This window comes from Phaseolus vulgaris, chromosome 11, assembly GCF_000499845.2.
Source record: "Phaseolus vulgaris cultivar G19833 chromosome 11, P. vulgaris v2.0, whole genome shotgun sequence".
In the NCBI taxonomy this organism is placed as follows: domain Eukaryota; kingdom Viridiplantae; phylum Streptophyta; class Magnoliopsida; order Fabales; family Fabaceae; genus Phaseolus; species Phaseolus vulgaris.
In genome coordinates, this window is record NC_023749.2 from 47,937,745 (window position 1) to 48,009,833 (window position 72,089).

The following is a 72,089-nucleotide window of genomic DNA, read 5'->3' on the forward strand; positions in this document are numbered from 1 at the left end:
TAAAAGGTAACATCAAAGCTTTTATAAAAAAAAAAGATAGGTTTAAAAGGTAATGAAAAGGTTAACAGGGGCATGAATGTCTCTAAAGTTATTACGAAACCTAGGGTTGAAATTATTGAAAAATGCAAAGACCCAAACACATTCATTATTCTTTGCATCATAGATAATAACACATTTGACAATGTTATGCGTGATTTAGGAGTGTCTATTAATCTTATGCCTTTGTTTCCTTCCTTGTCTCTTGCCCCATTGAAAACTATAGGTGTGGAAATCTAGTTGGCCAATAGAAGCACAATCCATTCTTCGGGACTTATAGAAGATATTCTGGTGCAAGTTTATGACCTAATTTTATTTTATGGATTTTTACATCCGGACATTGAAAGAGGTCATTCACACAATGTATCAGCCACCTCATCTTCATCAGACCTTTATTGAAGACAACTTGAAAACCAAGATTGATTTTCATGCTAGTACATTAACCATGGAATTTAGTAACCATCTAGTGCACTTTAAAACAGCATGTTGAAGACCCGTTTGTTTTCCTACGTTCTGGATTTGTTGATCACAATCTGTTTAATACAATGGAAAGGAAGGAGGGAGAGAAAAAGAAGAATAAAATAGTTTGGTAGAGATGAAAATGAGATAGAAAAATATAAAAAAAAATAAGTTCCACTTTTTTCCCCTCAGTTTTTTAAGAAAAAAACAAAGGCAGAAATTACGTTTCTAATATAATAATTAATTATGCAATTTAATTGATTATGCTTCAAAATTTCTCTCTCAATTGTGCTATTTTGTTAGGTTTGTGTTACATGCTCCTATCTATAATAATAATAATAAATAAAAATTAAAACAATATTATTTTAACAAAAAATGTACAATAAAAAATAATAATACACTAATAATATAATTAAATAATACAATTTTTATTAAAAGATAATAATTTATTTTTTAAAATTAAATAATTTAAAAATTAACTTTTATTTTATTTATCTTAATAAAATCATTTTTATTTTTAATTTTTTAACTAAATAATTTTTATTTTCACTTATTTCTCTTCATCCAATTAACTTGTTTGTTCTCTATTTGTCACCTAATTCTCTCATTCCTTTCTCCTCTTATTTTTTTCTATTTTTTGTTCTCTCTACCCATTAATCTCTCTTTCACTTCCAATGCCACTTCCTATAACAAAAAAATGGAGACAACAATTATAATTATCGGTTCCGACATAATACTATTCACACTGATGGTCTGGTGGAATATAAATTGATTACTGGAAACAAAATTTGTCTGCTGAACAAGGATATATAGATCGGCAACAATTTCACATTTTCATGTGGCATACAAGTTTCTATCACCATGTGAACACATAGCTTTTTTAAAAGTTCAAAATGTCCATGCTAATAATTCTCAATTTCAATAGTTTATTAAACCATGAAATCGGAGGCAAAAAATGAAAGGTAAAAAAGAAGACTCCCGCTTTCATTCTTTGCTCGGATTCATACTTAGTTTTAAGGGTATTCACTTTTTAGTGTCCTCCAGTCACTATATTATACGCATCTGGCAAAATATGCATCTACAGATTGAAGCTAGGGAACTTACATGATATATAAATTGTCCATGTTAGCAGCTCTTCATCTATAAGAGTTTGAATTGAAGGTCAGAACTATAAAGAGAAGTTTAAAATATCATAGCACATTGTGCAGACTACAAATTGATTTGTGCAAACATTAGAATCGTTTTTCCTGTCAAAGGAAAACAACAAAAGGGGTTAAAAAAGAAGTAAAGAAAAACGGAAAGTAAAGCCAGAACCGAAGGAAAAAGCTTAACTGGTATTACAGAAGGTTAGCCTCCTTTGTGCCTACAATCTGAAACACCAAAATATAACAAGATTAAGAATGTGCAGCAGAACTAAACTAGGAGAGTTGAGTTTAATCCTCACGTGAATAATTGAGGGCGGTTACGTGAGAGTTGAGGCCTCTTTATTGGAGACAGTATCATGTTCCTCAAAGTCATGGATGGGTTATTAGTAGCACCAGGTCCAAAAACAGAATGAGCACCAGCCCTTCTGTTACCAGCGTCCCCGGCGATGGCCGTTTGTTTTGCCGGTGAGACAACAGAGAGATCAAAGGGACCGGAGTTATTGCTATTCTGTCTTGCTGGCCAGACATCATCTCTTGGTCCTGGAGTGGCAGGAGTGAATACCGGCCCACCTGCAGCAAATAAGTTATTCTACTTTTGGAAACATCTAAGCAAAAACAAATTTCCTTCTGTACTATGTATATTCCCATCAAATAGAATAATATACGTCATAAACTCTTTAGCCTTGTTTCTTAACCATATATTTAAGATTTAAGATAAATTCTACAAGTATCATGTCATCACTTATGTTGTTGTCATCATCACCCTCAATTTCAGTGTCACACCAACCATTATTACTTGTGTGAACAAAGAATATAACTTTAATTTCACTGTTACTTTTCAATTGATAATATAATCTCTCTAAATAGTCTAACAATAGACTTCTTAAATTCTACCTTCTCTCTCTTAAAATCTATACTATAAATTACATTTAAAACCATAATATAAATGACATTTAAAACTAGAATTAAAAACTATTCAAATTTTCAAATAAAATTGATGACGACTTTGAGTTTAATGCTAACAAATTCCTCCCTTAAACTCGAATCTTTCTTATTCTTCATTCAGATTGTCATCACCCACATTTCCAATTTTATGTTTTGTCTTACCCCCAACTACCTCCAATATTTTTCCAATAGCCACCGTAATGTTCCGGATTATAAGCAACTTCTGTTTTCTTCATTGCAACAACCCATGCAGAATTCTAGTTTGAATTACTCTTAGTCTCCTAAACAAAATCTTGTGCACTTTTACCCTTTGAATTAAAAGGATTTAAGAAAGACTTTGGCTTCAATGAGCTTGAAACATAATGATTAGACCATATATCCTTGTCAGATGATGCTTTGATAGCATTCCATTTACTATCTTTTCCCAAATCAAAACCATTATTTTCAAGTAAAACACATGAACCAAATTTCTTATTGTCACAAAGAACTGTACCCAGACTATCTAAATTATTATTTCATACACTCTCATCAACAATAACAAAATATGAAACATACTTGTCATTGGTTATTGGTTCATTGGCCTTTGGTTCTATCCTAATCTTCTGGATAACTTCAAGGACATTTGTAAAATTATAGTCACGCTTCTAATTTGGATTGTAATTCATTCACCTTTTCTTTTTGTGCCAAAAATAAACAAATAAAGTTCGTCTAGTTTCTTCTTGGCATAACACTCCTTTGCATAATGTCCATATTTTCCACAGTTGTAACAATCAACATTTGAACGACCACCACGATCACAACCTCATCCATGCCAGTTTTGTTAGTTCATTTGTCCCCTCTCTTCATTGTTGTTTCCATGACCACGACCTCCGTGTCAATGTCCTCTTCCTCGATTATGTTGCACATACATCACCTTATCTTCGTTGATGGTCATCTTTGCTTGTAAGGCTTCTTCTTTCTTCTTTTTCTTCTTTCATTGTTCTCGTGCTTCAAGAGAACCCGATAGATCATCAATGGTCATCTCTTCCAAGTTTCTTGACTCCTCGATTGCACATACAACATTTTCAAAGTCACCAGTCAATGACCGAAGAATTTTCTCCACGACCCTTGCATCCCTGAGAGTTTCTCCATTGCTTTTAAGTTGATTGGCTACTGTTTGCACGCGAGTGATGTAACTAGATACATCTTCTGAATCCTTCATCTTCATGGCCTCCAACTCACTTGTAGAGTTTGAAGACGCATTTATTACCTCATCTATACAACATGTACAAAACTGCCATTTCTTTCCATCGTGTCTCTTTCAACAATTTGTTTTGGGCCGCCGAGTAACTAGTGGTATTTTCTGGTTCTTCAAAACCTTCTTGAACCACCTCCCAAAAAATCTTGGGATCTCATAAGGCTTTCATTTGTATTCTCCAATTGTCATAATTTGTCATCTTTGTTAATCGAGGCAACGACAAATTATTGGTTATACTGGCCATATTTGTGAACAGAGAATATAACTAATATAACTTTTATTTCACTGTTACTTTTCAAATGATAATACAATCTCTTTAAATAGTCTAGCAATAGACTTCTCAAATTCTACCTTTTCTCTCATAAAACCTATACTATAAATTACATTTAAAACCATAGTATAAATGACATTCAAAACTAGAATTAAAACTAATAATTATTGACTATTCAAATTTCCAAATAAAACTGATGACGACTTTGAGTTTAATGCTAACAAATTTCACCATTGTTGTCACCACTCTCACCATCATCACTATTATCTCTGGTACTCTCGTTACAATCATGACCATCATTTACAATGCCAAAAGCTTGTCTACTAAGAATGTATTTGTTTTGGGAGTGTGAAAACAATTGTATTCTTCGCTTTGTTAAGTAACCACCTCAGAAAGGAAGTGTTTTGTTTTATCCTCTTTAAGAGAGTTATTCCTTAAGAACATATTCTTGTAATTGTAGCCAAAAGTGACAATTGGAAACACTTGAGATCTTAATTAGAGAGAGATTTTGAAGAAATAATCAAAAGTGGTTTGTGTACTTGTAAAAACCAAGAATAATTTCTACACTTGCTTATAATCATTGTTGATTAGTGAAACTCTTAAATAGTTACTTAATGGGGAATTGAATATATAGGGTAAACTATATTACAAACTTGTAGGGGTTATTCTTTCTTACTCGAGGATCTTTGTTAGAAGGTCTAGTGTTTATGTAAAAAAAATTGTATGCACTATCTATCCTTAAACCAGGGGCATACAGTGGGTGAAGTTGGCGTGTGGATAATTCGGATTGGAGATGGAGGCTGACATGCAGGCATGCCGGATTTGAGTGAATCATCACTGGAAGCATACCTCTTTACACTGTTATCAGGGGCACTAATGAGAAGGAATGACGTGGATGTGCAGGTGTGGGGGAAGGAAGAACCAGGCCTTTTTTCTGTGAATTCTGCTTATAAGTGCCTTGCCAAGCAGTCTCGTGGAACCCAATCCGATGTGTTGAATCTCCTTTGGAAGACTAAGGCATTTCCAAATGTGATCGTGACAACTTGAAGAGTGTTGCTGGATAGAATCCTAACAAGGGTGAGTTTGAGTAGGAGAGGGGTGATGATGGAATCTACGCTATGTGCAATGTGTTAGCTTAAGAAGGAGTCTTGTCAACATATCTTCTTGGAGTGTAAATACGCACAAAGGGTATGGTCCTTGTGCTTCAAATGGATAAGTATCTCTTCTGTTCAACAAAATGATTTAAATCTGCACTTTATGAGTTTTTATCTAAGCTATGCTAGCAAGAAGTAAAACCTGGTATGGAAAGGTGTTTGGGCATCTGTTATTAGGTGTATCTGGGACCAAAGGAACCTGATTGTATTAAAAAAAGGGCTAGTAGATGCGGAGGAGGTGTTTCAGAAGGCTCAACTCAAATCCTGGCTTTGGATGAAGCACAAGGTGCATTCCTTTACTTATTCTTTCGTAGATTGGATTCTTAATCCAATGCTTTGCATTAGAAGTTATAATTAGGACTCCCAGATGCCAAGAGTTTTAAGACTACGGCCTATACTGGATTTATAGTTGGTTGGAGGTGTTGGTGGGTTTGTCATGACCTGCAGCTGGTGCAAGATGGAAAGGACATATGTGCTTGTATGCAAGGGAGTCAAAAGGAATGTTAAGGACATGATGGAGGATTCTGTTTTGATGTGTCTTTTAATAGACCAATAGAGGCAGGGTGTATGCTGGTTCAGGGTTCTGTGTAAGTCGAAGTTGTAAACTCCAATCAATCTAAGTGCGAGATGAACCCTGGCAAGTACGAAGTTGGTTTATGATAAAAGTGAGCTTAAAAGGAGCAAACAGGGGGAAGCCAAAGTCCAAAAAGGAGCGAATGGAAGATGCTGCATTGAAGTGATTAATTCTGTGACAAGTGCTACAATCGTGCCACTGCAAGCTGGGTAGAAGGAATGTCAATGAGGTGATGTTGATAACCAATATTTTGGTGTATTTTGATGGTTTTGTAGCTGCAGTTTGCAGTGCTTATAACATTCCAATACGAGCACGGTGCTAGGTGGAATAGGATGTCTAGCTTATGCACTTCTGGGGTGTTTGTTCATCTCTTTATTCTTGGAGATTCTTAATGTGGTTTGGTTTATGTAAAAGGGTTGGGATACCCCTTTTGTATCCCTCTTAATTTAATTTCATTCTTTGCTGATAAAAAAAAAAACTATTCAACCACTCTCTTCTAGAGTTTGCTTATACATTTCGTTAGTACACCAATAAATCAAAAAGAGAAGTTTAACAAGATTGTTGTGCTCAAGTTTATGAAGGATGGTATAAGAGTATTTTATTCCAACAAAGTTGAATATATTCTACTTAGTGTAAGTCTTTTAATTATGTTGATTTTTCCATCATACTAGCAACAACAATAAGAATATTTAGATATATTAAAGGAACTATGGTGTCAAGAAATTAAGTGATTTTGGATTCTTTGATAGTGATTAAGTTGAATTTGTTGATAACATAAAAGTGTTAAAGGTATTATTTAAGTGTAGGTTTTAGAGTTTTCTCATGACACACAAAAATAAGAGGTTGTAGCTCAATTCAATCTACTGCTAACAATTATCTCAGATCTGTGTGGGTACTTGGACAGTGGTTGCTCACTTCACATGACGCAAGAGAGGTGTATATTACGAGGCCTGAAAATGAAGAAAGGAGGAAAAGTAATATTTGATCAAAATCAACACGACCAAGTAATTGGTGGTGGCCATGTAAGTTTGAAACCTTCCATGTATATTAACAATGTTTAATTAGTAGACGGTTTTAAATACAACCTACTAAGCACAAATCAATTGTGCGACAATGAGAATAATGTTGTTTTTTACAATGACCATTGTACAATCTATCACAATAATGGAACCAAAATGTTTGCAACCAATAAATGTTGAAATCTTTATAAAATAGATATAGATGGGTTATTAGATCAAAGAGTCTCCTGTCCCATGTCTAAAAAAGAAGATAATTGGTTGTGGCACGAGAAGTGTGGTTACGCTAGCTTAAGATTAATCTCTCTTTAGAGGTTTGTCAACAATATCATTCAAAGACAATTTTCTTTATCAGGCGTGGGTCGAGGGAAACAGGTTAAAAATTCTTTTAAAAGTAAATTAATAATTGGTTTTGCAGAGAACTTGTAATTGATGTCAAACTAATACAAGGATTAACTGGGATATTTGTTATAATCTAGGCCCACAAACTTGGGGGTCAACACATCTATATAAATAGATTAACCAATGTTAAGTCAGGATACACATTTAATAACATTTATTACTTTTAACTACCAAATATTGTGTACTAACTTGAGCATCAAATGATCTTTTTATAGGTAGACTCACTTTGAATGGAGATCAACAATAAAAAATATAAATAGATTAACCAATGTTAAGTCAAGATACACATTTGATAACATTTATTACTTTTAACTACCAAATATTGTGTACTAACTGTTGATTTTGGCTTAATCCCAAGTCCCACATTGGTGGGTTCATTGTTTGGGAAAGAGGTTTGTGGGTTATAAATTAAACGCTCCTCCTTCACTGTTATATATCCCAATTTGTAATATCTTCTTCCATAATAATAAAAGTGAGTTGTTTTTGCTGTGCTCGGAGATTAGGCTAAATTGGCCGAACTCCGTTAACAATTTTCTGGTGTGTTTTTCCTCTTTATCTCTTTTATTATTTCGCTCTGTTTATTCAATATTATTTGTCGGGTAGCTCTGTTAGGGTTCTGTTTTAGTGGGGAAATTACCCGTTTTTCCCAACAAGTGGTATCAAGAGCTGAAGGTTCGCCCTTGGGTTGTTTGAAATTGTTTGTAATATTGAATACAATATTTTGAGTTTGTGATGGCAAGAGGTCGTCAGCAAAGTCAGACAAAGGGGAGAAGAGGGAGGTCTAAGTCTAAAGGTCGAGTCGTTGCCAAAGATGAGTGTGCTTTTTGTCATGAGAAATGTCCAAAACTGCAGAAGAAAGGGAAGGCTCCGCAAGATGCAAATGTTTTGCAGAATGCAAAAATGATGTGGAATCAGATATCTCTTTAATTGTCTCGCTTTCAGCATCATCGTATCCAGATGAGTGGATATTGGATTCAGGTTGTACCTATCATATGTGTCCCATTCGGGATTGGTTCTTTTGAATTTCAAGAACTTGATGGTGGGGTTGTTTACATGGGTAATGATAATCCATGTAAGACAACTGGGATAGGTTCAATCAAGTTGCGGAATCATGATGGATCCACCAGAATTTTGCGGGATGTACGGTACGTGCCAAAGTTGAAGAAGAATCTCCTCTCATTGGGGGCTTTAGAATCTAAAGGCCTAGTTGTGACGATGCGAGATGAAATTCTTAAAGAAACTTCAGGAGCACTGGTGATGTTGAAAGGCGTGAGGAAGAACAATCTGTATTACTATCAAGGTAGTACAGTGGTGGGGACAGTAGCGACAACAACTTCTAGCACTAAGAAGGATGACGAGGCAACGAAGTTGTGGCATATGAGGTTGGGACATGCTGGAGAGAAATCCTTGAAAATTCTTACCAAGCAGGGATTGTTGAAAGGTACGAAGGCTTGCAAACTTGAATTTTGTGAGCATTGTGTTCTGGGAAAACAACAAAGAGTGAAGTTTGGCACTGCAATTCACAATACCAAGGGTATTCTGGATTATGTGCATTTAGATGTGTGGGGACCTGCCAAGACTCCGTCAATCGGAGGTAGGCATTATTTTGTCACTTTTGTGGATGATTTTTCCAGGAGAGTTTGGGTGTTTACAATGAAGAACAAAAATGATGTGCTTGAAATTTTCCTTAAGTGGAAAGCTCAAGTTGAAAACCAGGCAGAAAGGAAGATTAAGGTTCTCCGAACAGACAAAGGAGGAGAATACAAGAGTGATCTATTCCTGAAGGTATGTCAAGATTGTGGCATAGTTCGACACTTCACTATTAGAAAAACACCACAGCAGAATGGGGTGTCAGAGCGTATGAACAAGACACTTGTGGAAAAAGTTCGTTGTATGTTGTCTAATGCTGAGTTAGGCAAAGAGTTTTGGGCTGAGGCTGTGACATACGCTCAACATCTCGTCAATCGTTTGCCATCATCTGCTATAGATGGCAAAACCCCGTTAGAGGTATGGTCTGGAAAACCTGCAACTGATTATGATTCTTTGCATATTTTTGGTTCTATTGCATATTATCATATGATTGAATCAAAGTTGGATCCACGGGCAAAGAAGGCTCTTTTCATGGGCTTTAGTCCTAGAGTGAAGGGATACCGTTTGTGGTGTCTAGAGGCAAAGAAGACGATTATCAGCAGGGGTGTTACCTTTGATGAATCTGCCATGTTAAAGAAGGTAAATCCAGAAGGAGCTGATAGTACTCCACAACAGGTGGAGTGTGCCCGGAAGCAGGTGGAGTTTGAGCCAACAGTGGTGATCCCAACACGAAATACCACAAGTGACTCTCCTATAGCAGAAGAAGAGTCAGATGAGGAAGAGGTTCCTACCCAAGAATCTCAACAGCAATCAGCCCCAATTGCAGTTAGAAGACAGAGACGAGATATTCAGAAGCCTGCTCGTTTCATGGATATGGTTGCCTATGCACTTCCAGTTGTTGATGACATTCCATCCACTTACCCAGAAGCCATTATGAGTTCAGAGAGTGGTAATTGGACAGGTGCGATAGAAGAGGAGATGCAGTCTTTGAAGAAGAACAAGACGTGGAAGCTGGCACAATTACCAAAGGTAAGAAACAATTGGGTGTAAATGGGTATTTGAAAAGAAAGAAGAATATCCTAATAAAGAAGATGTTCGCTACAAGGCAAGGTGGATACAAGGGCCAAGTTTGAACATTGTTTAGACTTGGTTAATATTTTGCACATTTGAAGTTGGCGCTCGGAGGCGCAAATTTGAAGCACTGCAAAGTTTGTTTTTGTTATGTTTTGAGAAGATTTGTTTTAGGTGGGACTTGAAATTAAGCCAAGGTGGAGATTTGTTGATTTTGGCTTAATCCCAAGTCCCACATTGGTGGGTTCATTGTTTGGGAAGGAGGTTTGAGGGTTATAAATTAAACGTTCCTCCTTCACTGTTATATATCCCAATTTGTAATATCTTCTCCCATAATAATAAAAGTGAGTTGTTTTTGCTGTGCTCGGAGATTAGGCTAAATTGGCTGAACTCTGTTAACAATTTTCTGGTGTGTTTTTCCTCTTTATCTCTTTTATTATTCTGCTCTGTTTATTTAATATTATTTGTCGGGTAGCTCTGTTAGGGTTCTGTTTTAGTGGAGAAATTACCCGTTTTTTCCAACACTAACTTGAGTATCGAATGACCTTTTTATAGGTACACTCACTTTGACTGGAGATCAACAATTAAAACCTATTAGATACCAAAACCGAAGAGACAAAAGAATATTAAGAACGAGGAGCACATGACTTTCTTTCTTGTCTATACAAGAATAATTTTTAATTTTTAATTCAACTTTAATTTTCAACTGCCTATATAAATACAACAACAGCCTATATAAATACAACAATAGATTAAAAAAATTATAGACAAAACAATGACCAAACCATTTGTGCAACATAATAGACATTATCAAATTGTTTCTATACCTGCATGATTTGAACACTAACTATCTGCAACATTCTTATCGAGGATCGGTTTAGAAGCACTTATTGGTGACTGGTGAACTCCATCAAGTATGGTGGCACTTGATGGTGAATTCTCATAACTTGTTATGTTAGTGATGAAGCTGCTCACATCCTCAAAATTCCAATCAGTCAGGTATCCAGGCTTTGTAGTGACACTACTCACTTCCATGTCTCCTGAAAGCATTGCCACAACACGTGACATTGATGGTCGTAATATTGGTGATGCTTGACTGCATAAAAGCACTATTCCTACTATGCATTTTACTTCTTCCTCATCGAATTCTATCAGTCTAGGATCCACCAGATCGCTTATGCAGTTGCTCTCATGAAGTTCCCATGCCTAAAAACAAAACATTAACTAAAAAGCTCAAATGACAACAATGTTTTGTTGTATCAAACAATTTAAAAAACCAAGAAGATACAACTACTTAAAAATAGTTTTTTATATAGAAATTTTACCAAATAATTAGTATAAGAAGAGAACATGCATACCCACTCAAGAAGATACACCTTCTCTTCTTCCATATTTGAATAAGAATTTGGTCTGCCACTGACTAACTCTAGAGCCATAACACCAAAGGAAAACACATCTGCTTTCTCTGTAAGGTGTCCACGCATGGCATACTCCGGTGCAAGATATCCACTTCATCAAAGAATTTGAGTATATATATCAATATTTAATATAAATGGGATACAGAAAAAAAAAATACATGAAAGATGATGAAGACTCACATTGTCCCAGCCACACGAGTGCTCATATGGGTCATTTTATCATCATACAATTTGGCCAACCCAAAATCTGATATTTTTGGGATAAGCTCATCGTCAAGTAAAATGTTACTAGCCTTCACATCACGATGTATGATTCGGAGACGTGATTCTTCATGTAAATAAGTTAAACCTCTAGCAACACCCATGCAAATATCATAGCGTGTGGACCAATTAAGTGTTTAACGATTTCCTGCCCAAACAAAACCTTTGTTATTTGTGAAAATGAAAATGAGAACATAAAACTTGTGAATTTCTTATACCGAATAATGCTTGATGAAGACTCTTATTTGCTAGATACTCATAAACAAGAAGTTTTTCTCTCCCCTTAATGCAACACCCATATAGTTTGACTAGATTACGATGTTGCACAGCTGATATGGTAGCAATCTCAGTCACAAATTGACTCTTCCCTTGATTGGATCTTACTGATAATCGTTTCACAGCAATAGATCTTCCATCATTTAGTGTCCCCTACAAGAACAAATATGAAGAATGACATGGTTTCAACAAAATCATTAAACAAGCTAAAATGCCAAATATCAATATATAGAAATTTCTTGACAATTGTATAAGTGTTTCAAAGCAGAATATTTCACATACAATAATTAATTATCTTAGCAGACTTCTTTCAGCCTCTTCAGGTACCTCTTAGGTAATTGGGAAGCACAAAAAGTTTATGGTTTGCAAAAACATTCTAGCTAGCTTTTATTACTCACTTTTTGCTCACCTCAAATGATCATGGTTCCACCATTGACTAGTTTCCATTAGTAAGATTTAAGCTGGTATGTATTATAACCTTTTGTGGAGTAACATATGAACACCATTATCTTTAAGTAAGGGAGCTCATATTACCTTATGAACAGATCCAAAACCTCCCTCGCCAAGTTTGTTTCGAGACTGAGGTCATTTGTAGCGTTCTTTAACTCAGAATAGCTAAAAGTGTATGGCTTTGTATCAATTCCTAGAAGCTCTGGAAAATCATATTATGAACAAGGTTAAGGTTGAATAAGAAAACAAAAACAGTAAATGCTCGATTTTCTTGTTATTCAAGTTTAAAAAAAGTTTTTCTAGAATGTTATTCAAGACATATATCATGAGACAAAGTGTGGTATGAGAAGATATTATATACAAGGACACGCAACACCTGAAAATGTACAATAACAAAGATGTATTGTATTTATGCATGAGTTGCAAACATATATGAACAACATAGTTTACTCATGTAGCTGGGACAATGTTAGTCTTCATCGGGTACAAATGCATGAACAACTTAGTTTTCTCATGTTTCCAATGATATGATTATATTTTTTGTAGATACTGCAGAGAAGAAATGGGGGCAAATGTGAAACCAGCTTTTGTCACTCTAATCATAAGGACCATACTACTGCTATCTACATTAGTTCCCAGACCTTGTTAGCTTTCATATCCAGGTATCCACTTCATCTTGTTTTGGTATGCTTTGGTTAATTTCTAGCATTGAATGATTTAATAGTAGTTTTTCCCATTGGAACCACACCTTTCTCCATTCCCATTGCATCATATACCACTAGATCTTAAAATATATTGTTTGACATTCAATAGATTTAAACATATAGTCTAGAAGAGCATTTATGATAAGCAAAAACTATTCTAGTAGTTAGAGAGAAATATTATACAAATACCTTCATCATCATTTTGGTGTTTTCTTCTATAAATGATATATAAAAACACAAAAACTGATAGAAAGCTTATAACTCCAGCAACAACAATTCCAACAATAAGACCAGTACTGTCCTTTTTACTGCTCGTAGGTCCAGTGTTGACAATATCTGGGAAATCTACAATAAAGGCACACAATATCAAAATAAAAAATACAAAACTTGAATATTTAGGTTAGAAGAGAGTATATATGATGAGAAGTTAGTAATTTAAACCAGTTTTATTCTCTTTGCTGTTCGGAGGTTCGTTACTGACTGTAGGTGTGAAATCTGTACAACATACACATTCTATCAAATTCAAAGAAACAATTCCCTTCTAATATTTAACAAACAAGAGATTATACATTACGAAAGGTTTCTAAAGAAACATCTGAACTGCCACATTTTTTTCAGTCTTACCTGCGATAACACGAATGGCTTGAATCAAGGGCCCATAAGTGCCTTGAAATGGTATGCAGCAGTTCCCTTTTCCAGCCCAAAAGAGATGGATCTCAAGATAATTTTGGAGAACTTCAGACCTAAATTCCTTTGTTACAGCATTGTACGAGGAACCTCCAGCTTCCTCTAGTATGTCAAAATCCTTAAGAACAAGTGTCCCCTGGAATATTCATATGGAAAGAAAACTGAAGGTAGAATAAAAGACAGCAAACAAGAGTGTCAACATTTTTTGTGTGCTAAAACAATGACCACCACATCGATTCATCACTTATGTTGTTGTCATCATTACCTTCAATCTCCCTGTCACACCAACCATTACTGTGAACAAATAATATAACTTTTATTTCATTGTTACTTTTCAAATAATAATACAATCTCAGTCTTAACAATATACTTCTTTCATAAAACCTACTATAATAAGTCTCTAAGTAGATTGTTGCACCTTTGTTGTGTTTTCCAAGTACCTGGATATAGACATCAAAGACTCGCCTCCCTAGACTCTTCCATGTGAGAGTATCACTCAAAATACCTATTTCTGAAAATAAAAGGGTGATGTTGTAAAAGCCATTTTCCAACCCCAAACCATAATATCTTAATGATGAAGCAGAGCGTCGTGCTGTTTGGAGGATCTCTGAGATGCCAAGGCTTTTGTAGTCAGAATGATAGTTCCCAGTATAAAGTCCAACATTACTAATAGCCCATCTTTCTGCTTCTGTAACAAAGCATGTAGCAGGACCAAGTGTAGCATTGTACATCTCATACACAGTTCCATCTGTCGATAAGTCCAAGATAGGCTTAATCACTAATCAGTTGGATCAAATCTAGTTGGAGATCACATATCGACTAGAGATAATATCAATTTACAATATATAAGTGGGGGTAATCCTTCCTTACCTTATAAGTCAATTTTGTAAGATTGAATTAGGCTTAAATTTCTCTACTTAATATGATATTAGAGTCTATTCTAGAAAGGTTTTATAGACCTATTGTGCCTGCCACCCTCTATAAAGCCCTTGTCGAACCACTAACAATATCTAGACCCATGCACAAGATGTACATGACTCATCATGAGGAGTGTCTGTGTTGGAGATCCCACATCGACTAAAGATATGACCAATTTACAATCTAAGTGGGGGCAATCCTCACCTTACAAATTAATTTTGTAAGGATGAATCAGCATAAACTTACTTCCTCATCGAAAGCAAAATGTGGCAACCAGGTCCAATATTACTGAAGCAGAATTCCGAGCAATGGCTCAAGGGATATGTGAGCAATTATGACTAAAAATTATACTGGAATACTTGAAGAAAAAATGGAATGGACATATGAAACTAAACATATTGAAATGGACAAACATTTTATTAAAGAGATGCTTGACAACGACATGATTTTCACACCATATGTTTCTTCTCAAGGAAAAACTGTAGGTATACTCACCAAGGACCTAAACAACAATAATTTTGAAAGAATTATATCTAAGTTAGGAATGAAAAACACTTATTCACCAGCTTAAAGAGAGTGTTTTAGTTTTTTTTTTTTGGAAACTTCCAATGTTTATTTTACTGGTTTTAATTCTGTCATATAAGTTTTAATTCCAATATTTATTGAGGCCTTAGTTATGTATTTTTTTTTATCTTTATTTCCAATTATAAATCCCATAATTTGAAGAATATTGTTTTATTAAGAGTAAGAGAGGATTCCAAAATTATCTTGCCCAATTTATGTATATTAAATGTATGTAATGAGAAATAATAAGAAAAATTCTCTTTTATTCTTTTTTTCTTGATATGGTATCAAAGATCCTGATCCTTGGGAGCTTTTCGCTGTGTAAAATTGAGCATCCTTAATTGTTGTATAAACCTAATTGTGCCTTCATTTCTGGTCAGTTAACCTTAGTCTCTCTCTGTGTGTTTCAGCGTCCATCATTGTACACAATTACAACCCGCATTGCTGCATTGTTTTGTCTTGATTCATGGGTGTATAAAAGAGTAAGGGTTTTCCATAATAAAAAGGAAAAAACAATAGGTGTGTGTCTGTTTACATTTTATGGTAGTTACCATTTTCTGGTGAATTTAATGCTCAAATACACCTTTTACCAATCATTGGATTTTAGTTAGATTCTTAGAGTGGCAATCATATGACACCATTCCTTGAATTCTTTTTGTCAAGGAGATATCCAAGTAAACCCAACCATACTAGGTACAAACCTATCTTCTTCATGTAACACTTTATGTAACACTTCTGTTTCAATATGTAGACAAAACTTGACATTCCAACCCAATTATCTTATAGGACTTTAATTCAAGTTTTGTAAATTCTTGGAACAATAGACATTTAGGTTTCATAAGTACCAAATTTCGAATCTAAATAATTAGTAGCAAAAACTTTGGTAGCTAATTAGATACCAATTTAAAAATTATTTAACAATAATAGATTTTATAAGGTATCAAATTTCAAATCTAAATAATTGGTAGCAAAAACCTTGGTAACTAATTATATATCAATTTAGAAACTATTTAAAAATAATAAAAACTAATTTAGAAACCAAAATTCTTTTTAGTCTCTAAAATGGTCTCTAATTTAGTCAATATAACAACCTAATTATTTTTTGTCCCTAAAATTGATTTCTATTTAATGTTTTGTAGAGTAATATAATTATGATTTCAATTAAAATATCTCAAAGTAAACTTTTGTATAATAAGTAAGTTCTAACAAATTACAATTTAAGTCGATTATATATAAGTATATGAGATATATTTTCTTATCATTTTACATAGAAAATAGTTTAAAGTGATACTTACATCTTCCAACTCCACTATTGCATGGAAAAAAAAAAGTTATTTTTTAGATAAGAGAAATTCACATTACTTTTTTTTTATATATATAAAATCTTGTGTTAGATTTATAAAAATGTCTTAATCATGGCTTAACTTATAGTGTTAAGAGACGTATTCCTTTTCTATTCATCTCGATCACATACTATACTGCAATCTCTAGGTTCAATGATTTATTTATGAATAAATTAAAAATGAAATCTCCAATTCTTCGAAAATAGGTTTTCTTCACTTCTATATTAAGATTTTATATTCCTAACTTATTCACAATATTAAAACCTAGACAATCCTAATTTATTAAAAACAATGAAACTATTTTTTTTTTAAAATTTGTTAACCGTTTTCATTAGTAAGTCAAATTTCACAGTATTGTAAAAACTAAAGATAACCAATGTTTTAAAAGAAAATTGTTAAACCAATCATGATTGAAGTTCTGTATAATACTAACCTAATATTTGAACCTTCTATTCTGAAGTTGTTGGCAACTAAATTCCTGCATGACACCCCAAAAATGTTATGACAACACACACATATATATATATATACTAATAGCTTGACACACATACAAATTAATACGTAAAAGAGGAGAAGAAAATAAACACAATACTTACAACTGTAAATTTGGTTCATTTACTTAAGAGGGAAGGTCGTTTGATAGATTATTGTATGACAAATCTCTGCAAAAAAGAAAATAAATCCAAATGAAGGATACACGTTAGTTTAAAACCGAACAAACCCTTAATTTTGATTGGTGAAACATATATATATATATTAACACTACAAGAAAAACGCAAATTATGTAATTACATATTAGCACCATAAAATAAAATTAGCAGTGAATGGGATTTGAAGCCAGGTTCCTTCAGCAATCAAGTAAAATTTAGCCACTACACTAAGCAAATTCTTCAATTTTATTATGATTTTTATTATACTTATTATTATTAATAATATTAATAATATTAATAATACTAATAATATTAATAATACTAATAATATTAATAATACTAATAATATTAATAATACTAATAATATTAATAATACTAATAATATTAATAATACTAATAATATTAATAATACTAATAATACTAATAATACTAATAATACTAATAATACTAATAATACTAATAATACTAACAATACTAACAATACTAACAATACTAACAATACTAACAATACTAACAATATTAATAATACTAACAATAATAATAATACTAACAATATTAATGATACTAACAATATTAACATATGAATCACATTTAATTTATCTATAATCTACTTGAATCTAAACATAATTTATTATATTATCTATTAGTATGAATCAAATTTAATATATGTCATACTCATAATCATCATATTACCTATTACATTAAAATCAACTATCATATTAATTATTATTTTACGATCATATTGACTTAATTAAGTTCATTATAGGTAGTTGGTTTTACTTGTGTGTTATAGTAAAGAATATTGTCAACAAACAATATTATCTTTTAACATAAAATGATGACTTTTACATTAACTATTAATTAAATCTCTAATACAGATTACTAGTTAGCATATCATTATAGTTTAAACTATATTAATTATTCCATAAATCTATGTAAAAAGTTGTTACTAAATAACCCTTTCTACTAATATATAAATCATAATGACAAAGTGATTAAATAATTTACAATTTAAAATATTTTAAAAATTATACATTATATCAATTTTAATCTATGTAAGTAAATATTTGAAAATAAGATTTTTTTTATCGACAAAGAATAAAAAAAATTAAACAAAACATTTTAAGGATATTTCAATCCTTATACAAGAATCTCAAATCAGAAAAGAAGTGTAAGATACAAGCACCTATATAGCCATCTAACAAAAACTTCACAACTACCTATAATAACCTATATTTGAAAATAAGATATCAAATAATTTTATATTAATATATATATATAATATGAAAGTAAATTTAAATTTAACCATGAGTTTTAAAAAATTAATGATTAAATAAAGAAATATATTAATCAATATATATGTATTTATAGTATTAAAGTTATATTAATATTATATAATTTCTTCATTTTTCTCTCTATCTATCTATATCCGGATAAAAGTAATATTACTCAAGTCAAATAAAACTACTATACACACACAATAAATATCTAAATGTATATTTATATCAAAATTAATATTAATAATATGAATATAATATTGATAATATGAATATAATATTAATAATATGAATATTAATACTAATAATAATATTAATAATAATATTAATAAATATTAATAATAATATGAATATTAATACTAATAATATTAATAATATTAATAATAATGTTAATAATAATATTAATAATAATGTTAATAATAATATTAATAATAATGTTAATAATAATATTAATAATAATATTAATAAATATTAATAATATGAATATAATGTTAATAATAATATAAGGTCAATGCTTCCTTATAAGGTCAATGCTTCCTCTGATCACCCCAAAGACTTGGGTTCGAATCTTGGCTGCTGCAGTTTGTTTATAACATTTATTTGGGTCTTGTTTTCGAGTCCTATTTTATATACGGATTTTGACGGTATCTAATTCCAATTTTTCTTGTAGTCTAAATAGAATAGACATTACTATAAAATTATTAAATAAAAATAATTTTTAATGATGAAATAGTTCTAATTTTTTCAATATAGTAACTAATTTTTTTTTTCTTCTAATTAATGGTTTTCTTGTAACGAGAATATCACTCTTAGAGTCTGTATTCATTGCATCCATATAGATGAATATAAGTTTCATCGTTCTTGTATACAAATCTTACATTTGATTGTCCGAGGAAGAACACATATATGATAAGTCCCAACACTTATAAGAAGAAGAATCTAATCTACCTATCTTGAAAGTTATTTTGTCTTGGTAAGTACAATATTTTGTATCTTTTTTCTATTAAAACATTGAATCTAAGTTTAGAGTCAAAAACATGTTGCAATCCTTGTTATCTCAATATTCATGAGTTGTGAGAAAAGTCAAAAGAATACTCATGGTGTAAAACTTGAAAAAACTTTTCATAGAATACTCATGTGTGTAGTTTGAAAAACTATTAAAACAAGCATTCATGTTGTAAAGCTTAGAAATACATGTCAAATAATAGTCGTGTTGTAAGATGGGAGACCTTGACAAATACTCATTTTCATATAACGATAACTCTTATTTTGTTCAAATTTTATAGACTAATTGTAATTCCTTAGGTTTTTTTTTTCTATTCTTAGTTTAGATTTGTATTTTTCAAATAAAATTAGATTTTTAATAAAATATCATAAAAATTACATATTTTTTTAGCTTATATATTGGTTGAACAATCTCATGAGTGCTTTGATATTTGTAGTAGCATTTTCTAAATTGGAATTTGACCTTAAAAGCTTGAATGAAGATATGCCATAAAGATTGGAAAAGTTGAGTTAAAAAGCAAACTTTTTTAAGAAAATCAACATTAGACTGTCAATAAGTCTTTGTTAACTACATGGTCAACACTACATTGAATGAAGAATATGAAGTAGTTATTTTAGTTTTAGAACTGATTTATGGTTTCCAATTTGTTTTACCACCAAGGCCCATTCATTTGTAAAGCTTGACAACTTCTATAAAGAATTATTAAAGCGAAGCGTAGGTAGAGAGACACAACATAGTTAACTAATGAAGTAGTTTAGTTTAGTTTTCTATTTTTTGTTTTTTGTTTTTGACATTTCCAATTTTATAACATTTTCTTCTGAATTTTTCTCCATTGATTCTCTTTTCTTTATTTTCTATTTTTTGTAATTGTTGTTCAAAGTTGAATTTGGTTTTGGAAATGGGTAACAACGAAATGAAAACCATCTTAGAAGATGCTTTGTGTTAGTATTTTCTTCTTCAAAATCATTTCAAAACTCTATTTTCGATCGAAAGTAATTTTTCTAAGAACATACAAATAAATTAGTTGTGTTTTCTTTAGGTCCTTGTAAATTGACATGGAATATTACTAACCATGGTTATTTGCAGTCATTTACTTTTCTTGCAATTTAAGATTCTATCATTACGTTTTTATGCAATTTACACTTAACGCTCTAGCTTTCTTTTTCTTTCTTTTTATCTATTCATAAAACTATTAGGCGGTCTAGTAAGTGATTTCTTACTAGATGGTTTAATAGTTATATGCAAAATCATTCTGCATAATTCATTTTACTTTCTACATAACAATCATTAAACGGTCTAGCAAGCGATTCCAGAGTAAACTTTCTAATATTTGTAATTCATTATTTTCGTTTCATTTCTTTTGATTTCATTTACATTACATTTTTTTTTCATATTTTTACTATTTTGTCGTTTATATTTCCATCTTTACATTTTGAGTGTTACTAGATGGCTCATTAGACGATCGTCTATATACGGTCTAGTACTTACTCTACCATATTCTTAAGTTTGCTTTGTAGTTCCATTTTTTAACTCCAATTCCCCCCCCCCCTCCCTTTAATTTGTAAGAGAAAGATATAATGAATTGCTCACTGTTGAACAAGGTGCTTTAATGCTTCCAAATCTGCTTTGAAGACTTGAAAAATCTATTGTTGTATTTGTGTTATTTAGTAGATTTTAAGTTGTTGGTTCACATCTAGTATTGATCCAAGTTCACTTGATTCTTAATCTCTTTTGAAAGAAGTGTTTTCTAAAAGTTGTGTTAATTTTAGTCAGTTATTTCGAGCTTTTAATCACTTGAAAAAGTTATTGTTCAAAGTCTAGTGATAACATCAAATTTTTCATCTAGTTGTTTTGTCTGATTGAATTACACTTAGTGTTTTTCAAAGGTTTTGATAAAGCTTTGGTTTCTTTTGTCTTTTCTGTGAGACAAAAACAGTCGGTTATTTTGATAAAAGAATTGATTGCTTTATGTGAAATCTTAAACAACAAAAGAATTCAATCAGCTCATTTTAAAAACAATCAACTATTTTTCACACAGAATTCTGTTATGAATTTCAAACTGTTTTTAAATGTTTTTAACTGCTTTCAATTAATGATCTAACAATGTAAACCGCTTTTTAAAGCCTATATAAAGGTTGTTTTGTGATCTTTTCAAAAGCTAAGAAAGAGAGTTTTATCAAAAACGTTTTCAAGAAAAAATTAAGAGCTTTTGAGTTATTGCTTGTGTGTGAAGTTGGAACTTGATTTTCTATACAATTGTTCTACTGCTTTGCAAAGCCCAGGTGTACTCTTATTCCTTCTTTGAATACTGTAATTATGTGTTAGTCAGTTTCAAAAAAGGGTTTCTAGAAACTGTGGCGTTGCCAAGAAGTGAAATGCTGAGGGTTCAAGATCAACATTCTTGGTGTGTGTTTTGAAATCTAGTTTTGATTGTACAGTGAATTATCAGTGGTTAGCAGAGGACTGGATGTAGCTCTTGGTTAAGAGTGGATCAGTATAAATCTCTTTGTGTGAATCTCTCTTTTTCTACTCTTATACACTGCTTTAATTTTTTTTCTTTACATTCTACTGCATTAAACAATCAATTGTTTCGATAAAAGCAACTAGTTGATTTTTCATAAAGAACTGTTAATCTAAAAATTCATCCAGTTGAACAAAAAATCAATTGATTGATTTTACAGATCTTTTCACTCTACTTTTAATCTTTGCGAAAACCTTGTGAAAACAATTCACCCCCCTCTTATTTTCGCCATACATTCTAACACTCACATGATATATTGTCTTTGGATTTGACCTAGGTTGAACCTATACCACATTAGGGGGAAACTTAGTTTTATTTTGAAATTAGACACAAGTAATTGTTCTATCATATAACTTAATCAATTGGTTAAGAACTTGATGTAATCTTATTTTAGACAAACCAATGTAAAAATATTTGTGTTGTGCTTTTGTTTCTCTTGTTTTAATTCAATTATGTCACCTAAAAATGTCTTTTGAGAGTTTGCAAAAATTTGTTTTCTAAACTATCATCCGTTGTTCTCATTATTCGAATCAAACCTTGACTGTTTTATAAAATATAAATTTACATACAATTTATTCTCGTGGGTTTTTGAGAAAGTTTAATTATATTCTATAAAACAAAATTTAACCTCTCTTCTTCTATTTTTTTTTTCTATTTTTACACATGCCATATGACTTGACCTTGATACCAATATAGTGAAGATAGAAACTTGTGAGTGATATAATAAGAATAAATCTAGTTGGTCTTTAGAGTTGACAATAACAATGGTCATTTCCTAAAGATTATTTTCTCTCTAGCAAATGGGTAATCTATCTTTATATGTTTATTTTGTTCATGGAAGATTTAACTTGTGCACTTTGGAGAAAAACTTGATTGTACAAATAATCTTAATATCCTGAATGTTTCTGAGCTTTATCTATTAGATAAATTGTTTAAGCCATGTGAACTTGTAGAAAGCTAGTTCCATTTATTTGACTTTTTATTTATTCATGAGATCACATTTTAACCAATATACTAATACCTAGAAGTTGATCTCTTATATCGTGGCTTGCTCAATCAACATTGACATAACAAATTATTTTCATATTTTCTTTTCCTTTATATAATCTCCATACACCTTAATTACCTTATTATTACTAGGTTTGACTTCACGTTTATGTCAATGTTGATTGAGCAAACCAAATTATATTCATATTTTCATTTATTCATGAGATCACATTTTCACCAATATATTAATACATAGAAGTGGATCTCTTATTTTGTGGCTTGCTCAATCAACATTGACATAACAAATTATTTTTATATTTTCTTTTCATATGATTTATTGCACATATGAAAAGAAAAATATGAATTGATTTAGTGCACTAACCACAAATGTGAAGGCAAACCTAGTAATAATAAGGTAATTAATTATGCCCAAAAGACATTGATTTCTTCTCTAGCTTTTTAATACCTACACATTAAAATAAACTTGACACTATAATCCATAAGATATTGGAGAAGTTGTTATCTCCATCTTCTAAACATAAACATAATCTTTTAAAGCTCAAGAAAGAAGTAGTAGCATCAAATGTTTTAAATGCTTGGTTATGAGCACATTAAATCTAATTATCCCACCAAAAGAACTATGATAATACAAAATAATGGTGGTGATACAAAATAATGGTGGTGTGTGCTCCAATCATTCTCCTTCTTCATCTTCTTCAAGTAATAGTGTGAATAAATTAACTTATAAGAAAGGAGATTGTTAATAGTGAGATGTATGCTTGTGCATGAATGAAAGACTTTTGGTGATACTCAAAGGAAAAATATATTTCTTACGAGATGTTTCATCAATAACAAACATTGCAAGACTGATTATTGATAGAGAAATTGCAAAAATGTTACAATTAAAAGAATGACTATTAAAGGATATGGATACAAACATTATAGAAAAATGTTAATATTAATTGTGTCTTCTCTAATTCTTAGTTGTTTCTCTTTATATATGTGAATAACCTTTATTTTGTCTTTGTCTGTTATGATTCTACTATTTATTGATTCATTATTTCTTTCTTTAGTTAGACCTAGAATGAGTGTACAACTTGTATATATTTAGACTATTCGTTCTGATTTCAAGATAATAAAAGAGATATTCATTCTTATATCATTTGTCTTCCTTATACTCTTTTGTTCATCTTTGTTCTCTTTTGTTCATATATGTTCTATTTTATAATATGGTATCAGAGTCATTTTGAGTCTATCCTAAAGAGTATTTGTTGGGCTTATTAGGCCACCCGCTATCAGGTCATTATTGGACCACTCATAATATGTTATCCCACGCACGAGCTGATGTCACTCTCGGCGTGAGGGGGGGTGTTGGAGATCCCACATTGACTAGAGATGAGGACAATTCATTGTATATAAGTGGGTGCAAACCTCAACCTCATTGAGCCGGTTTTATGGGGTTGAGTTAGACTTAAAGTCCACTTCGTATAATGACGAAGAAGCTTGAACTACCCATTTTTTCTCACTTAACCTTACAAGTTACGATGGTTAAGAGAAGAATCATGAAGATTAAAATAAACAAATTGTTTATGTATGTCTGTATTATTTGTTTTTTTGTAAAAATATATTAGAAAAGTTCTCCGCATTTGAACTTAAGAGAATATGAATTGTTCATTCAAATGATTGATATGAATTAAGACATATAAAGACACCTTAAAAACCAATTTTAGAGACCAATTTTAAAGATAAAAAATAATTGGTTTCTATATTGACTAAATTAGATACTATTTTAGAGACTAAAAAAATTATTGGTATCTAAATTAGTTTCTATTATTGATAAGTAATTTCTAAATTAGTATCTAATTAGCTACCTAGATTTTAGCTACCAATTATTTAGATTTTGTATTGGTCGGAGCCAAATGAGCCACGTCACTCGGCATCGATGACAGACCGACCAGATGAATTGGTTATATCAAATAGCAAATAAAGAGATATGCGATAAATCAGTTAATATCTTAACAACCTACAAATCTGGTAACCATGAGATAAATCAGGTAATATCTTAACACCCTACAAATCCGGTAACCATGAGATAAATAAGGTAATCCTGTTTTATTAAAGATACGTATCAGATACGGTCTATAAGAAAAATAACCCACTATGAACATTATAAATAAGCATTGTCACACAAGATTAGGGTACGCTTTTATCAATATATCAATCACTCTTATACAGAACATTTACTTGATCGTTGGAAAACCTTCTGCAAGTTAACTCTCGGCCAAGTATTAAAGAGCAAATATGAGAAGGAGTAGGAGAAACGACCGAGCACTAAGGAGGAACGACCGAGGGATAAGAGACAATTGTTCAAGCCAAGTACTATCTAGACCTTAGCTGTCTATACAAGTACAATTGACACCCACTGTAGGACTGAGATAGATTCGAAGAACAACAAATGGTTTCAACAAGGCAGATGACAAACGAGAGAATGACAGAGGCCGAGCAAGTAGCTATGTTATAAACCTTACAAAGAGAGTTGGTAAAAATGTGGCAGAAGAACAAGAAGAAGATATAAGCCCTCCACCAGAAGAATGAGGAGGAAGTATGAATCCTCTGAGAAAAAAATGACTAAATGAAGCAACAACTACCCATGATCAAACCCAGAACTGGACAAGGGCCTCGAAGGCCAGATCTAGAGGTTAAAAGTCCACCATTCGGACCAGGTCCTCAAGGGTCGAATTCGGAAGCTGAAAGACAACCCTCCGCGGAAAGATCCAAGAATACACAAAATTAGGAGAGGACAACCATCGTCTGATCTCAAACTCATCAATCCTTCAGGCAACATTCAGAGCGTACTCTCCTTCTAGAGGACGAACCAAAAGAACACCCATTTACTGATGAAATCATTGAAGCACAACTCTCTCCTAATTAGAAGGGGTTGAAAATCGATTGATACGACAATAACACAGATCGGGACGAGCATGTGGATGTATATAAGACTCAAATGAGCCTTTATACATCAACAAATTGGTGTTGTGTCGAGTATTCCCCACCTTAATAAAAGAAGGGGCACTCAGTTGGTTCACAAGGCTTCCCCCTAACTTGGTGGATTGCTTTAGAGCACTTTTGTCCAAGTTTGGTAGTTAGTTTGAAACCACCTGACTGCATCATCTCACATCCATTGCACTTGTCAACATACGACAAGAAAAAGGTGAATCACCCTGAACCTTCATGAAGAGGTTCAATAAGTTATCTTTAAATATCCGAAATCTGAGTCCGGAGGTGGCCATGCATCATTTGGTCACAACTCTAGGGTCAGGACCATTCGCCGACAGTCTATGCAAAAAGCCATTAGCTAACTTAGGTGAATTAAGATAGCGAGTGACAAAGTTCATGCAACAGAAAAATTGTGTGATTATTGCTATCAAGTTTGAGCATAGAATGATGGAGATAAAGGAAAGAGAAAGATCGAGGTGGCCGACACACATCCAGAAGAGAGTTTGTGCACCATTAATGATTAACACTATCACTTTTTACCTCGAAGTACCCAACGGTCACATCTAGGCTCTTCTGGATGAATCTCCCTCAAACTTGGGGGCAAGTGTACCGTTCAGAGTTGAACAAGCCACGTCACTCGGTATCGGTGACCGATCGATCGAATGAATTGATTATATCAAATAGCAAATAAAGAAATACATGATAAATCAGGTAAACTCTTAACACCCTACAAATCTGATAACTATGAGATAAATTAGGTTATATCTTAACACCCTACAAATCTGGTAACCATAAGATAAATCAAGTAATATTGTTTTATGAAAGATACGTATTAAGTAATATTGTTTTATTAACTCCCTTCTAATTTCGATATTTAGTTCTTAGCCAAGCTAGAGGCACGATCTAACAAACTATATGAAGAGCAATAAATAAGCCTTAAACTACCCATTCTTGTAAAGGGAAAAGGTATGAGTCATGATGATTCCTTTTCTTAAGTACAAAATCAATTGTTTATTCTTTTTTATTATATATTTAGATTATCATTCATATTTAAACCTTTGTATACAAGTCCTTCAAAAACATTTTTGTGACAATACCTTTATTAAACTTTTAAAGGATAGTCATTGGACTCTTTGCTACTTCATTTGTTTTCCAATAAACTGTGAAAAGTTTTCATAATTTTATTAAACATCTTGTAAAGTTAACTTGTTTTTCCATAGATATGCATACAAAACTTTCCTGCTTGTGCAATACCTGCAAAAGTTTTCTTAATATAGTCAGTAAATAAGGTTTCATTACAAGAAAATTATGAAATAAAAACCAATTTTAAAGACTAAAAATAGTTAGTTGTTATAATAACTAAAATAGAGACTATTTTAGAAACTAAAAAAAAAATTGGTTTCTAAATTAGTTTATCTTATTGTTAAATAGTTTCTAAATTGGTATCTAATTAGCTACCAAGGTTTTAACTACAAATTATTTAGATTCTAAACTTGGTAGCAAAAACCTTGGTTGTTAATTAGATACCAATTTAGAAACCATTTAACAATAATAGAAACTAATTTAGAAACAAAAAATTTGTTTAGTCTCTAAAATGGTATCTAATTTAGTCACTGGTAACTAATTATTTTTAGTATCTAAAATTAGTTTATATTTAATTATTTTCTTGTTCTTAGTATGTTCAAGAAGTTGTTTGAGTAAAATTCAAAGCATATGAACAATTTCTGCATGTGATATATAGTTGGAGGGCTGATTTCTGTCCTAGTATTTTAAATAAGCAAAGTAATAAATAGAGTTCACATTGATTGAAATAGTTGAATCTTACTCACATATTTTGAAGGGATGAACTTTTTTGCCTCGGCAGAGTGCCACTTAGTATGTTATTTCCAAGAAACCTATAATTGGATAAAAACAAAACATCCATTAAACCTTGTTTGATGGGATAATGTTTGTCATGTCGGAATGCAATATGGAACCAACTTACACGTAAGAGAGTGAACTCGAGTTGAAAATTGATTCTGGAATGTGTCCTGAGATGTTATTAAAGCTTAAATCCCTACCAATAGCCATCAAAATATAAATATTTTAATCGTTTTTGGAATAGGGCATAACTATAACTATAATACAAGATACTAGTTTCTATTTTGCAAATAAAATATTGATAATAATGTAGTACTTATTTTACAATATCCCTTGTATAACTAGTTAGTAATTTAATTAGAGACAAATTATAGTGTAACACTTGAATGTCATTCTTATGTAGTTTAACACAAGCACAAGTAATACTCACAATTGAGTCAAATTTTGAAACTCTCCAATGAAGGATGGAATTGAACCATTAATATTGTTATTCCTTAGTTCTCTGCAAAAAGTATAGATTTTTTTTTAATTGCATTGTGGAAGATAAATAACAAGTAAAAGAACTCGGATTGCATTGTAGAACAACTTGTGTTCATTAGTAAAGTCAAGGGTCTTACAAAAAAACTAAAGATTTCATATTCCTTAGAAATTCTAGTGAGGAGCTCCCGTTGGACATGTCACTTATTCTCCTACATTCATATCACACATTATTTATTAACATTCATCAATTAAAAGTATAGTAATCATAGAAGAAACTAGTGATCATACTCACAACTCTGACAAAGAAGTCAACTTTGAAAATGATGAAGGTATTGAGCCTTTAAAAGAATTTCCCTGAAACCTCCTATTAAGACACACCAATTAATTTTAATAAGTAAAATATATTTAGGGAAGACACTTAAAGACATTCAACATCAATAAATTATGGGGAAAAAAAAAATATATATATAACAATAAAATTAAATAGAAACTAGTTTTAAAAATAAAAAATAATTAGTTGTTAGAGTGACTAAATTAGAGACCATTTTTGAAGACTAAATAGATTTTTGATTTCTAAATTAGTTTCTATTATTGTTAAATGGTTTTTAAATTGATATCTAATTAGCTACCAAGGTTTTAACTACCAATTATTTAGATTCTAAATTTGGTAGAAAAACTTTGGTAGCTAATTAGATACCAATTTAGAAACCATTTCACAATAATAGAAACTAATTTAAAAACTTTTTTTTTTAATTTTTAAAATGATATCTAATTTGGTCACTATAGTTTTTAAAATTGATTTTTAATCAATAATTTTCTTGTAATGATAGGAGATGAAATTCAAATTTTAAAGACAAGTATAATTATAAGATCTTTCTACTAATATATTATTCATTTTATGTGAAACTTTTAACAGACAAATAATCTAAAAGAGAGAGTTGAGTTCTAATGTTATCTTACAAGACTCGAAGCTTAGACCAATTCCCTATGAAGTCTGGTATTTGGCCTCCGAATTCCATGTCTGAAGCCCATCTGAAATTAATAGAAAAACCTTTGTCATGGTAGAAGTTCCTTTTTTAAATCAATTATTATAAGGTACATAAGAATATGAATAATTTACACTGTCTCCAAATTTGTAAGATTTGCAAATGTCGAAGGAATTGGACCACTGATTCCTGAACTATCAAAGTACCTACAATGAAATCATTCTTTTTATTCTCTTGTAATCACAATAATGAGGTATTGTGTATAACTTTTTAATAACTAATTCTGAATTAAAAGACCAAAGCATTGTTCAACAGTATCAGCTTATAGACAATAATAAAGAACCACTTTTTGCTTCAATAATATTAACTCAAGAAAAATTTATGTCAGATGTATGTCAGTTAAACAATATTTTGGCATACAAGAAAACAATGCTTATGTATGTAAATTTATGGATTTAGAAGTATAGTAAAAGTGTTTATTATAGAACTCACAGTTGTTCTAACTTTGTCAGTTTCCCAAGTTCTGGTGGAAGAGATCCTGAAAACTTGTTTGTCCCAAAAGCCCTACAAATATAACAAATAAATCTCAATTGTGCCATCTACAGAAATTTCTCATGACACCATCTCATAACTTGGGTTTATACAGTTTGAAACTTATAAACTTATTACTTAACTCAATTCTAATTGAATACACTAAATTAATTTTTTACCGGTCAGAACCGGACAAGCTAACACTCGGTCTTGGAGACTGACTGATCGGGTTGAAATACTCCATGAGAATTAGGATCACATCCCACTAAAACCGGGTAATGTCCTGGGAAATTAGGGAACCTTCCTATAAATCAGTTAACACTGATATTTGATATATTTGGTCCATCACAACAGAGGGCCGAAGACTGAAGACTATAAATAAACCCTTTGCAAATGAGTAAGGTACGCATTTAATCAGTTCGTAATATACACTTTGAATACTTTGTCAGATTACCTTTTGCAGGTCAACACCGACCGAGTGTCAGTGAATTGAGGAAAAAGTCTTAAAAGTATTGAAGAGTAAGCGAACAATGGAACGATCGACATCAACAACAATTGTTACAATCAATCTCAAGTACTATCTAAGTCTATTTTATCTATACAAGTACAATTTTAACTTAATTCAACATAACTCAACTTAACTAATAGAAATATAATTAAGTTACGAATGCAACTTATTTAAATATTTATTTATTATATTAACTAATTTATATAATATTTTATAAATTATTATTTTTTAACTAAAGTAATTTATATTATTAATAAAAAAAAGTTATAAACTAGTTTGTAAATTGATATTCAACATTAGTCATCCATATTTCAGCTACTAATTACTTTAGATTCTAAATTAGTCTTTATAGAAACTAATTTAAAATGTAAAGTAATTAAAATTTTGATAGTTAATATTAAATACCAATTTAGAAATAGCTTTCAAATTTTTATTAATAATAAAAATTACTTTAGATACCAATAATTTTTAGTTTATAAAATAACATCACAGAAAATACCAAATATTCCACAAACAATTGGATTAGTGACTATAGTGGTTTTAATAAAAAAAAATACACTACTAAAAATCATTAAATAAAAATCAATTTTAAAAATAAAAAATAGTTAGTTATTACTTTGACTAAATTAGATATTATTTTAGAGACTAAAAAATAATTTAAATCTAAATTAGTGTCTATTATTAATAAATAATTTTTAAATTTATATCTGATTAACTATACCAACTTTAGAATGTAAATAATTGGTAGCTAAAACCAATTATTAAAAACTATTTTAAATACTAATAATTGTTTAATCTCTAAAATAGTATCTAATTTAGTTAATATAACAATTAATTATTTTGATATCTAAAATTGATTTCTATTTAATAATATTTTTAATATTGATTTCGGATAAGTAGTGAAAAAAAAGAAGTTAAAGTAAATATGACGTACAATGATTTTAACTGTGAAAGATTTCCCAATTCCTTTGGGAGCTCCCCCGCTAAATTATTGACGCCAACGGACCTAACAAAGAATAAATGTAAATGTTAGAAATCATGTGTCTAAAGATTAAACACAAATAAATTAATGAACTCAACTTGTTCAATGTGGCTTACAAGTATTGCAAACGAGTTAGATTTCCAATGGCTGCAAGTAGAGAATCCGTCAAGTAATTTTGCCCAATATTTCTGTTTTCAAATGGATGGAACTTATTATATAAATAAAATGTAATTCTAGCTTAGGAACAATGAACCGAAAGCTAAAAATGCATCAAAATAATTATTTTTTTTATCAACAATAGAAAATAAATAAATGGAAACCACTTCAGAAGTGTTCCAATCTTTATACATAAAGAGCTAGCGTCTTACCAACCTCCAATCAAGGAACACCTTCCAACTTAAATAAGGAACAACCAAACCAAACTCAAGAAAGCATTAAACAATCAGTCTAATACAATCCACTGGGTTCAAAACCTAGTCGGGGTACGTAAAGGAATTACAACAGGACTTTGCAAAAATTCAAGACCAAACATTTACTTGTAACAGTGCAAATACCTCGAGCGCATCTACCACGCCCCTGTCGAAGGTCACCGAGTTCCTATGTCTCCAAATTCCACTCACAACACCAACCCAAATCGCCCCCCAAACGTCATTAACCACATCAGAAGCCGAACACAACCTGAATTGTTGGAAGTTTACCAAAGGGTCCTTGTGAATAACAAACGACACTCCAAGCCACTCAAAACAAAGACACCACACCCACCAGGTAAACTCGCAGACGAAAAACAAATGACTGGACGACTCTTACACCTTCCCACACAAACCACACACCCGATTCTCTACCACCACCCCTCGCCTTTCCAAATTTACCCTAGTAGCAATCTTATTCTCCATCACCCTCCAAGAAGTGACCAAAGCGAAAGGAAAAGCTTTGCACCTCCACAACTTACTGTAAACTGGAGAAACCTCCCCAACTCTATCCTTCCTAACTTGAAAATAGGTTGAGTTAACTATAAAAGTATGAAACCCCCTGCCTTCCAAGTCCAGCAATTTGTCTTCCCCGATTCCAACTTCGCCCCTTGCAGTAACTGAAAGAACTGCTCCACCAGAGCTTTCTCCCATTCAAAAAAGGGTCTACGCCATTCAAAGTGTCACACCCAAACACCATCAATCTAATTCCCTGGTTCAGCCACCTTTGCACCTTTTGTCACACTAAGAGAGAAAATTCTCGGGAAAACACTCTTCAACGCTCCACAACTCAACCAACTGTCCTTCCAAAAAAGGATAGCCCTCCCCTCACCAACTTCTCACTCAAACCCATCTTCAAAACTTCTTCCCCAACCCTCCGAAGCCCACACCTCCTTCAAATCTTTCCACCAAAGAGAGCCCCTACCAACTTTACCTTCCTCTCTCAAGCTTCTCCACCCACCGTACTTAGAAACGAGGATCTCTTTCCACAGACCACCCTTATCCGTACCCAACCTCCAGATCCACTTACCTAATAGAGCCAAATTAAACAACTTTAGGTCAATAATACCTAGACCCCCATAGTCACGAGGCTCACAAACCTTTTTCCAAGAGGCCTAAGCGATCTTCCTACCATTTGAAACCCATCCCCAAAGGAAATTCCTTTGTATTCGAACTAACTTCTCTGCCACCATAGAAGGTAACTTAAACAGTGACATAAAAAATAACGGAATTGAGGAGAGAACTGATTTTAACAAGCAAATCCTCCCAGCCAACGGCAGACACCTGCCTCTCCATCTTGACAATTTACCCTAAACTCTCTCTATCACCCTACTCCAAAACGCACCCCGTTTGTGACACCCTCCTATCGGCAACCCTAAATAAACAAAAGGAGTTACCATCACTTTACAATTTAGAATAGCCGCAAAACTCTGAAGCAAGCTCTGATCCAACCCCAACCCACCGATAGTACTCTTCACAAAATTGACCTTAAGCCCAGAAGCAAGCTCAAAGCAGAGTAAGATCGCCTTCATATTGAAGACACTTTTTGTATTAGCTTTACAAAAGAATAAAGTGTCGTCAGCGTATGGTAAAATATTTACCTTCACTTTATCCCTTCCAACCTCCAAACTGTCAATCAAACTCTTCTTTTCTGCCATCCTGGAAACCCAGCCAACCCTTCCGCAACTATCAGAAAAAGAAACGGTGCTAACGGATCACCATGACGAAGTCCCTTCCTAGGAGTAAATTCCCTAGTTGGACTACCGTTCACAAGCACCGAGACTAAAGTAGATTCTAAACACCCCTTAATCCAACAAATCCATTGAGCGCAAAAGCCCAACCTCTCTAGCATATATAGAGAAAATCCCAACTTACCGAGTCATATGCCTTCTCATAGTCAACTTTAAAGAAAACACAACTCTTCCTTTTCCTTTTATATTCTTCCAAAACCTCATTCGCCACTAACACACTATCTAACAAACCCATACCTTCCAGGAAAGCCGACTGTCTAATATCAATGACTTTACTAATCACATTTTTCAAGCGTAGAGACAACGCTTTAGAGATGATCTTATATAAGCACCCGACCAACGAAATAGGTCTAAATTCGCCAAGTTGCTGAGGGTTTTCTACTTTTGGAACAAGACATAGGAATGATGCATTTGAACCTCTAGGCCAATGACTCTTAGATGCAGAATCCTTCACTGCTGACACCACATCCGACTTAATGATTTCCCAACAATGCTTTAAGAACCCAAAATTAAAACCATCAGGGCCAGGACTCTTAAAACTATCACAATTCCATACCACATCCCTAATTTCTTTTCTAGAAAAATCGACAATCAATAACTCATTATCTTCTTTCGAAATAGAGTTGAACCTAACGTTGTCCAACCTAACTTGACATCCTTCTTTTCTGGAAAACCTCTCTTCGAAGAAAACTCTGACCTTGTCCTTAATCACCTCCTTATCCTCACACCACCGGCCGTCAACAAACATCTCATGTAACTCATTCCTCTCCCTTCTCCACTTCACAGATGAGTGGAAGAACTTTGTATTAAGATCTCCATGTTTCAACCACTTTTGTCTTGCTTTCTGGAACATAACCGCCTCCTGTTTAAACATAGCTCTATTAAGGTCATCTAACAAAGTTCTCCTTTCCTCCCTTTCAGACTTAACCAAGCCTCTATCATCATCTTGTGCATCTAACACATGTAACTCCTCACTAGCAAGGTTAACATCCTCGAAGACCTCTTCGTTCCAAACTTTTAAATCCACTTTAAGCTTTTTCAGTTTCTCTTTGAAAATATAAATTCCACGTCCTTGCACATCATAGCTAACCCACTTCCTCCTCACAAAGTCTTTAAATTTACTGTCTTTGCCAAACATCCAAGCACCTAAAAGGTCTCGGACCCCAGTCAACAGACACTTCTTTAAGAACAACTGCACAATGGTCTAAAATTAACCTATTTAGAACGAACTGTTGACAACGGGGCCAAGCATCGAGCCATTCTTTTGACACAAGAACCCTGTCAATTATGCTCTTCACCATTCCATTTGGTTTATACCATGTAAACTTCCTGTCAACCAACGGGATATCTACTAATTCTGATTTTTCAATAAACTCATTAAAACCTTTTATTTCTCTAGAATAATCTGTCTCCGAGATCATACTCTTCCTCTCCTCTTGACTTCTAATTGAGTTAAAATCTCCAACAACACACCAAGCCTTCGAAAGTTGATTCGACCTATACCCATTAATCTCTTCCCAAAACCTCTTTCCTCTCCCATAAAGAACCAGAGCAATAAACATTTACTATTGTTACAAGTACCCCATTACCAACCTTCCAAGAACCCTCAATAATAGAGAAATTCCTTCCATTAACATAGTTAGACATCTGAAATAACTTATTATTCCAAATTGTCAGGACCCCACCAGCACTATTGTTTGCTTTATTTACAACCCAGTCAACTTCATTACTTCCCCAAAGAAGACAAACTTTCTCCCTAACACAAGAACCCTGTCAATTCTGCTCTTCACCATTCATTTGGTTTATACCATGTAAACTTCCTGTCAACCAACGGGATATCTACCATAACCTCCAACCGCCAATCCCCACTCCCACCGCCGCAAGCCACTCTCTGTCCGAAGACGACACTTGGAGTGCCCACCACCTTTGTCACAGCCAAGCTTCTGCCTCCTGTTACCCCATGTAGACCTACAGCTACGTTATTTGCAAACTCCCACATACCTGAGTGCTCCTGCTCATAATCTGGACCAGACCCACAACAGACTCCTAACCGGCCCAAGCTTCCTGCGTGGCCTAAGAAACCATCAGCAAAAAGCAACTCTTCATTCTCCTTTACACGTGAAAAAGAGGAACCTGCATTAAATGCATGGCAACTCTTTGCATGCACTTCTTTAATGTTAGGTAGGTGAGAGGTGGTCTCTATATTGCATGGTAGGGAACCACGTTCCACCTCAGCCCTTCCCCCGAGCCCATTCCCAACTCCAACACTCATTAATGAGTTATTCTCACCCACCACCTTCTCCACTAATTCTCTCTCCTTATTTAATCCCACGTGCCCATTCCCAACTCCAACACCCATTAAAGAGTTAATCTCACCAACCACCTGCTCCGCTAATTCTCTCTCCTAATTTAATCCCACCAACTCAATCCCAACTCCAGCACTCATTAATGAGTTATTCTCACCCACCACCTGCTCCATTAATTCTCTCTCCTTATTTAATACAAGAGCATCCTTAAGAGCATCCTTACAACTGCACTTAGCAGCGGGCCAAGCCTCCAAAGAGTGGGCCACTCCCTTCAATTCTACAAGGAATATTCTCAAGGGGGGCAACCACATTTACTGCACCTCTTAAACTCTCTTGAAAATCAGTAACCTCTTGCAACTGGACAGCCGTGCATGCCTTGCTCTGGACAGTTTCGTCTGCACTAGTTCCCGTTCCAATAACTTCACCGAAATCGGAAGCCACTGAATCAAAAAAACTCCCTCCCAATTCACCTTCTTCTGACCTTGCTTCCGTGTCCACCTCTGAGAAACCCCCATTCCACTTAGCGTAAAGTCTATTAAATTCAAGATCCTGGACTCTCTCCTCCTCTTCAAGCAACACCTTAAACGAGATGTCATTGATACAGATATCTCTCTCCATCCTAACTGAACTGGCTACCAGTATCTTAACTTGAAAACGAGCAAACTCTAATATTTCCTTTTCCAAAGTTACGTCATCTATCTGGACCACTTTCCCAACAAGAGCACCAATACTAACAAAACTCTGATTACACCAAAGTTGTAGAGGGATTCCTCTACACCGAACCCATACCAACCTTTCTTTAACTAAAAACGAACCATCCCCAGGGACAACCGAAGAAAACAGCTCATCAAACCACGTTTTGTTATCAACAATAAGCTTCCCAAGAACTCCCTCGTCGTCACAAGATAACAGAAAAGACTTCTCCCCAAGAAATCTTAGCCTAAAAAGACTAAATCCTCCCATAATAAAACTTTTCTTAATCGACTTCATACGAGATACCTCCCTAATACAACCAACAAAACATCCCTCTACCCAAGAGGTTGATTCCATTTCTACATTAAAAGAAGTAACTCTCGCACTCTCCTGTAAGTAGTTTGTAACCTCGCCCGAAACAAGAACCTGAGCATAAGAAACCTTCTTCTGTTGCTCCTTCGGTTTCCAAACATTCCTAACACGAACCGGTCTCAGTTTGGTGTTCCAATCTTTCCTTGTCACCTCACTCCTCCGGTACTTAGGTAGGTTCACCTGTAATTTCCACGTACTTATCCAAATTGCATTAAGTTCCTTTTCTAGACAAAAAGCATCAGCCACACCATGAAACCTAACGAACCCAAACCTTTGATTCCTTGCATTAAGTTTTCTAGATATGAAGACATCCAGAACTCTTCCCCATCTTTGGAAAACTTTCCACAAATCTCTTTCGAAGAAATGATCGGGAAAGTTAGTAAAGAAGAACAAGGTATCAGCCATCGTCTTGCACCCTACCTCACCGGAAAGAACTCTCAGCTTCACCGTAATTGTATATAATCACTGAATCACATGGGTTTCTTTAAGCACTTTTCTTTGTACAGAATATAAATACCTCTTTACCTCTAATAAAATAATTTGAAAACAAAAAATCTCAATTTACAATCCTCATTGTTGAACGATTTCTTATGTTACAGTGCTCTAGTGAAGAAATGGTTAAAGGCAAAAATCTGAAAAGAAAGAAATAGTCTAGAAAGATAAAAATGAAAATAACTCTATGCCTTTTCTATTACATAGTGTCTTATAAAAACCTTAGAAATTAATGTAAGTCAATCCCTATAGGATAGTTGTTTTCTCTACAAACAGAAAGATATAACCATAAGATTTTCTATTAGATATGACAACTAATGCTTCTAGATGTAATCTTTAAACTTTGCGAACTTTGATGTTTTCCCAATCAGCCTTGAAGATGTGGGCGTAGTATCAATTGCCTCTTTGCCTCCTCCTGGGGAACAACCTTGTCCTCAAGGTTTGTGGGTATTTGGTAAGTTGGGTTAAATGAGAGTGAAACAAATGAAATAGAATGTTGGGTTTCGGGGTATGAGAATTGGGTCGTGGAAATTGTGTAGGGCGTTAATTAGACCATGGTATGAGTTGGGTTAAGCTTGTGGTTGTGGAGAAGTTTGTTGGTGTCGTGGAGGGTGATTGGAAAACCCTTATGATTGAAGGAAAGATGAGGGATATAAAAATCAGCTCGTAAAGGACCCAAGGAGCGTAGCTAGTCTATTCAGAGGACCATATAAGCGCCTTCAATTGGAATAAGGTAAAATGGAATGGAAAAATTATGGTGTTGCATGAAAACCATCACATTAGGATAAAGAAACAAACAATAAATTCGTTCTCTGTTTCCCACCATGAGTGAAAAGGGTGTGATAGGAATGATACACAATTGGAGGTTGTGGGCTAGACGGGGTTGCAATATGTTTAGGAACTACTTGTGTCTACAAGGATAGTGATAAAAAGATGACCAATGAGGCCTTCACTTTTAAAATTTTGGAATGAAGGGGTGCCATAGAGGGCTTGGAATGATAGGTGAATATGAGTGGTGTCGTCTATTTCTGGGTTGGAAAATGTGTTGGGTTGTGGGTTGGAAACACTAGTGCAAAAAATCTCATTTACGACACCAAATACACATCGCTTTACTGTCAAACGTTGTCCATCAAAACGTGGTGACATTTTTTAAATTAAAACGAGTGTAAAACAACAATTATGGGTCAAACCGCTATTTTAGACCAAAGTGCCTTGGTATAAAACTACGGTTCTGGGTGGAACCAATGTTTTATACCAATCGCTTTGGTATAAAACAACAGTTGCACCCACAACCGCCATTTTATACCAAGGCGCTTTTGTATAAAATGGCGATTTTACCTAAGGTTCATCGTTTTACGCTCGTTTTATTACCCTAATTCGAAGCGTGTCACTTACGCTTTCGTTTTTCGTTTGTCTTTCCGCTTGTTCTTACTCTCGTACTCTACTTCTTCATCTACATTGCGACATTTCCATATTGTAAGTTTTTTTCTTGTTCACATTCACTCATTGCATTCTCCTCCATTGCTTATTATTTTTCATTTCTCTTATTGGTTTCTCTCCTCCATTAGTGAAGGTTTTCTTGGCTGCCATCACTATTTCATTGGCTGGTACACTGGTGCAAAATGTAAAAACAACGACTATTTATTTAATGCGCTTTTACAATCAGGCGCTGTCATTCAAAACGTGGTGGCATTTTTTAAATTAGCTTCATTTACGAATGTGGCTATTTGTAATAGCCGCATTCTTAAATCAAAGCGTTTGATTGATGAATGCGACTTTACCTATACCGCATTCTTAAATCAAAGCGCTTGATTTATGAATGCGACTTTACCTATACCGCTTTCTTAAATCAAGGTGCATGGTTTCTCTGTTGCCACCACTGGTTTCGTTGTCGTTGTCCGTCGCTGCCACTGCCCTTCACCACCGTTCTGCCATTCACGCACAAGGTTGGTGTGTTTTTAATTTTTTTAATATTTTTTAGTATTATTAATTTTTATATTTAGTATTTATTATTAATTTATATAATGTTAGCTTTTAGGTTAGAATAATTATTAATTTGTTACATTGTAATTAAAGTTATATTATTTGGTATTTATTAATTAATTTACATTGTAATTAGAGTGATATTTGTAATTAGATTATTTAGTATTTATAATTTATTTATTTATTTTTAATTAGATTTTGTAATTATATTATATAATTTATTGATTTTTAATTGATATTCTTTATTATTTATATCTGTAATTAAATTTGTTAATTTTATACTAGATGTATATTTATAATTCTTTGATACGTGTTGGTATTGAGTCCGAGAATGTTCGACCTTCATCAATTGATATGTGTTGGTATTGAGTCTGGGGTGTTCGACCATCGGCAAACATGAGATTTCACACGCATTAGTGAACACCTAAATGACCATTACAGAACATAATGGATCGAGATTGGATTAACTTCGTTCGCATAAGTGATGAGTACAAAATATGAGTAGAAGAATTAAAATTTATGCAACATAACACCTACAGTAGTGGTCTTGATGGAGTAAAGTTTAGGTATCCGTGCGTTAATTGTTTGAACGGAAGGAGATTGGATGTTAACAAAATCAGGGAGCACCTTCTATGTGATGAGTTTCTACGATCTTATACAACATGGACATGGCATGATGAATTATTAAGTTTACCAAGTGTTTTCGTATCCGAAGAATATGTGGGGTCCACCATAGATGATGCAATACATGGTGAAGTACATGATGATCAATTGGAGGACATGATTCCTGATGTTGGAGTTGTGTCTTTTGTAGAAGCACATGGATATGGAAGTATGTCAAGTGATGCAGAGACTCCACTCTATCATGGAACAACTAACTTCACATGCTTGTGAGTAGAGTTAAAATTGATGAATTTGAAGGCAATAAATCAATGGACTGATAAAAGCTTCACAAAATTGCTTCAGTTGTTGAAGGATATGCTTCCAGAAGGAAATAATCTACCTAATTGCAATTATGAGGCCAAAAAGATTTTTTATCCTATGGGTATGGAGTATAAAAAGATACATACATGTCCTAATGATTGTATATTATATAGTAAAGATTTTAAATTGTTGAAAATTTGTCTAAGGTGTGGGTTATCACGTTATAAGTTGAAAAAAAAAGACAATGATACTATTGAATAGATGGAAAAGCATGGACCCCAATGAAGGTTGTGTGTTATTGTCATCATTTCAAGGATGAAACGTTTGTTTACAAACCCAAATGATACTAAGAATCTTAGATGGCATGCAGATGAGAGGAAATGTGATGGCATGTACCGACATTCTTGGAAGAATTTTCCTGGGTTTCAACCATGGAGACAGATGCAAACAAAAGAAAACAAAGAAGAAAAAAGATAAGCAGGAAAAGATAAATAGAACCGTTGGCAGCGGAGAGCAGAGCGGGTTATACCCGCTTTGATACCATCTTGGATTTTTTAAGGTTGTTCATCCCTCTTCTTGTAAAAGACAATGAGCGGTGCGGTGAGTGTGGATAAGAACAGAGAGTGGTGACGGTGGTAAAGGGAGAGTGGAAAGAGATAAGCACATAATTAATAATTAATAAGACAAAAGTAATTTTTATTAAAAAAAAAACTTCTCTTATTTACACCAGAAACAGGGTATAAGTTAAATACACCCGAATACACCGTGAAGATGCAATTGAGTTTGATCCATACAAAACAGAAAGAAGGCCCATAAAGATAAAAAAAAAAAAAAAAAAAAAAAAAAAACATATATATATATATGGGAAAAACAACTCATGGAATACGTTATAAAAAAAATGTATGAAATATATCAATATATTTGTGTTTCAAAAAATTAAATAACTTGTGAACAAAATTAGAAGGTAACTTAATAGAACTCTTCAATATTTTATTATTGGTGATTACTATGTTTTCAATCATAAATCATATATTTCATTCTCTTCCGTTCCGTCCAATAATAAATTTGTTAGTTCTAATATTTAATACTTCAAAAATTCTATATGAAATCAAGAGTACATGAAAATTAAACTAAGAGATAATAATAATAATAATAATAAAAATAATAATATTAATAATAATAATAATAATTTAAAACATAAGAAAACATACAAATTTGTGAGATAAGTGAGACTCCATAACTCTTCTGGAATTTCACCAACCACGTTCAGTGCATAGACTCTCCTGTGCCATTTAAAAGAAGCCCGAAAAAAGTGAAAATTAAATTACTTGTAATTATAATAAGCTTCCAACTTCAATATACATCATGTTAACGAAGAAATGAATGGTATATTTAATAAAATGGTTGCATTAAAAAAAAAAAAGGTTTTGCTTATATAGCTATTAATAAACTTTTGAAACTTTAAATTATTGCTAATACTTCTCCTTAATTCAAAGTCTTAGTAAGAGAGAAGTATAAGTTCACTGATATGAAACTCATCATCTTTTCTCTTTTGAAATCAATAATTGTTTTCTCACTGGTACTAATAATCAAAAGCTCATAACATATAAGCTTACAATAATTATTTTTTATTTGCACATTATATTTTCAACATTTCAAATAAACTCCATGTTCTAAGATGAATTTCAAATCCTACATAAGGTAAAAAGCTATCTCCTATTCTAAATTTTTGGTGTTTGTTTAACAGTTCCAATTATATATAATGGTGCATAAACATTACTACAATTAATGTTTGGTTTTTTTAGAAAATCCTTATGCCACAAGTCCTACCTTGTGTTTCACCCCTTCTCCTTTTGGGTTAACTTTCACTTTTTAGGCCTGTTTTAATGCTATAAGTTTCTTATTTGAATGAGGATTAACCAATTCCAAATCTGATTCTTCTATATGGAATTTTGATATTCTCCCTTCATAGTTGTTAGCCACTCTTCCTTAGTTACTAGCTTATCAAACTCATTAGGTTCAACTTCTACTATAAGTGCAAAAAATAACCAAATCAATTGAAATCCATGATAATTTTCTTACATCAGAATCTTTGTTGATAATTGGTGCAATTGAGAATTCATTTTCTTCTAATAGTATCTTATAAGGGCATGAATGTTCAAGAACACACATCTATAAGAATCACAAAAAAACATGTCACGACAAGTTGTTCTTGTTCAATAAAATTATTGGGTGTGAAGTGAGGATCAATTAAGCATGTCACGTCTAACTAACTTTTTAGTCTCCAGTTATAAAATAACTTTCCATTGGCAAAGACCCTACAATAAAATTTCTTGAAACAACCATATTTCATGTTGATCCTTCTTAGACTTAACTTAAAGTGTTGCATTCTAAAAGAGAATCTTCTAAAATGGTGAATAAATAGTGAAGAATCACTACCAGGTCACAACTTTGACAAAAAGATTATGAGGAAGAAATGATTTTCTTGGTTGTTAATTCTCTCTCAATTCTCACATGCTTAAGTTGAACTAAGTTCTTGAAACTATGCACCCAAAATGAAAGAATGAATGCATTGTATATTTGATAAAATTGTGTATATGATTAGCCTTTCTTATATATGTAGTATCAAAATTTTATGCTTTGAATTATTCTTATCACAACAAAAGATAAATTTTATCTCAAAAATTAAAAAATAAAGTTAAGAGAGGGAGAGAGATACTATGCTGTGATGTGACAAGTAGTTCCATTGCCAAAGGAACAATCACATTTGATGAATGGGTTGTAAGCTTCAACAGTTGTGATATCATCAATGGCTCTTCCACTGCATACTTCACCACTTATATTCCACAAAGTTGTGTTTGCCGATATACCCCATTTGCTGAAGATTGAATTTAAGACTCTTGCTACATTCATAAGTTCACATCTTTAGGAAAATGTGCTAAAAATAAAAGCAAAATGTGAATCTAAGGTATTCAACATGAAACTAAGGAGGGAAATGAGATTATGAGAGAGAATAAGTAAAATTTTAATTTTTTAAATATCAAATAAATATGTAAAAAGTTATTCTAATGAGATTGATATCATCACATGAAAAATAATATAAAAAAAAACATTTATTCTTCCTTTCTCTTCTATGTTGTTATTAAAGGAAATAAATTCCTAATCAAGTTTTTTTCTCATAAATTTGGATCTTTATAGTTTTAATAACTAAATTGCTTTCAAAATGCTCAATTTCACATTTAATTAAATTTATCAGAAAAAAGTATGATTGTAATGGTAATTTATCTAATTATCAACTTGATAGTTATGTTTTAGCTTTAATAGTTCTAGTTTTAATGTAAAAAATATTTTCCTATTTTACTCTAACAAATTATATCGTTACTTAATTTTGTGGCAAATAAAAGTAATATTTTTTAGAGAGTGAAGTTTTTATAAACTACATGTTTAGCGATGGTTTTAATTTGAGCAAACAAAACTAGATAAATTATTCAAAATTATATATTACAATCTATTATAAGTTTCTCTTTATTAAAAAAAAAAACTATTTAAGAATCGAGTTCATTAAGACTTTAAATACATCTTCCTCCTTTAATCTCGTCTAAACATTTTTTAAAAACAAAATGACGAAAAAATTTTAAGTTTCAAAACGAAACAATTTACTTTAACAATATTATCTCAACTTATTTAAGATCGGAATATCAAATATATCCTCTCTGAAACTGTCTAGAGATTAACATTGGGAAGATATTGAAACGTTTTTTTAATATGAATAGTCTTAAGCAGCAGAGATATCTGTACCACCATGATGGAATTTGTTAAAAATAAAGAATTTTCCAGAATTCAGACCTTTTTCCATAGCCACACATTAACAAGAAAACTAATCTATTGATTTCGTTTATATGAAAAAATCCTCATAGAGAATGATAGGATGATATTATCGGTGAGAAACAGAAACAAAAGGAAAAGAGAAAGCACTAACCTTCTGAAGGATCTGTGGTGGCGTCTGCAGCTTGAGCTTGTGCAACGTTGACCAAGCAGATGAAGAAGACAAAGAATGCTACACCGCGTGCAAACGACCACTGCACCATGATATCAACTTGGTCTTTGAGGTAAGAATAAAATTCCATAGTTTTAGAGAAAACTAATTATAGTTCGACTAGTGTTGGAGATCCCACGTCGACTAAAGATGAGAGCCTTTCATAGTATATAAGTGGGTGCAAACCTCAACTCTATGAGCCGGTTTTATGGGGTTGAGTTAGGCTTAAAGTCCGCTTCGTAATATGATATCAGAGCCATTTCGAGCGGGTAGGTCCTTCAATTGAGAGTGAGATTTTAATAATATTTTATATTAAAATATAAATATTTATAGATATTAATCGATAAAGTAATCATAACTCTTAATTTATGAATTTATATATTTTTATATAATAAGAACGATTTATTTCTAAATATGTGTTAATTTTAAGATTTTAGGGATAATGAAGATGATTAGGCAAAAGAAAAATATACAAAGCTAAGAAGGGAATAACTCACCTGCACTCACCAAAGCCCGTCCAAAACTTGCATAAGCCCGACGGTTCCAGAGGATCTCGCCCAATCTCGTCCTGGCAAGATCACTCCAGTGAAGTTGGGTCTTTTTTTGTGCAACTTGCCTAGACGAGCCCAATAATGCTCAAGCCAATTAGGTTATATAGGAGGCTTGAGGCACAACCCTAAACGTGCAAGATTGAGAGAAAAACATCATTAAGGTCAATTGTAATCCAATTGGGAGAAAAAGAGGTGTTACTCTGATATTTGTCATTTAATCTAAGTGTTTTACTTATAAATCAATCAATTGTTATGCTTTGTATAATTAGTTGAACAAATAAATCAATTAGTTGATTTAATTGAGTTTTCAATCTAACACTAGTATTTGCAAAAATCTTATGAAAATAATTCACCCCTCCTCTTGTCCCAAGCCACTTATGCTAACATTATGGACTTAATTATAGCTCATAATTAGGCCCTAGTGTACATTTGATTAAAGATCTTACATATCAATTAGACGAATTCCAATTTAAGGCACACAATTTATTTCTTTAATTTTTAAGTTTTAAAAATTTCTTTTCCTTTCCTTTTTTTTTTCTCTCAATTTTTGAATTGTCCCTTCATCTTCTTCTCTATTTTGTATTCTTCATTCCTCATCCATGGAGAACTAACTATTGAATTTCAATTCATGATATCAAGAACATATAATTTGAATTGAATTTTGCATTGATTATTCCGAATTTGTTTCTTCTCTTATTTCATATTTGCATTTGATTATATTTTCAATTGCATTAATTAATTGAACCAGTTAATTGTTAAGCTTATATATGACTTTTTTAGAGAATTATGATAAGAAGAATGGTATGACTCTTGAATTTGTGAATTGAAAATTTTATTTTTTATATTTCAACCACTATTGCCTTTTCAATTTTATTTCATTCTAAGAAAATCTCAAACTAATTTGTATAGGAATATATATTCTTTGATAATGAGCAAGGTTGTGTTCGTAAAATTTTATAAAAACTAAGTTGTTTTAATTTCAAAATAACATTGAAAACCAATCTTATAGTCTAGGTTTAACAATTTCAATAAAAGTGGTCTAAACGACACGTGTATTTTATGAGGATATGGAGTTTTGAAGCTTATGTTAAAGCGACAATTGTCAAATAAGCTTGGTTTTATGTTTGACGAATGTAATTTTGTGGATACAGGAAAGAAGCTAGGTGTTGACGTATTCTACAAGACTTATGTTGACCTTGTCTTACTTTAACATATTGTGGAGTGTGTTATTGTTCCACGACACATCGTATTTTTTTTATATTTCAATTTCTTCAAGTTCTACTTTTCTGTTATTAATTCTCTTAGAGATGAACTTTTTTGTAAGTACACCAGTCTTTGCAACAAGCATTTGATTCTAAAAAAAAATTATAGAAGTAACATACTTAGCTTTTGGAGTATTCATGGATTGATTTTAAAAAAAATTCAATCTGAATCCAATATAATGGATTCAATTCAAAATCCATATCCATTTTAATTTAGGCAAATTTATTTGGATTTTTTTAAATCTATTTAAAATAGATTAAATTTAGATTAAATTCACTTTTGTCAATTAGATTAAATCCACTTTATCAATTAGATTAAATTTATTTTAAACTGGGTCCTAGCTAGCTTACCTTGACATGGATCGAGCCCACTTGACTTGACATGGACTTTGGTCCACTCGGTCCAACATGGAACCTAGCCGACTCGACTTGACTAGGACCTGGGCCGACTCGACTTAGGCCCGGACTGACTCTTCTCCACATTGGTCTTTGCCAACCCAGTTCGACATTGGTCATGATCGACTGGGGTCGACTACTTGACATCAACAGAACCAACTCGGGTCAACAACGGCTCGGACCGACTCTGCTCGACATCGGTCCGGGCCTACCCAACTCGACATCAGCCTAGACCGACTCTACTCGACATCGGTTCAAACTGACTTGGCTCGACATCAGCCCAGACCGACTCTGCTCAACAACGGCCCAAACCGATTCAACTTGACATGGGCCTGGGCCAACCCAGGTCGATATCGGCCCAGGCCAACCCGCCTCGACATCGGCTTGGGCCGACTCTAATCGACATGGACCCGGGTCAACATCGGCCCAGGCCCAAGTCAACTTGGTTTAATATGGACTTGGGTCGACATGGGCCTGGGTCGACTTGGCTCGATATGGGCCTGAGCCGAATCGACTCAACATGGTCTCGAGTCGATTTGGCTCAACATGGACCCAAACCGACTTGGCTCTACATTGGCTTGGATCGACTCGGCTCGACATCGACCCGGGTCGACTTGGCCCGACATGGTCACCGGTTGACTTAGATCGATACTGGTCCAGGTTGACTCGAATGGACATGGGCCCAAGTCGACTCGGTTCGACATGTACGCAGGTCGACTCAGATCGACATGGGCCTAGGCCGACTCGGCTCGACATGGGCCCAGTCGTCGACTTGGCTCGCATGGCCTCGGGTCGACTTGAATCGACATGGGCCCAGATCGACTTGACTCGACATGGATCCGGATAAACTTGCTCGGCATGGACCCAAATCGACTTGACTCGACATGGACCCGGGTCGACTTGACTCGGCATGGACGTGGGTCGACTTGGCTTGACCTGGGCCAAACCAAGTGAAAATCTAACCCAAAATAATCTATTTTGGATAATCCAAAAATATATCTAATATATATCTAATCCATATCCAATTAAATAGACTGAACTTAAAATCCAAAATATATGGATTTAAATTTGAGGTAAATCCATTTAGAACTAAAAATTTGAAAATTTGGATTTACTTCCCACCCTTACTTAAAATCATTAAATTGGCAACAAGTCCTGAGATCTAAAATGGAGTTCATGTACACTAACCAAGTATTGAACTTTGTGGAGAAAAAAATTATATGAATGGTAAACTATATATTTTTAAGGCAATTGGTAACAAAGGGATTCATTCAAATTTCACTTGTTATTGCATCTTACTATGATTATGAGATGTTGCAAATGGATGTGACGATAACTTTTTTTATATGAGAGTGATGAACATATTTTATGCTTATTTTTAGAATAATTAATTATATTGTTTATCATTTTTTTAGCGTATAAATATTCATTTTTAACTTAGTTTTGGTAAACGAGTCATAAAAAAAAGAATTAACTAGAAATGAGTTTAATTGTATTTAATGTCACTAATATTGATTAATTTTCTTTTAGGACCTAAAGATATCTTTTAGCGAATCATAACATGTTTAACTGATCATCAAAGAGATACAAATAACTAATTTAACAGAGAGTAAGGAGATGTTCGCTTGACGAATGACTTAAGATTACAATTAATATAATTAAATACCCATTGCTCAAGAACAAATTCAAAACTAATTTGATTTTCTCCATGGGTCTTCCATAATACAACTTAAAGACGGTTTCTTCCTGTACTTTCATATATTCTTTCGGATTATATAATAAAAAACTTTTTTTTCAGATGCATGATTAATTTTTGGATTATGTAATCTGAAAGTTTTTTTTAGCTTCCTATTATGTAATCCAGCAGTCTTTTTTCAACTACATATCCGGATTACATAATCCAAAGCTACTCTATGGAGATGACATGATAAAGATAAAAAAGTATTTTCATGTTTTGTATGGAGGTGGCAGAAGAACCTATGGAGGTGCAATAACAAACAACCTACAACTTATGCAGTATTATACACTATATGTAAGTTTGTACAATCACATATAATCAAATTTCATTTTCTTTACAAACTTTTCAGAATTTCTAGTTGTTTTCTACTTTTCATTTTATTACAAACTTTATTTACATTAGGAGAAACTTTCAAAAATTAATTTTAATTCAGTCCTATAGTTTCTAATCAATTCATTCTTCTCTTTTTATCTCTTTACTTTCCAGGTGCAATTTAACTTTTTGCACTTTATTGTTTTCTTTATGCCTTTCAAAATTTCTAGGTTAATTTTATTATTTGATTCTTGGTTAATTGGTTGAGATTTGGTTTTCAATGGTCCTAAATGGTTATATCGAATTGTGTTTTTTTAATTGAATTCATAACTCTAGTATGAATTGAATATGTGGATGGATTTCTATTAACTATTTATAATTTGAATGTTTATAAATTTATATAAGTATTTTTTTTGTGGTTCCAAAATTTCTTAAAATTCTTATTTATATGATGAATTTCATTTATTATGTGTGTTGGGACATGATAAAGTCCATAGAATATATTAGTTAATATTTATCTTAAATGGATGAGAATTTCATTAAAAATAGTATGAGAGTTTATTAATGATCTTAATTTACAAGTAATCGATATAAGATATCAAGTCTTTACATGAGTTCATGGCTAAGGGTTAGTGATATAATGAATTAATGACCCATTTTGATAATGATGCATTAATTGAATAATTATAAAATTATCATAAAGATTTCTCAAAATGACTACAGTGTATTTGGTTCTTCGACCTAAAGTCACCATGATTCATATGACAAGTTATGTTTTTAATACCATAAAATGTTGCTTGTAATAACATGATTAAAAAGTTATAACAAGAAGACAAATTAAAGAATATAAACATGTAATAAATATAGAAGATAGACAACCAAGATCCGTCGCCTTTAATCTCCATTACTTTCACAAACCTTTAACCTTTGTTCTTCCAAAAACTCTCCAATAACCTATCCTAATCACTGGTACCTCTCACACAAGACACTATAGAAAACAAGTTAGAAAGTTATTTACAGAATTAACTTTAACAAAAGGAAATGAAGAAAAAACAAAATAATAAAGTCTAAACTAGTAAATGGTGCAAAAATTGCCTAAACTAAAGCCAAAAATACCCAACAACACAATGCCATAAAACTTATTAAATTCTTGGCAAACGTACCATTTGAATTTACACAGACAATCATGAAATAGAAACCAATTTTTAGAGACCAAAATAATTAGTTGCAATAGTAACTAAATTAGAGATCATTTTATAAACTAAAAAAAAAATTGGTTTTTAAATTAGTTTCTATTATTGTTAAATAGTTTCTAAATTGGTATCTAATTAGCAACCAAGGTTTTTGCTACCAAATTTAGAAACTAAATAATTGGTAGTTAAAACCTTGGAAAAATAGTTCCAGAATCATTGAAAATGACTTGATTTCTATTTGATAATTTGATATAAATAGGATTAATTTGATGATATGAAGTGAAATAAGTTAAGGATGAACAAATGTGATAAGTAGCACCACTATCAATAATCCAAGAACTGAAGGAAGAAATAAAGTTATTACCAATTTGTGTTGTCATGTTGGAAGGAATAACAAAGACTTGACTAGAAACATTGACACTGAATTTTGCCTTTTGTAAAAGAGCTAACAATGTTTGATACTGATCAGGAGTAAAACCAATTTGTTGAGACTTCATTTATGACTTTGAACCTTCATGATTATGCTCATTATTATTAAAATTTGTATTCTGAAAGACCGCATTAGTATGACTCAGATCATGGTTCTAATTTTTAAACTTGAAATGAGGTGGAAAACGATGCTTTTTATAGCATGTATCAATGGTATGCCCTGTCTTTCCACAATGATTGCAAATTTTGAAAGTATATCCTCTTCCATATCCACCACCTCCGCCATAGGTCTTTCCACAATGACTGCAAATTTTGGAAGTATATCATTTTCCATAGCTCCCTCTTCCGTATCCACCACCTCCGCCATAGGTTGTAGCATTATTTTTATAACCTCCTATGTTAGTAGGAATCATTGCCTTGGATTGATCACAAAAAAATTGTCTCTCTTGTTGTGTAACGAGAGAGAAAACTCTATTCAATGATGGATTTCTGATGAACTAACATGGTAAGGTGAACAAAGATCTTGTGAGGAATCAACAACTTCACCCATGGATAAATGTAGCAACCAGAGCTCTGATACCATATTAGGAAGTGGACTTTAAGCCTAACTCAACCTCATAAAACCGGCTTATGAGGTGAGGTTTGCACCCGCTTATGAGGTGAGGTCTCCAACACAACCCCTCATGTCGAGAATGACAGCTCATGCGTAGGACAATATATTTATGGGTGGTCCGATAACAGCCCAATAGTAGGGGGCCTGATAAGCCCACCAAACACTTGCTAGAATAGGATTTAAATGCCTCTTATACCATAATATAAAATAGAACAAAGATGAACAAAAGAGTACATAGATGGACAACAAAGTAAAATAAAGGCAAATGATATTAGAAAGAATATCTCTTCTATTATTCACTTAAAACTTAAAATCAAAACAAATAGTCTGAATATATACAAGCAGTACATTCATTCCAGGTCTAGCTAAAGAGAAAAAAAATCAATCAATAAATACTAGACAAAGACAAAATAAAGCTTATTTACCTCTATAAAATTAAAAAATACAACGTCCTTCTATTCTATTGCTATAAAATTTATAACGCAGAAACTTTCGTGGTAATAATTGATTAATATATACAATTGAACCAATAATTAGGAAGTGTTCAAAGCCACAATAGTTGAAAATCTCATTTACTTTATCATATTTAAAGTAAATATAAATAACTTTTGAACTTTTTTAAATTCATAATGATTGCATTTATTAATAATACAATGAGATCCAGAGTGGATTATGTGCAACGTATCTTTTTTCACATTATTAATTAGGGTGGTACAACTGAATGTTAAACTAGTTTTTTTTTGTAGACCTTACCTACTACAGCTAAATTGTTCTTATATACCAAATTTTAAATTACAATGCTTATGTTAATAATAATTTATAGAGAAGAGGAAGACTTGGGTATTTTAATATGAATAAGAAGAAGACCATTAAAAAGGTGGCTTGCTATAATCTTCACAACTGTGCTTTCATTCTTAACTCTTATGCAATGGAGTGCTTTCATCTCTCTGGAGGTATGATTCAGTGTGAAGTTAACTTCTGCTTTGATTTCAAATTCTAATCGATTCCTTTTCAATTCAAGTTGTAGATCACGTGTTTGTGTTTGTGTTTGTGCAGTAACATAATGTTTCAGCGTCACTTTTACTCTCTCCTCGATTCAAGCAATGGAATACTTTCGTCTCTGTGGAGGTATGAATCGGTGAAGTTAACTTCTTCTTTGATTTCAAATTCTAATCGATTCCTTTTCGATTCAAGTTGTAGATCACGTGTTTGTGTTTGTGCAGTAACATAATATGTTTCAGCGTCTCTTGTACTCTCTCCTCGATTCAAGCAATGGAATACTTTCATCTCTGTGGAGGTATGAATCGGTGTGAAGTTAACTTCTGCTTTGATTTCAATTTCTAATCGATTCCTTTTCAAACGAAGCTGTAGATCATGTGTTTGTGTTTATGTTTCTGCAGCAACTTAACGTTTCAGAATCTCTTGTGTTGAAGTCATGGATCGCCACTTCTTTCTCTCATCTCTCTCTAGTTGAAGCAGGTAACGTAATCTCACCTATGTTTCCTCTTTTTCCACTTCCAAATTAGTTAGATGTGAACTATGAACAGGATTCATACTCTGTTTTGTTTTCTAAACTAAAGTAGTATTATTGATTATGATTTATAATATTGTCACGGAAACTACTGTTCAGAACTAACTCTTTTTTTAATTTATAAATATTTTTCTTTACATTTAAATAATTTATATGTCGAGATCTCCATTAAAATAATATTTTATTTATAAAATAATTTATATGTGAGATCTGAAAAAATAATTTGCATTAGAAATAGTATGAGATCTGTGAAAACTGGGAATAAAAAGTAGTTCAAAATAGTGAGAATGGCTCAAGTGAGATGAGAAGGGTGAGAACTTATAAAGGTTGACTTGGACAAACAAAATAGACAGAGAAAATAAATAAGTCTAATAAAAATAATAAAACAAATTATTAGACCTAGAATAAATATAAAGATGGTTTAGTTAACAAAATTAAAAAAATAGCAGAATTTTTAATTTTTTATATTATTTAATTTAGACAACAGCTGAATCTTTCTTATTTTCCCATAAATTAGGACTTATATTTGCAGTTTTGTTTTACTTCACGTACTCTCTTTTTCTTCTAAAATAATGCAGTGATTTTTATAATTTATAATTTTGTTACGGAAACTAATCTTCATAAGAACTCCCTTTAATTTATACATAATTCTTTTTAAATTTAAACCATTTATATGGATAGAAGTTACATTAAAATAATAATTTTATTTATAAATAACTATTATAAACAACTTTTATTAAAAATACTCGAAAACTCAGTATAAACAACCACATGGACGATAGAGTTCAAAATGGGAATAGCTGGATGGGAGGGAAAAGTGAGATGAGAAGTTCCGAGGGTCATGGATGGATTTTTTTTAAAATTAATTTTAAATATAATAAAATAGATTGGATGTAAAATAAATATTCATTTAACTAAAGCAAATTAATTTGAATATTTTAGATTAATTTAAAATAGAATAATTTTTTTTTGTCAATTAGATTAAATTTGATGTGGGATCAACCTAATTGACTTGACGAGGAACTTATTCAATTCAGCTTAACATGGTTTCAACTCGATGTGGACTCGATGTATAAACAAAATATATAATATCTTGCTATGGAGCTCGTAAAGAGGTTGTAGATACGTCGTACGAACATCACATGGGGGACTGAAATAAAACTTAACTTGACTTGGTCCGATTTGATCGATCTGTCTTAATCTCACCTTAGCCTTACTTGACCTAGACCAGCTCAAACTCAACTCTGTCTAGGACCAACCTGACCCAATCCTAACCATACTTTGCCTGACTTGAACATAACACAACTCGGTTTAACTAGGACAAAGCGATTAGACTCGATTCGGTATGAACTGACTTGACTTGAGTTCGAGTTGAGTTGGCTTAACTCAGTCAACTTGGTCTAATCTTTCATGAATCCGACCTAGTGTTACCTTATTTGGGTCTAGCTGAACTTAGTTTTTCTTAAGCTAATTTAGGCATATCATAGTTTTGGATTTTCAAAATTAAAAGAACTATCTAATTTATATTTCATCAAAAGTCAATTAAATAGATTGAACTTAAAATGTAAAAATTTAAATTTAAATTTAAGATAAATATATTTAAATAGATATAAAATAATATAATTTTGAATAATTATAAATTGGATTTGTTATTGTAACCTAAAAACTTGACTTGAGAAACAAAATAGAGGGAGAATAAATTAATGAAATAAAAAAAGACACTTAAAATAAATAAATTTTTATTGTTATTAGTTTTTACTAACAGAAATGAAGACGCCTCGTTCATGTGTATTCTCATCTTTAACTTTTATCATTTAAATATAATTATGTTTATTATTAAAAATTAAAATATAGTTATATTTATTTTTAAAACTAAATATTGTAATTACCTAATGTATAAGTGTTTATTGAAGTAGGAAAGATGTTGGACATGTATGACAAATTTATTCACATTATTTCGATGACACACTCACACACAATGTATCAGTGTTTATATATATATAAATAAAATGAGCTGTACATTTATATTTTAATATTTTTATTTATTATAAATTTATAAATTTATAATTTTTAAATATAAACTTGTATATACATAAATATGACAACAATGTATCACTCGTATTTATTCTTTATTATACTAGGGTTAATTAATTTACTATTATCATTAATTTGTATAAGAACATATTTTTTATAACTATTTTTTGTCATATATTAATTAGACAAATTTATCCTTTAATAAATTAAATAAAATTTACTTAATAAAGAAGTAAGTATATAGTTTCTCTACAAAAAATAATTATATAATACATTTACTTTAAAATAATTATCGTACGTTTTTTAAATTATTGTTAGATAGTTATTTATTTTTATCGTAATAAAAAATACTGTTCATCCGTCTCTATATTACCATTGATAATATATAAGATGGATATTTTTCTTACACTATTTTTAAAAATATTTTTGTTCTTATTTATTTCGTAAATATATAAATCCTGTTAAAAATAAAGTGATAGTAATATCTTTTAAATTTTATAACTATTTTTATATATTAATGTATGTTTCCATAAAACCCTAAACCCTAAAACAATATAACTTTTAGTTTTACTATATTAGGTTTTTAAGCATTATAATACCCTGTTTTTATATCTCTTCACATTTAAAAATGATATTTAATAAAAATGCGGTAGAAACATGATCTATATTTCATATACCATTATCAATTCCGTAACATAACATAAATACTTTGCCAAATTCTCTTTAAGACATACATACCTTCTCCCTATATCTTCCTTTGTATACTGTATTTTGAAAATTTTGTAACACCTCCTTATTATAATATATATTTTTAGATTGTACAATTGAGAAATGAGAAGATAATCCTGATCTAGAAATTATCTAAATTCATTGTTAAACATATTACAAAGAAGAAAATAAAACACTAAGAAAGCATTAATGCTCTTTTTTTCTAACACCTTTATCAAACTCTGAAACTTGATGATTTCTTCATGAACCTTGTGAATTTTTATAGGTTAATCTGGTCTTAGAATCTTAGAAAATATTCTAGTTTAGATTTTGTTAATAGAGTTTCCAACTTTCCATAATTCTTGGGTTTTGTTTCTAGTTTTATCCTGAACTATGTTTCTTCGTATTTTGAATAAAATTTTCTTCCAATTCTGTTTTTGAGATATTGTAGATTTTGTTCTCTAAGTCTTCTTCTTGAATCTCGTTTTCTGTTTAGATTAAAAAAGAACAACATGAACTTTCACATATTCACTCACTCGCAAAGGTAAAAACTTTCTTTAAACCATTTAGACCATCTACTCTTAAAACACAAAATTAACATAAATAATAATTAAACATAAATAAACCCAATTAAATAAATCTAAATTAAAATAATAGTTTTATCTATGATTACAATCCAAAAATTTATCATTAAAACTTTAAAGTGTAAATTAAATTATGATCGTTAATTCATACAATAACTTAATTCCTATAATCCACTATAATTTTGTTTTTTCATATTTGTAAATTTTATCTAAAAGTGCTATAATCTAAAAGAGTTGGTATAAATTAAAATAAATATTAATAAAATTAAACTTACAAAATATATATAATAATTTTATATATAATGCATATTTCAGTTCAAGCTTTGGTTAAATACATTTTTTACTTCTTCACTTTTTTTTTCTACTTAACAAATCTTTTGACATACTTGGCTCTCATTTAAGCACATGTTTGAATATATTTTTTTTAGGGAGTGTAAGATTTTTTTAAAATAAAATTATTTAAAATAACTATGGTTGACAAAATTATCTAAGTAAGAACATTTAAAAATTATTATCACACATAAACTTTTAAAACTAATGATTGAAGTTATTAGATTTATTTCTATTTCTATTGTGTGTCCAATAATTGATTATTTAAAATATAAAAAATTAAATCTAATTACTAAACCTAACATCATAACTTTTTTTTATGTAATTTTACTATAAAAGTGATGTACTGGAATATGTAATACAACAAAGGATGTTAAAATCTTTTGTTATCTAATATATGTAAATATAAACTCACTATAGAGTATTCATTTTCTCTAGTTCAGGTTAAAGAAAATTGCATTTGGTGGAACAAATTGATGGAGTGCCTATTGGGTTTTGCATCTTCCGTTTCAAGAGATTTAGTGTGTGGAGCATTAAATCAATTACGTTATCCTTGTTGTTTTAACAATTTCATAAAAAGCTTGAAGAAGAAGAGGGTGATTTGATTGTAACGAGAGATAGTGTCCAAAAATTTGTTACAAATGCTAAGAGACAAACAAGAAAGACCAGTGAAGTTGTTGACAAGTGGTTACAAGATGCTATCAATGATGTAGACAATGTGAATCAGTTATTGAAAGAGGCAAAAGCCAAAAAAATCTGCTGCTTTGGGCATTGTCCGAATTGGATTTGGCAATACCGTGTAGGAAAAAAGTTAGCAAATAAAAATGTGTACCTTGAAAAGTTCATCGCAGAGGGTAGAAAATATGTGCCATTTGATCGCATTTCTACACTTCCATCAGACACCCTTCATTTTCTCTCAGAAAAATGCATGACTTTTGAGAGTAGACAATCTGCATATGAGCAACTACTGGAAGCAGTAAAAAATAATAATATTGCCATGATTGGATTGTATGGGATGGGGGGTTGTGGTAAAACCACATTAGCAATGGAGGTTAGGAAGTTAGTAGAAGCAGAACATTGTTTTGAAAAAGTTCTTTTTGTATCTATTTCAAGTACAGTGGAAGTTCGAAGGATCCAAGAAAAAATTGCAAGTTCATTGCAATATACATTTCCAGAAACTGAAGTAATGGAGAGAGCCCAAAGATTGTGCTTGAGATTATGCCAGGAGAAAAAAATTCTTGTGATTCTAGATGATGTGTGGGAGAAACTTGACTTTGGTGGCATTGGGATTCCCTCCTCTGAACACCATAAAGGTTGCAAGATTCTCATTACCACTAGATCGGAAGAAGTTTGTACTTCAATGGATTGTCAAAGAAAGATTTACTTACCAATTTTAACGGATGAAGAAGCATGGAGTCTTTTCCAAAATAAAGCACTTATATCCGAAGGTACCTCTGATGCCTTAAGGCATATGGGAAGATTAATTTCCAAGGAATGTAAAGGATTGCCTGTTGCCATTGCAGCTGTTGCTAGTAGTTTAAAGGGAAAAAATGAGACAATATGGAGTGTTGCATTGAATAAATTGAGAAGTTCCAAGCCAATAAATATTGAAAGAGGTTTGATCGATCCCTACAAGTGCTTGCAGCTGAGCTATGATAATTTGGATACTAAAGAAGCTAAATCACTTTTTCTGTTGTGTTCTGTGTTCCCTGAAGATTTTGTAATTCCAGTAGGACATTTAACAAGATATGCAGTAGGATTAGGTGTAGTTGGAGAAACACACTCATATGAGGAGGCAAAGAGTGAAGTGATTGCAGCCAAAATTAAGCTCGTTAGTTCTTGTTTATTGTTGGATGAAGATAATGAACGTGTCAAAATGCATGATACAGTTCGCGATGTAGCCCACTTGATAGCAAAGAATGAGAATAAGATCATCAAGTGCGAAGTGAAAAAAGATGTGATTGTTGAACAAAATTCAGTAAGATATCTATGGTGTGTGAAATTTCCAAATGATTTGGACTGTTCCAATCTGGAGTTTTTATTCTTACGAACAAAATTGAAAGAATTTGATGGAATTTTCAAAAGAATGGGAATGCTCAAAGTTTTGATTCTTTTCAATGATGAGGATGGAATAACACCACCACTGTCAACAATGTCTTTAAAAACATTAACAAATCTTCGTTGTCTAGCCATTTTCGGTTATGAATTGAGCGACTTCTCATTTATAAGCTATATGAAGAAACTTCAAAGTATTTCGCTATTTAGTTGTTCATTGCCTTCATGTTCTGAATTACAAACCAACGTTGGAATTACACAAGTACCAACCATAAAATTGTTAGAGTTGAACAAATGTGACATTAAGGGGAAGAAGTTTGAAGTAATGAAAAGAACCCCTCTACTCGAAGAGTTGTACATTGTCGATATTGAAGGAGAATGGGATGCTAACAGTAAAGACAATATTGATTTCTTTAACACGTTTAGTGTCCCCCAAACACTTCAAAGTTATGGAATTGTATTAGGATCCCATAATTTTTATGATTATAATGTTAAAGAATTTTGCTCTCATCACAGAACTTTATTACTTAACTATTTTAACATATCAAATGAGGTAGTTAAGAGTTTGGCAAAAAAAGCAAAGGATCTATTTATAGCCAATATTCAAGTAGGCACAAAAAATATCATCCCTGATATATTTCAAATTGAAGGAGGAGGTTTGGATGAATTGAATAACTTTGAGATACGAGATTCTGAAGAGATAGAGTGTTTGATTGACACTAGTAATCATTATAGTGAAGTGGTAACTCTCTTCTCCAAGTTGCATACATTGAGAATCCATAACATGGAAAATCTAAGAGCTTTATGGCATTGTTTTCAACCTACCAATGGGTCTTTTGAGAACTTAGAGAAGTTGTATTTAAGTGATTGTCCAAAGTTGACATCTCTCTTTGCTTATGTTGTGGCTCGACGTTTGGTACAATTGAAAATATTAAAAATAACAAGATGTGATGGACTTGAGCATATATTAGTAGATGATGACAAAAAAGAGAAAAGTCAAGGTGAATTTACCACTCATGTACAAACCTTCCAGAATCTTCAGGAAGTAAAGGTAAATAGTTGTAGAAAATTAAAGCATATATTCTTGGCCAACATTGTAAGAGGTTTAGCTCAATTGAAAGTGCTCGAGATTGAAGAATGTGACATGCTAGATCAAATATTTGGGGATATTGTTCCATTAACACACCATGATCAAAATGAAGAACTTAATGAAATTGTTGAGGAAGATAAGTATCCACATTTGTATAGAACTTCAATTCCATCAACATCTATTGTGAAACATAGCCCAGGTACATTTTTCCGTTTTCATTTCAAAATATGTTTAAGCATGTATTAGTAAGTCTACAAGTTATTTACAAGTTACATGAAAATTGTGAATCTGTTACATGAAAAATTGTGAATCCGTTATTGTATATGAAAAATTATGAATTTATTATTGTATATGAAAAATTTAAGCATATTAATTGTACATTGTTTCATCCTGATCATGATTTTCCATATATAAGGTTCAAACTGTTGACATTATTAATCTAGTTTTACTTGAACCATCAAAATTTGTTTTGGTCTAAATTAAAGACAATTATATTTGCTTCTTAAAATTTTGATATAATTTAGAATTATTCAAAGAAAATTATTTTGTATGATTCTTTTCATCATTATTAACCGATCATTTGATGCCTAAGATAGTGGTTTTAGTCCTTAAAAATTAATGTTTTAAAAAATCAAAATGCAACTTGCATAAGTAGCATATATATAATGAACTCTAATATGTTGAACGATATTTTTTTTATTTATAATTGCTCCAGGAACTCTATCAAGCCTTGCAAGCCTTAGGATAAACAATTGTCCAAAGTTAGGCTCAATTTTTACAGCGTCTACAGCTAAGACCTTGACTTCTTTGGAAGAATTGATCATAGAAGAGTGCAGTAGTTTGAAGCATGTAGTAACTCATGAAAGGGTCAATCAAAATCATAAGGAAAATATTTTCGAGGATGACCATGACTTTCATAGTGATATTTCAATCTTCCAGAGTTTGAAAAAACTACATATCATTGGATGTGACTTATTGCAACGTATATTCTCTGTCTCTTTTGTAGGAGGCATGATGAAAATGAATGATATAAAAAGTGAAGAGGCTGATGATTTGAAATATTTTTCAAGTCGAAATAATTTTGGAGAAAGTTCTTGTCACCAAAAACAAAATAATACTCAAATTGAGCTTCCTGCTTTAGAAGTATTCAAATTTGATTGTAACCAGGGTAACACCATTCTAGATAACTATCATGTAAGATGTCCATCTTTGAAAACACTATCATTAGGTATTGGGATATTTATTGAGTTTTTCATGATAAATTGTTCAACAGATGCTTCGAAAGCTAGACATGGAGATTACATTTCAATCAAGGTATGATTACTTATCACTTGTTTTGCTTCTCTTTTCGTGTATTTAAAAAATTTCTCTAAAGATTTGAATTGCAAGATTTGTGGTAAAATGGAAAATGCTCTTACAAGCACTACGACATATTTGGTGACTTGAATTCATACCAAATGTGAACATGAATTTTTAATATCCAAGTATTGGGATAGATTATTTTGGGTACATTACTTTTGTGAAATTATTCTCTTTTCAACTTTCTCTTATTGGACTAAACAAAAAGTAATTTATTTTTATAAACAAACAAGTGAATATAAAAAATCAGTGGTATTTCTTAAAATTCTAATCTACACGAATAATATGTTAGAAATTAAATGCAATAGTAATTAGACATTAATTAGTTGGTGTAAGAAGTAACTTGGTGTATATATTGCAGATATCGAACTCAGATTTTGTTCCCGCAGTTGAAAGTGTTGAATATCTTTCAAAACAACCACAAGGTTTGACCTTGCTTATTATGCATAATATAAGAGAGATTGAACTGAAAGGCTTTGATAAGGTAAAGTACCTTTTTAAACCGTCCATTGCTTCATCATTGATGTTGGAAATCTTGACAATTAAGCAATGTCATGGACTTGAGCACATTATAGACATGGAGGATGAATATGGCAAAGAGAATTTGAATGCTATCTTCCCAAACTTAAGAGAGCTCTCCATACGTGATTGTGTCCAATTGAAATATATGTTTGGCCAATATCCTGTAGCTAATCAGGATTGTGAGGAGATTCATATTCATTTATCAACATTAGAAATATTTTCTCTTCATAATCTACCAAATTTTGTTAGCATTTGTGCTACCAACAATCTCATTGTGACATGGCCATCTTTGAAGGAATTTGAGTGTCATGAATGTTCCTATCCTTTTTATGATTCTATTAGTTGTTTGACAGCTCCTACGGATTCAAGAGGGCTTATTAGTGTAAGTAGGAAAGTAGTCTTGTCTTTATTTTTATAGTTATTAGTTATTTGTTCCTTTTTTGTTTGGATTTTTTTTATATTTCCTATTAATGTCTTGCAGGATTCAAAAGGGACTCAGAACCATTTCCTCACTTTGGAAAATCTATCCATAAGAAATTGTGAAGTAGAAGGTATTTTTTTGTCTTAATGGACATGGAATGATTGGGCAACAAATGAGTTTAAGGTTAAAGGATTTGTTGTTGGAAAATCTACCTCAAATGACTTATATTTGGGTGGCTTCCAAGAATTCAGTTAATCTCCAAAATCTCACTACATTAATAATAATGGGATGTGCAAAATTGAAAGTAATCTTTCCTCCCTCTATTTTAAGAAGCTTAACAAAGTTGAAGTGTCTAAGCATAAAAAAATGCATGGAATTGAAGCAGATTGTTGGATGTGAACAAGGAGATCCAAAGAATTATGTTACCTTCTCAAATCTTGAAAGATTAGAAATAATTGGATGTGCAAAATTGGAAAAAATCTTTCCAAAGTATGTTTTAAGATGTCTACCAGAGTTGAATACTGTGAAGATAAGAAAATGCAAGGAATTAAGACAAATCATTGAAGAGGATGTGAAGGATAAAAAATTGTCACAAGCTAAAAAGAGTTATTCTCAACCATGCTTCCCAAAACTAGAAGCATTGTATGTTGAACATTGCCACAGGCTAAAAAGAGTTATCTCTGGATCTACATCTAATGACCTTCCCAATCTTTATCTTTTGATCATAAGTGGAGCCTCTGAACTAGAAGAGCTTGTTGGATGTGAACAAAGACAAGGTGATGAGATAGGAAAGACAAAAGTTGAGCTTCCAAGACTGAAAGTTTTAATATTTATGCATCTCTCAAACTTCAGTCAAGAGATTGAATTGCCCAATTTAAAGAATAGTGTTGTCTACGAATGTCCAAAACTCTCTTTGACTCCAACAACTACTTTTGAGAAGCTCAAGGAAATTTTTCCTTATAAAGGTAAATACTATACAATCTTCAAATATAACCAAGAACTTGTTAATAGTTCATAGAATATGATCAATTTCCATATGCCATTGGCATGATTTGAGACAAATTTACCCTCAACTTCACCTAAAGAAAATATATTTACAAATTAACTATTTCACTCAAATTTCCAACCGAGTATTCACTAGAAGTTTTTAAATAAACACATTAAATTATTATTTGCTGCAAGTATTTTTTTTAATTTTAAGCTCTAACAATTTTAGTTATGAAGAACATTTATAATGAAAACACTTTATTTTGATGGGTGATAAAAAAAATTCCTATCATAAAACTTTTTAAATCATTTTTTATTTTAATTGTAATGATATAATGATCCATCATGGAAAGCTGAGGTTTCTTTTTGTTATGTCTTTGATTGTCACGTGAATTCCTTAACATATAATTTTCTTGTACAGATTTAAAAAACACAGGACTTTTTGAGTGGGACATTAGGGACTTGATGGAAGATTTAGATGAAGATTCTAGTATTAGTAGCAGTGATTTCACTTCATCACAGGTCAGAACCAATCAATCTATGAATCTAAGTACAATTTATAAAAAGTTTGATAACCTTTTTCACTCATTATTAGGATTTTTTTAATTTAAACTTACGTGATGGAAAAAAAATAAGATTTGAGATTTTAAATAAGTACCTGAATCATAAAAGTAAGAAATTGTTTTGTTATCTCCAAAATATATATTTTTAAATGAAATAAAATATTACACTTAAAAAAATTATTAACTAGTAACTAATAATTTTAGTGAAAAAATAATTAATTAAATTAAATATTATTTTATAGACTAATAAAATTATTGATATTATTATAATTTTTAATATTAATAAAACTTATAAACTAATTTTTAAATAAATATCTAAAACTAGTTTATAAATTTTATTAATATTAATATAAATTATATTAGATAATGTCAGCCTATGTCAACTAATTAAGAATCAACTTGAAACTAAAATTAAATATAAAGAAGAAGGAAGTATAGTCACAATGAAAGTTACTTTACTAAACTTAGCTTTAGCATTGTAAAGTGTATTATTGAAACTGACAATATTTATTGAAAAAGTTCTAGCATTAGTGAGAGAGTAGCAATACCAACAACTATTTAAGAATTTAAAAGTCCAATTCTAATTTGTATGGTAAATTTTTTTGCATGAAATACCTTAGCATATAAGTGCACTATATAATTACTAAACCTAAAAATGAATTGTGTGATATTAAGAGTAATATGCACTAGAAGAAACAATAGTAACACAACCACTAAAAATTCTCCAACTAGTATTATACCATCACATGATGTATATTAAAAATAGTGGTTCTTTCAAACTTTATAAACTCTCACTCAATCGTATTTTCTTAATTTGTGAAAAGGATATTGGAAACATAGGAAATAAGAGCATTGAAGAGGGGGCTTCAGTTGAGGGTGTTAAGACAAAACATTTGTCAACTAGTGTTGAAGACATTAGCATTGGAAGTGGTGTTGCAACTCACATTGAATCTGGTGGTGTGGACATACTTGCACAACATTCCAAGGTTGTTGAACAAGATGATAAGATGAATGAAGGCAAGGCAAGAATCATGCCAAGCCAAGAAATCCAAGTAGAAGAAGGGTTGAATCTATTGGACAAACAAGAGGGTACATATTGTTTCTAACAACAATGTTGAAATTTCTCCAGGTTTTTTATTTCTTCTTTTCTTGTTTCAATCCTATATTTTCATAACACTCACTCAAACTTTCTACAACTTCTGCAGATATTCGTACAAGATTGGAAGCATATAGACATTTTGTGGATATGGATGATGCACAAATTGCTCTTCTAGTGGAGGCAATAACAACATATCCTCATCTTTGGAATGCTTGCGAAAAGTTTAGTGAGCGCTTTCAAGCTTGGAGGTTGAAAATTTTAGCAGATATGTTGTTATTCCTTCAGAAGGAAAATGTCGATATTGTTATTCCTCAAAGAGAAAAAGTGTTCCATAAACTATGCGATGAAGCTGTTGAAATTGGATTTGAGATTTCATGGGTAGATGAAATGCGTCAACATGTTTTGACGAGGGATCCTAAGCTGAGAGAAGACATTACAAAGAGACAAATGGATGAGAATCCTAAGAGGTATGATCATTTAACTCTTGACTATGTAATGTAAAGAATTAATGAAATAAAGAATCTTAAATGACTTTGTTAATGCCCAAATAAAATGTATAAGTTTTTTTGTGAATTTGAAGTTATATCTCTATGTTGGTTGTGTGGATTTTCTCTTTTTGTTTATATATACATTGTGGTGGTATTTGCAATTCTTACAAGATTGATACCATTAATTTCTAAGTTTTCTACTCTTTGGGATGCATAAAGCGAAAAATTTAATTTTGGTACACAGGTCTAGTAGTATGGACGTCGTAGATTCCCAGCCTATTGAACAAGATGATGGGCTTAATGAAAATTGCAAAAGAACTTTTGTACGTTTGAAGACCCAAAATGTTAATAGTAGCTTCGAAAAAGGTGAAATAAGTGTTGTTTCTAATGACCGCATTGTGGCTACAAGAAATGAAGAACCAGATAGGGAATTTGTTGCAAAAGTTTCCACTTCAGAAATACCAAGAACAACAACATCATTAACAAACTCACAACCAGTTGAAAGTCTAACTCCAAGTTATTTGAATATTCATGTGCGTGAAATACACTCAAATGTGAGTCTAACAAATATTTTTCCAAGTATTAGATGAAATAAAAGTATTGAGACTATAATGATTTTACACGTGTTTATTACTTTGTTTAGGCATTAAAGGACAAACAGCGGATTAGCGAACCGTGTTTGATGAACCAACAAAAGCCACTTGGAGAAATTGTAAGTAGGCACAAAATTCCTCAGGTAAATGGCAAACAAAATAAAATTGCATTAGAACCTCTTCAAAACAAATTTTGTTGGCAAACATGTTGTCATTTTCAAAATAAAATTGCGCACAAGAAAGCTACATTTTTTGTTTTTTGTAGAGTATTGAACAAGTTGTTGTAGAGGAAACCATAGCAAAGAACACCATGGCAGCTTCATCAATTCCTTCTGAATCCGCAGGCCCACAGTTGGACCAAATATTTACTTTCCAAAGTAAATCAAATCCACATGTGAGTTTATTTTATCAACATAGTTTCAACATTTTTTATCAGCATAAAAATGATGTTACCATTTTGATTTATCATTTGTTGAAAGATTGGAATTAAAAAACAAAAAGTACTGGATTTGAAGTTGGAATTTAAATTTAATGAATTTGTTACCATCACACTAATGATTTAACTTCTACTTCTTGCATTTCTATGATTTTATCAAAAATGGTTTTAAGGAACACAATGCTTTGTAACTATCGTGTCTTGGTGCTAACATATTTTCTGTTATATTTTCTTCTTATTCCTCCAAGAGTGAAATTAGGAATAGCCAAACTAAGACACGCACGGCTAAAACAAGTGAAGGTCATCGTAAAATTAATCAAGACTTTGGGACCAATGATATTTTGAGTTTATTTGCACCTGTTGATGTGGGGAAAGAGGGTGAAGATAACATAGTTGGAAAGACCCTTGTTGAGTTGGAAAAGTATCTAAAGATGTCTTTGAAGGACATAGTTACCTCTGAGACTAACAGCCTTCGCCTTTTGTCTGCTCTTAATTTCTTGTTCAACCTTCCTTTCGAAGATGTAACTCTATCAAATGGACTCAAAGATATTATAGGCACTATGCAACAAGAGTTCCTAAGCATTGTATACTCCTTTAAGCAAGGCTTTGCTACCACTGAGAAGTTGGCAGAACTTGAAGCTCGTGGGAATGATTTGTCCATTACTCTTGTTTCCAAAATTTCTAAGGCAGAGAATTTATACGATGAAGCTCAACTGAAGAAAGTAGTTTTGAAGGAACAAATCAATAGGTTGAAGGAAGAAATAAAACTTTGTGAGGCTGCCTTATCATCTTTGGAGGAGGAAAAAAATAAATGCATTGAGGGAACTGTAGGGTACAAAATGGAGCTTCAAAATGTGAGGAAAGACATGTCTCAAATGGTGGAAGATCAAAGAAAAGTTCAGAAAGAATTGTTTGAGGTGGCTTACAAATGGTCAGTTCTGTGTAGTCAATATGAATACAATCGCATGGCTACTAGAAATCCCTAATAAGAGTTTTCGTTGTTCACTATTGTTAAAGACCAAATTGTTCATTACTCAAAAGGAAGACTTGTGACTATATAGTGTTTACTCTTGTTTTTCCTGGTAGTGTATGCTTCAATTTTTCATGTATAACTTCCTCTTAAATTAATTTAATGTGCACTCAACCCATCAACCACATCCACTCATCAAATAGTTTCAATTTACTTTCTAAATTTTGATTATTCTATTTTGTTGTATGTTTGTTATCTTATTTGTTTTTGTGTAAGAGGTTGCTCTTGGTGAGAGATAAAGACAAAACAAGTGTTATAAAAAAAAAACTATTTGTTCTTTTATAATCTGTAGTGAAGTGATCAAATGTCTTTTTTTCTTCAAAATTACAGAAACCATTTTTTTTCTATTCTCTTCCTTCAATGAATGCCATTGTCATTTTGTCTCATTAGCATAATAATATTGAGTCCTATTAGTGTGTGACTGGAAAGCATTTAAGGGATAAAAATTATGAGCATTCATGTTTGAGAGAAAAGAAAAAGGAGTTGCATTGAGTGCTACATTAGCCCATTTTGGCATTCCTCTTTCTTCTAATGCCTCAATGTCTTATATTCAACATTCCACTATCTTACCATATGCAACCAAAATTATCTTTATGCTCTACAATAATAAACTCAACAAAATTATAGGAATCCAAAAGGTTCAAGTCCTACATTAAATTAAAAAGGAAGAAAGTAATATATACTATTTACTTTTGATTTGTAGTTATTTTTTTATTGATTGATCTATAATTTTATTTTCAAAAAATGTTTTTAATCCTTTTTCGGTGATAATTTTAATCTTTAAAATAAATATCTTGTTAAAACAAATAATTATAAGATAAAAATGTTGGGATACTTTAAAATGAAATGTTTTGATTAAGGAAAAAAATTGTTCTAATTTTTTTACATTGCTTACATTATTTTAAATTTTTTGAGTGATTGTTTTACTTTTCGTTTTAAAGATTTATCGATTAATCTTCACTCCTTTAAGCTTTAAAAAGTTTAAAAAACTTTTGTTCTGTTTATATATATATATATATACTTATTGTGATGATATATGCAATTCTTATAATATTGATACCATAAGTTTCTTAATTTTTTTTTCTTTAAAGCGAATAATTTAATATAGTAATGTGGACATGGTACTAGATTTCCGACAAGGTGATTATATAATTCAGGCAATTGCTTCCTGCATCATATCACTGCACCCAATTTTAACGGAAAAGATAAAAATATCTTTAATGTATTATTTTTTATATTACGGATTTTTTTATCTGGAATGAGTTTTTGATTTTTATTTCCGAATTTTTATATCCGAAACACAAAAAACTCTTCCGGATATATTTTTCTGGAATGTATTATTTTTTATTTCGGATTTTTATTTTCAAAATAAAGGTTATTTTTGGAATTTTTTAAATTGTGTTGGGTGCAGGTTGGAAAATGTTAGGGTGTAGGAAGAATTTGCCTATAATTCACAGCTTTGACTTACTTTGTTCAAAATCACAATTGGAGAAGAGACTATTGACAATCCAAGGATTAAAAATTATGAAAACAATCTAAAAACAAGATTGATATCAAGTGTAACATTTTCCACTTATTTTAAATAATAAAGAGTAAGAAAATTTTCTGTTCATTTGTACATATAAAGTTTTTGGGATAATATTATTTTCACAAATTGGACAATGTACCTTAATAAAATTAATAAAGATTTGAATTATTTACCATGAATAAATTCTAGAGAGATAGGACATGTAATAAAAATAATGTACATCGTATCTACTTTTGTATAAAAGTTAAATATACAATAAAAGATTTGGTGTAATATACATGAAAATACTTTAATGTCAATAGTCTCTTCTCCAACAAAATATTTACAACAAAATAAATTAAATGTTTTTTTGTATTTTCGTACTTTGTATTCTATATATATTCTTAGGTGGTATATTTCAATATACAATTTTTTCTTATAGATTTTTCTATCTTTGTTTCATCTCTCTTCTTCTATCCCTAATTGAACAACCATCATGTGTGACTAATTTTATCTTTTGGGATTGAGAGTAATATGTTTAAAGATGATATCTAAATATAATATTTTGTTCTTGATTGATGATTGGTATTATTATTTTGTTTGTAATGCTTCGTTTACCATGATCTAGAATTTTAGATTTGACTGGAAAGTACTTCTAAGTTTTTAACCAAATGATAATGCTTAAAATATTTGAATGTTGAGAACAAATTTGAAATGTTAATTGCTCTGATCCTAATGATGAGAAGTTTTTATAAGTATGCGAGGAATCGATATTTAAGAAACAACTTAATAATTTATATGCGAGGAATCGATATAAATGATTTTTATATGAACATTCATATCAATCAAAGGATACAATATTGTCATGGTAATCAAGATATAAACGAGTGAGAAAGATAAACACAGCAACAAACTCTTTAAAACTTATTAAATTCTTGGCAAACGTACCATTTGAATTTATTAGAAGATAAATACATTCCTTTTTACTTTACACACAATTTCGAATTTTAGCACTCAAATCCTTAATTGAACGATATAGATTGGTTTTTGTCAGTGGTTGAATGATGAGAATTTGAGTACAGGAAAAAGAGTCTATCACGCATCAAAGAATGTTGCAAAAATAGTTCTAGTAATTCAAAGTAAACCCTTTTGTCCATGTACACATTTATAAAGCTAATTCTAGTTCCCATGTTCAAACTTTTACCAGGAATTGGTAGCTATATAACTGGAAAGGAATGTGAATAGGGTTTTATATGAGGTCTTAGGTTGGCAATATGAGAAGCAAATGCATGGTTGAAAGTGTTCACAAACCTGCAAGTTTAGTTCCTAAGTTTCTAGGCTGCAATTTCAGTAGAATAGGCACAGTATGAACTCTGTTGTGATACAACTTTAAAAGTATTTAAACCTTACAACTTTGTCAAGTGTTCAGTTTTTAATTCCTATAAAGACAATGTCCCCAGAGGAATTTCTCCATGTATTCTTAGGTAATTAGCATACACCTTCCACCGGGTTGTTGGAACAATGAAATCATATCAGAGGAACTATATCCACCCTTACATATCAAGACAAAAGTATATTTATGCAGCCAAGCATATGTCACAAATTTCTATGGAAACATAAGGTTGTACATGAAAAGAAAGAAAAAAAAGACAGTTCTAAAATACGAAACTTCTTCTCTTCTAGGAAATAATGAAAAAAGGATGGACATGGTGGTAACACTCTTCATATGAGACATCTAAGTCTTGCAAATGTGAGATAACCTGTGTGACCTCTAGCTTCACCACATGGTCTAGCCATAACAGATGAAATAGGACTACGGATCACATTACCACCATCTGAACACTGTCTCCTCTTGCAAGGAAGTGAATCATTGGAGCCATCTCCATTCCTCTGGGTGCTTTCCAGTTTCTCTTCTCGGACTTCGTATGTTCGGAGGAGTACCTCAAAAGTCCTTATATCTTTTACATATGACAAACATTTACAGAGGAATTCTGTCAGTGCTTTTACTAATAAACATTAGTTCCATAGATTATCAGAGAAAGCACCAAAAGACAAAGCAAAATAGTAGTTCAGCAGCTCAAGTACAAGATCTTCCTGAGCTTCTCTTCTCAAAAGTAGAAGCTGCCAAAAGATTCTACTTTCATTTTTAAGAGCTTTTTCTTTCAAAAGATTGTGTTGGACAAACTACTTTTCAGGAGAAGCTGTACCCAAAAAACGTTGGGCCAAATGCTACCTAAAAAGAAAATATATAGATAATGACAGAAAGAATAAAACTATACTGCACCAGTGAAGCTGATTTGAAGCACTTCACATGAACGTTGAACTTGTTCAATGCATGGGGAGAATGAACACAATGTGCCATCTTGTTTTAACATTTTTGCAGCTGAAGGAATAGCTAGCCAAGGTTGAGGTAGATCCAAAAATACCGCGTCAGCGGAGCCAGTGAACTCATCTGGAAATCCCTCACCCTGAATGTCCCTGACTCCCACAGTGACTAAGCTGCTAAGACCAGTCCTCTCAAAATCATCCCTGAACAAAAGGAAAAATAAAATATAACAGGAATGATTCTCCATTACATTTTAAATAAAAAGCAGTATGAAATATATCTTGATAAAGACCATCCTAAGTGAATTCTCTCACACGTACAAACAAAGACAAAGATACCATATTTACTATAAGATCTCTATTTAATGTTTTATCAACTCCTCCATCAAAAGATGAGTACTGGTAAATAAGCTTGTACTTGAGTATCATCATTCAAAAACATGACTATTTGTTCGCCAAAAATATGGTTTAAAATTTCACCAGCAAGACAACAACAAAACACAATCTACAGCTATTAAATATAAGGCCTTGATGACCTTGATGACCTTGATGAAAGTTAAAGACACAGGCATCAAATTAACAGATGGACACAATATTTAAAGAGGCAATCTAAGTAGACTTTCTTCCTTGTTACCTAGCTGATCCGGCTCTTTGCTCATGGAAATCAAATGTATAGACATGTCCAGTAGGAGCCACTGCCCTTGCAAGTGAAGTAGTTAATGATCCACTTCCAGTTCCAGATTCAAGAACCAAGCAACCAGGAACAATCTCCAGGTACATGACAACAAAGCTAATATCAGCAATATATAGAATCTGAGTCCTGTGGCTTAAAACAAGTGTCCACAATTCTGGTGTAGGAGCCAACAAGTACACAAAACCACCCTTGTTGCTGAATATTTTGGAGCCAAATGGCTTTCCAAGCCACTCTGAATGCTTAAAAACACCAAATCGGTTCTGCAGGACTGATCCCTCAGACACTGTAACAGCCTTCATGTTGTCATGCCTTTCATAAACAATAACCAAATCACCATTACTGATTGTCCGATTAAACGAAAACTTTCTTGCAGGATCACTGGCCAGCATCTTATCAGTATTCAAATCCATCGGTCCACTCAAAAAGAACAAGTACCAGCTAACCAAATCTACAAAGAAGCAAATGATCCATGAGTACATGTTGTGGGAATAGAACTAGAAAACTACATAAATTTCTGAATTTACTCGGTCTTTTGTATTCAATATTTATTTCTCAAGCATACAATACTACTGACACAATCCCCAGGAACAATAAAAGTAGATTGCATAACTGAGACATGTTGGGTAAATAAAATCAATGAAAGTAAAAAAAATAAAAAAGGATATCATTATTATAACATCCAAGCATAAGTACAACACTGGCATACATACATTTTCCCATAAACACAAAAAATAGATGGAATCATAACTAGGAAGCTCTTCTCAATCCCAATACTTGTTCTTGTACATACATTTTCAGAAAAAAAAAATCAGTATAAGTTGTAAAGCATACAAAATAGAAGAATAAAACCCAGCAAAATATCGCAAATTCCAACACTTTGTTCCTGTAAAATTTAAGTAAAGCACACCC

General features: G+C 31.8%; 2 protein-coding genes, 1 long non-coding RNA gene and 1 pseudogene across 9 annotated transcripts in view; 1 reads left to right on the forward strand and 3 right to left on the reverse strand.

The window, feature by feature from the left end:
* Positions 1-1,451: 1,451 nt before the first annotated feature.
* On the reverse strand, positions 1,452-2,262 carry LOC137825792 (uncharacterized). The gene is made up of 3 exons (XR_011083351.1): positions 1,940-2,262; positions 1,828-1,865; positions 1,452-1,742 (listed from the first exon to the last, which is right to left on the reverse strand). It is a non-coding gene; the product is annotated as an uncharacterized lncRNA (long non-coding RNA).
* Positions 2,263-10,631: 8,369 nt separating this feature from the next.
* LOC137809155 (probable LRR receptor-like serine/threonine-protein kinase At1g56140) lies at positions 10,632-44,401 on the reverse strand (annotated as a pseudogene).
* A 7,226-nt stretch (positions 44,402-51,627) lies between these two features.
* Positions 51,628-66,779, forward strand: LOC137828172 (probable disease resistance protein At4g27220). Of its 7 annotated transcripts, none has more exons than XR_011083821.1 (12): positions 51,628-51,777; positions 51,881-51,952; positions 52,048-52,121; positions 52,225-52,303; positions 56,455-59,355; positions 59,872-60,470; positions 60,877-61,419; positions 61,519-62,423; positions 62,867-62,967; positions 63,833-64,097; positions 64,214-64,574; positions 64,840-65,149. XR_011083821.1 is itself a non-coding variant. In XM_068634644.1 (8 exons), the coding sequence occupies exons 5-8, from the start codon at positions 56,940-56,942 to the stop codon at positions 61,121-61,123; spliced, it is 3,171 nt and encodes a 1,056-aa protein (XP_068490745.1). In that variant the 5' UTR covers positions 51,633-51,777; positions 51,881-51,952; positions 52,048-52,121; positions 52,225-52,303; positions 56,450-56,939; the 3' UTR covers positions 61,124-61,360. The 7 variants fall into 7 exon arrangements, 4 of the variants coding, with proteins under 4 accessions (XP_068490745.1, XP_068490752.1, XP_068490761.1 ...); XR_011083820.1 differs by having other exon boundaries at positions 51,633-51,777; positions 56,450-59,355; XR_011083830.1 differs by lacking the exons at positions 61,519-62,423; positions 62,867-62,967; positions 63,833-64,097; positions 64,214-64,574; positions 64,840-65,149 and having other exon boundaries at positions 51,633-51,777; positions 56,450-59,355; positions 59,872-60,350; ... (1 more) ...; positions 60,877-60,999; positions 61,091-61,224.
* A 2,914-nt stretch (positions 66,780-69,693) lies between these two features.
* Positions 69,694-72,089, reverse strand: part of LOC137829698 (uncharacterized) — a 2,703-nt gene continuing 307 nt past the window's right edge. Inside the window, exons 2-4 of the mRNA XM_068636583.1 lie at positions 71,121-71,628; positions 70,446-70,690; positions 69,694-70,119 (exon numbers count right to left, since the gene is read on the reverse strand). Of these exons, the coding sequence (XP_068492684.1) occupies positions 69,884-70,119; positions 70,446-70,690; positions 71,121-71,590 (951 nt within the window). The 5' untranslated portion in view covers positions 71,591-71,628 and the 3' untranslated portion in view covers positions 69,694-69,883. The remainder of the gene's footprint in view (positions 70,120-70,445; positions 70,691-71,120; positions 71,629-72,089) is intronic.

What these genes read in the sequence shown, in the direction of transcription:
- LOC137828172 (XM_068634644.1), top strand. Translation starts at nt 56,940, where the DNA reads ATGACTTTTGAGAGTAGACAATCTGCATATGAGCAACTACTGGAAGCA. An exon ending in TATTGTGAAACATAGCCCAG is followed by an intron (nt 59,356 to 59,871) that starts GTACATTTTTCC and finishes TAATTGCTCCAG; the next exon opens with GAACTCTATCAAGCCTTGCA. An exon ending in GAGATTACATTTCAATCAAG is followed by an intron (nt 60,471 to 60,876) that starts GTATGATTACTT and finishes TATATATTGCAG; the next exon opens with ATATCGAACTCAGATTTTGT.